Raw genomic sequence first — 72,089 nt, 5'->3', positions numbered from 1 at the left:
TGCCTACTATCTGCCAAGTACTATGTTAGAGGCTCAGGATATAAATACAGTGAATGAAATAATCTCTGACCCTAAGAAACTTTTATCTTAATGGGGGAGACAAGTACATATACAAATATATACAGCATAAATTTAAAGTTGATACATAACATAAATATACATAAAGTAGTTTGGAGGGACCCTAACAGTTGGGAGCATAAGGAAAGGCTTCATGTAGAAGATATTTCTTGAACTGGATCTTAAGAAAAAAGAGGGGTTCTAAGAGGTAGAGATAAAGAGGAGATACATTCCAGGGATCTGGGGTAACCAGTGAAAAGGCAGAGAGATGGACATGTACCATGTACCACGTGTGAGGAACAGAAAGAAGACCAGTTTAGCTGGATCACAGAGTGTGGGAGGGGTAGTGTTTATCGAGGCTGGAAAGATGAGTTGGGGCCAAGTTATGTAGGATTTTTAATGTTAAACAGTGGAGTTTACATTTTATCTGAGAGTCCATAGGAAGTACAGGAGTAGAGGAATGACATGGTCAGATTTGCTTTTAAGGAAAATTACTTTGGCAGCTAGCTCCATGTAGGATGAACTGAAGTCATGAGAGAGCTGGGGCAGGGAAAACAATTAAGAGGCTGTTGTAATAATCCAGTTGAGAGGTGATGAAGACCTGAGCTAATATAATATCTAGGTGAGTGGAGGAAAAGGTTTGGATATAAGGGATTTTGTGAAGGTAGAAATGGCAAGGCTGGTAAATGATTATATTTTGATTAAGGGAGAGTGAGGCACTAAAGATAATGCTAAGATTACAGATTTGGAGACTGGAAGGATGGTGGTGTTCTCTATAGAAATAGAGAAATTTGGAAGAGGGCATGATTTGAGGAGAACGATGATGAATTCAGTGTTGAACATATTGAATTTAGCTTGTCTCTAGGATATCCAGTTTGAACTGTCCAATAGGTGATTGATGATGTAGGACAGAAGGTTAGGAGAGGCACTAAGACTGGGTTTATTGATCTGGGATTCATCTGTACAGAGATGATAGTTAAATTCATTGAAGCAGATGAGGTTATTGAGAGAGGAAATGTAGAGGGAGAAGAAAAGAGGGCACAGGACAGAAGCTTGGGGAATACCCATATTTAGGGGACACGATGTGCATGATGAGCCAACAAAGGAGAAAGAGGAATGGTCAGACAAGAAGAAAAATCCGGAAAGTAGTATCAGGAAAACCCAAAGAAGAGCGTTCCCCGGGGGGATAGTAGAATATGATGTAAAAAGGAACATTTGGGTCAAGAAGAAGAAAATGAGAGGAGTTGGTAATCGCTGGTAAATATGAAGAAGAAATTTTAAGTGAATGATTAGATTGGAAGCCAGCTTGTAAAGGACTGAGAATCTATGTAGAAAAGCAGAAGTGGAGGACATGAATATAGAAAGCTTTTTCAAGGCATCTGACTGAGAAAGGGAAGAGACAAATAAGACAATATCTCGAAGAAATGACCGGTATGTACTGAAGGTGTCGTAAGGACGAGCAAGATTTGGATGTGTTTGAAAGTTGTAAGGAAAGAAACAGTAGATAGGGAGAGGATGAAGGTTTGAAAGGGGATGACTGAGGTTGAAATCTTCTGAAGAAGATGGTAGAGGGTGAGAGACAATGCATATATAGAAGAGCTGGTGTTGGCAAAGAGAATGGCAATGCCATTGCTAGAGACAAGAATAGGACATGATATCAAGGCGTTTTGCAATGAAGAGAGTTGAATAAGGGGGAATTTATGTTGAATGTCCTCAGTTTTCTCAGTAAAGAGAAAGGCATGATTAAAGAGCAAGGGAGGGAGAGGTACAGGAAGTCTGAGGAGGGAAGAGAAGGATTGAAATAACTTCTTTGAGGAGAGAAATAAGGAACCAGTTAGAGAGGAATAAAAAGACTGCTTTGTTACAGTGAGGGTGTAGTTAAGGTTGAATAACAAGAAGTTGTAATGTACCCAGTCAGCAGCAGTTAGTGGATGGGAGTAATCTAGGGTTGAGGTTTGGCAGGAGGTGAACTGACATAGAATGCAGGAAAAACAGAACTGTGTGGAATTGAAATGGCTAACTATTGGGTTGAGGTTGGAGAGGAAGGAAAGGGAAGCAGGGCAGTGGTAATATCCTGAAAAAGTACTGAGGGGTAGAGAGACTAGAAGTCTCAATGAGAACAAAGAGGTTTAGAAGGGGTGAGGCATAGGGAGAGGTGGAATGATTGGAGGTTATGGTTAGCAAGGGGAATGTCAGAGTTTCTATTTAGGGAAATGAACCTCTTGTGGGTAACAGTGAAAGCTAGTGTGTGACCATCCTTGTGTGTGACTGAGGTGGAGAGAAGGAGTAAGTCATGGGATTTAAGGAGGATTTGGAGGTTAGTTTGAGAGAATATCTATGTAGAACTCTTATATGATGTCTTATATGAACTTCCTGGTAATGGGGTTAGAACATTACTATCCAAATGTCTTATTATTTCTCTGTGTCATTTCAGAATACCTCAGTTGGGGATTTTCTCGCCAAATATGTTATTTGGGAAGTCCCCTCATGTCACTCAAATTCGATCATAGACCTAGAGCAAAAAAGGAGTCTGGAGACTGTTAGGTGTAGGCCTGACTGAGGCTGTTATACGTATCCATTTAACATTCATTCAGCAGCTAACAAAAGCAGATGTACACTGTCATAGCATTGAAAGGATATTCATCAAGGATTTGTATTTTGGTTCAAATTCAAATTTGGTTCAAAACATTCAAATTTAAACAAATTCTCCAGCATTTAGCTTGGCTAGATAGCCCCCTTTGTCTCCATATAGGAATGCTTCTGGTCAGCAGGGCAGGGTGAGGTGTCTAAACTGATCTTGGAACCTCTGCCAAGTCTGAAGGGCCCCAACTCCATATGAATGGGCCTTTTTATGCCCTTGGGTGACCAGGAAGCCACTAGGAAGGGAAGTGCATCTTGAACCTCACCCCACTCCCAGTCCAATCACTTTCCAAGGACATATTTATGGCCTTTTTAGGGAAAAACAGGCTAATCCATATTACAGGAAGGAGGAGGAACTTAGAAGACACTAGTCCTATCACAGAGGTCATCTAGTCCAACTCTTTTATAGATGAGAAAACAGGTCAGGTAAGATTACCCAAGTTATCCAGTTAATAATTTGAACCTAGGTCCTTTGATTTCCAAGTCAGTACTTTTTCCTCTGAACCCTATTCCATACCTAATATCCATAGGACTTGCAGAATCATGCTTCATAGTCAGAGGCTAATGACTTCTCCCAGGGTGATGATCCTCAGGGCCAGGCCTATTTATAATGTATAGGCTCCTTTTCTTGTTCCTCTACAGTCAATCAATAAACATTTGCTAAATACCTGCTATGTGTCAGACATTGTGCTAAGTGCTGTGTATACAAACATGAAAAAGAAAGATAATTCCTTGCCCTGATCCAAATTAACCAGAAGCTTACAATCATAGAGGGGGAAAGCAACACACCAAAGAAAGGTGGGGAAAAGGACAAGAGACATGGTGGAGTTTGGTTCAAGAAGTGCAATTGATAGGACATGAAGAGATCCTGGCCTGGGAGCCCTCTTTAAATGAAGACTTTGGGAAGAATTCTTTGCCCTTCCTTTTAGCTCTCTGATCAGAGGGGCAGAGGATACTGATGGTACCAATGAGGTGTGAGTATCAAAGTTGATGCAATCTCTTGAATGATGAGTTTTCTGATGAAGTTTCTTGGGGGGTGGGGAGGTGGGGCAGAGAGGGTACAGCCCAGTCCAAGGAGTCCCATCTGGTAGGAAATGAGATGACTGGCCCAGGAGACCTCTTTAAATGGAGGCTCTCTGTAAGAGTATTCTCCTATTCTTAGGGCTCTCTTATCCAGGAGATCTAGTGATACTTCTCTATGCCCTATGTCTTATGATCATATGACTTCTGAGACAGGTCATTTAATACCACCCCCTCATCATTTTCCCAATGAGAAATTTGAGGATCTGAAAGGTTGCCTTGCTTAAGGTCACATAGCTAGTCATAGGAAGCAAAATTTGCTGACTCATAACCCAGTGTTTTTTTCATTGTTCCATATGTCTAGATTCTGTTGAAGAATATCTATGTCAATAATGTGTGGGCCTTCCAAGTCAATGTATATGTATGTATAACTGTAGTTCCTATTTGTGAAATGAAAATACTAAGATATATTTAATATCACTATAGGAAAAACACAACAAAACGATGAGGTACCCATTCAGTATTCATTCAACACTAACAAAAGATTAATTTCATAAAAGCATTGAAAGGATAATCAGCAAGGATACTCCAGCACTTATCTTAGGTAGACAGCCCCCTTTGCCTTTTTATGGAATGCTTCTGGTCCGCAGGACATAGTGCAGTGGATCATGTAATTTTGGGGCCTCTGCCAAGTCTGAAGGGTTATGACCCAGTGTGGATGGGCCTTTTTATGCTTTTATTACTATGAAAATGTAACCTTGAATTTGGAAGGAGTTAGAAAGGCAGTTCATGGAGTAAGCATGCCCCCCTGTGGTGTGACTGAAAAATACCAATTCTTAAATTTTGGTTCAAGATGTTAAGACTATCCAGTTTAACCCTCTTGAAATGACTTGTTCAAAATTATATAACTAGTAAGTGGGAGAGTCAGAATTCAGACCTGGACTTGCCAATATCAAGTTCAATGTTCTTGTCACTAATTAATACTCAAACACCGTGAGGGTTTAAAAATGAATAAAGCATGGCTTTCAGGGAGATGGCTGAATGTGAAAACTGAAAGGTGTTTTTCCATTGCCTGCCCCACCCAATCACAAAAACCTGAGAAGAAACAAAAGTGCCAGAAATACCCATAAACCTCCCCAAACTCACCCAAATGACAGTGAACCAACCAAAGAAGAGCACAAGCACCATTAATAAATAATATTATGGAGTTAAGAGGGGTAACAGTGTTTTGTAGTGGATGGAATACTGGTATTAGGAAGAGCTGCGTTCCAATCCCACCTCCCACACTTACTATATGTAACCTAAGTCCCAAAGGCCATTTGGTGGAGATCTATGCCCCACTCCGGCATGAGGGGCAAAATGGAGAGAACCTGGGATTTGTGTGGATGGAGAAACCATGTATTAATGGTTTCTTGATCATCCATCAATGCATCACTCATGTATTGATACATGGAATAAAAGAAGCAAGGGGAAAACACTAGAAAAAAGGCATAACAACAATATTAGAAGTAGCCCTAGAAACAATGTAAGAAATACTAAGAAGTATGATCAGAGATAAAAGACATCCTCAAGGCATTAAAAGAACTAAAATTAGAAGGAAAAAAAGGGGTTTCACATGGATCATTTCACAAAGAATTTCAAAATATGAATGGTGTCAATTAATGTGATAGAAGACAGAATCAGAATGGCAGATAATGTAGTCAAGGCAGAAAAAAAAAGTTCAAATAATAAGATCATAGGATTTGGAACCAAAAAGGAACTTAGAGGGTAATTTGAAACTTGCTCATTTGACATGAGAAAAATTAAGTCAGATTAAAGGAAATGACTTGTCCAAGGCAACCCAGGTAATAGGTAACAAAGCCAGAATTCAAACCCAAATCCTATGACTCTACAGCCAGTGTTCTTTCCATTATATTATACTGTCCCTTCTGAATACAGATGAATGCAATCTGTATAGTCTGGTATTTATTCTCCTTTGTATACTTTTCTCAATTTCTATTTTGTTATTGACTTTGTTTCTTTGCTTAAAAAAAAAGCCTCTACCAATAAAAGCTTTTTTTTTTAAGTTGTTGTTCAAAGGAACAAACTGATAGAGAAAACAAAAGACAAACAAAATATCTCCTTTTTTTTTCCAGTACCACCTTAGCATTGGCCTTTGCATTCAAACAATGAATGTGCTAATCAATTAATTAGAAATTATTTGTTAAATTCCTATTTTATGCCGGGCACTGGGAATATAGACATTTTAAATGAAATTGTCTTGGCCTTTAAGGGGCTTACATTCTATGGAGGAAAAAATATACATATGCATAGAATATGGAATATGTATGAAAAATGAATACAAGGTAACACAATGCCAGCTACAGATAACTCACTGCTTTTTTGTTTTGCTTTTTGTTTTTTTGCTTTTTGGAGGGCAATTGGGGTTAAGTGACTTGCCCAAGGTCTAGGTTTTGTGTTAAGTGTCTGAGGCCAGATTTGAACTCAGGTCCTCCTGACTCCAGGGCTGGTGCTCTATTCACTGTGGCACCTAGCTGCCCCAACTCATTGATTTTTACTAGAGATTCTTCATCACTATGAAAATATTAAAGCCCCATTTTCCCTAAAATGTTGAATACTTGGAGGTATCTGTCAGGCAGCCCTCTAACACAGTTGGGGGAGAATTAATGAGATGCCAAAACACAGAACCTGGATTATAGTCAGTGCTTCATAAACGCTTGTAGACTTTTTTACCTGACTCTCAGGTTTGCCATTCTTCGCTCTCTCAAGTCTTATGCAGCAGGAGCTACACAGAAAAAAATGCTTACATGCACTTTTTTGTAATAGAAAATATTTAATTTATAAAAATGTTTAGTGAAAAACATTTTACCAAGGACCTTTTCCTTAAAAAAGGAATGAATTAAATCAATATTTTAAAAGGAATTTACCTTGTAGTAGAAAAACTGTTCTCTGTGTTTTAGTCAAAGTCTGTGAGAAGCAATTTATTAATATACAAAGTATTGTATTATTGATAAACAAATCTTGCTTAGATAGAGGGAAGCAAAGAAGCAAAGTAATTTTAGAAGTTTTTGGTTTTAATGTGATCATGTTAATCATCTTCTTTTTGTAAATACAACTGGTTCACAGTGAATAATATTAGGGATAAATTGTTGTAATCCTTTTTTTTTTGCCAAGACAATTTAAATTTTTTAATTGCTGTTCATTAAAGATATCAATTTATACTTCCCTTAGCTTCTTCCTTAGTTTAGGTATTAGAATTTTATTTATCTCATTAAAGGGGTTTAGTAGAATACTTTTTCAATTTTTGAGTTTAATTTCTATAGAATAGGTATTAATTGCTCTTTAAATTTTTTATTTTTATTTTTGGAGGGGGGAAGGCAGGGCAATTGGGGTTAAGTGACTTGCCCAAGGTCATACGGCTAGTAAGTGTTAAGTATCTGAAGCCTAATTCAAACTCAGGTCCTCCAGACTCCAGGGCCGGTGCTTTGTTCACTGTGCCACCTAGCCACTGCCTAATTATTCTTTATAAATTTGAAATAATTTTCTTGTAAATCCATCTGGACCAGGGTTCCTCTTCTCTCTTCTCCTTAGTGGTTACTTTATAGCCAGTTTAATTTATTTATTTTTCTGAGATTAGACTATTTAAGATCTCTATTTGGTTCTGTTAATTTGTGCATTATATTTTTTTTTGTAGAGGAATTTTTATTTCCTTTGAATTTATAGCTTTGTGGCATATAACTGTGTATAGTAAGTTCTGATGATTCTTTTTATATCTTCTGTGTTTATTATGATTTCACCTTGTTCACTTTTTATTTTGTTTACTTTGTTCCTCTGTTTTTTAATCAGGTTGCTTAAAAGGCTTATTAATTTTGTTAGTTTTTTCAAAAAAAATAACTTTTAGTTTTGTTTGTCAGTTCAGTAGTCATTTTGGTTTCCAATTGATCTTTTTTTCCTCTAAATTTTAAATTTCTTTTTTTGTATTTCTTCTGAGTTTGCTTATTTGTTTTTTATTTTATAGCAATCCTAAAACAAAGGACAAAATCCCACAGCAAAGTAAAACAAAAATACATAGATTATGTTCTGATATTTTTGATTTATCAAACAGAACTATATTTTATTTTTCAATTAAATAAGCATTTATTTTCTCTGTCTCCTATTCCTCCTCCCAAATTAAAAGAAACACAACAAAACAAAACCTTTTTAACAAACATACATAGCAAAGCAAACCAAATTCTACACTGTTTTCCATCACCTGGCTGTCAGATGGGCAGCATAGTTCATCACCAGTCCTTCTGGAATCATAGTTGGCCTTTGGATTAATCAGAATTCTGAAGTCTGATTTCAAAGTTTTGTCTTTACTATATTATTATTATTGTATAAAATTGTTCTTCTGTTCACCTTTACTTTGCATCACTTCATTCAAGTCTTCCCAGCAAACAGAAAGATAATAATGTTGATGCTATCATCCCCTTGTAGAAAATATCCTGAAACCAATCACTCCCTTTTAACCTATTTTTCTTTCTATCTGGTTAAAGGTGAACAAAGAGATACTTCTTTTAATTGAATTAAAGATATTTCTATTCTTAATTAGGGTACCTATAAATAAGACTCAAAAATTTTTTAACATTTCTAGTTTAAAGTTTTGAGTTCCAAATTCTATCCCTCCTTTCCTCTCTTCCTGAGACAGTAAGCAATCAGATATAGGTTATAGATGTGCAATTATGTAAAACATTTCCATAATAAATAAGACTTAATTCTCTTAGTTTCAGAAATTAAGATCCCTCTCTGGAATTGATTAAACCTTCTATTTAAAGAAGACTGACTCACTCTTTGATTCAAATGAAAGAAAGCAAGGACTTCAGACTAGGATACTATCAGAATATTATTTCTTAATATCTTTAACATAGCTGAGGCCCTAGTGCTATGTTTCCACAACTTTTATGAGAATATTTATCTATATCTCTTAGAAAGCTCACTTTTGCGAAAAGCAAAACATTTGATAAATTCCTGACTTGCCTCACTGATGATTTCACTTCTCATAAGATAGAGGAAGCAATGTGGAGAACTACTATTTTTGCATTAACTTTTCATCAGCCCAGGTTGATGATATGGAAGTGATATGGGAGTGATAGGAAACTTAAGGGGAAAAGAGTTTGTTACCCTGGATTTCACAGCAACAAATCAAAGACCCTACTAGCCTTGTTGGGTTTGCATCCTAGATTTAGAAAAACAAATTTCAGAAAGTTCAGAGAAAAGATAATTATAATACCACTGCCGGAGACTCTAAACAGGAATGCAGCTCAGGAGGGACAGGAAGTTCTGAAATATAAAATTCCAACTATACTATTCTTACTTATCCCAAAGAGGAAGAAAGAAAAAGGGAAGTGTCTAAAGAAACTACACAGGTCTTTTGGACAAAGTCAAATTTTAAAAGGGCATGAATGGAAGACCGAAGGGTATAAAGCACATGACCACAAAGGAATAGTATAGCCCTGACAATCATAACTTAGAAATTATCATAACTTAGAAAGCACTTCAACCTTTGAAAATACATATGTATGTACAGAATCTAAAAGCCTAAAAAGATTTTAGACTTTGATGGCCAACATATATGTATATGTAACACCAGGCTTCTCTGGGCATAGCCAGTTTTAACATGGAGATGTCTTTGAGGGGCCTTTGGAGCATACCTACTTGGCCTAACATGGTGCCCTCTGAATCCTCTATAAAGCGGGGAAAGGATAGCCTCCTTTGACTGGCTGCTTGAGGCTTCAAAACTGTTGAGACTGGGCCTCCTTTCTTTTTGCCCACTCTTTTCCCTCCACTTTTTCCACCATGCTCTTTCTGCTACGCTATTACCTGTCTAGAAGGTGAAGATCATAGTTCATCCGTAGCATGGGTGGGCACCATGAACTGAAGTGGTGAGAGAAGAACTCTTCCTTCCTTGCTCTGTCTCTTTACCTCCCTCCAAGAAATGGAATGGGAGGTGTTTCTGGTCTGGTTCAGGTACAGGAGGTAATCCCACCTCTGGGTGTAGGGACCAGGTGTTTTAGCCATACCACCTTGGAGCCAGGATAAGGTGGGGCACAGTGTGTAAGCCATGAGAAGCCAGGGTGCCTGGGACTTGAGCTGAGGCAGGTTGTTGGGCTTGGAGCTGGGACTGTGCTCTATAGAAACTGAACTAAACTATAAACGTAGTCCTCTTCCCCTGCCCAGAGACAGAGGTAGTGCAGGAGAAAGGAGGATTATGCCTAGCATGTGTTGAGGAGGTAAGTTCATATTGTTTGTGATTATACTTTTTGAAGTAATTATTTCTGTGTAAAGGCTAACCTGACTGTTAGTAGCTAATGGAGCTGAGGCGCAAGGGACCACCCCCTAAATTTATAGGAGCACTTGGGCACTGGGAGCCACTTGCAGAGAGCCTAGATCTCTGCTCCCTCCACCTCCCTCAAACCAATCCATTTAAATATACTGAAGAACCCTGGAGAGGTGTGGTCAATATCACATACATAATAAAAGCAAAAATGTGGCTGGGCAGAGGAAAAATTAGGGTCTTGTCCCTTGAGGTTAGCTTTATCCTTCTCCCAACTACTTATCTGCAAGGGAAAGCAGGAGTTTTGAAATCGATACATCCCAGGATCCTAGGATCCAGATATCTTGATAGTTTGTTGAGAGGATAACCTCTGATTCAGTGACCGACTAGATAGATGTTAGCCATTGGAGACAACAGAGTAGGTATAGGGAATACCCACCCTAAACTAAGGGGAGGTCTCCTGTGAAGAGGCCATTTTCTGGTGATCAGGAAATTGAGTTCACCAGATAGTTCTAAGTTTGAGGACACTATCTAATTAGGAGTGATACTGTTCTGATTTCTTTAAAAAAAAATCAGATCTAGAATTCTTGAAGACCTAGAATACTTGAAGAAACAATTCATAGAGTCGGGTCCCCAAATAAGACTACCCCAAGTTCAAGTTTTTCTGTAGATCTCCATCCTCAAGCACTAATCAGTGTATTAGTCCTCTAGAGGACAAAATTAGTTCAAAGTAAAGGCCTAGGAAAGTAAAATGACCCTGCCCAAGTTCACGGGGGTAGTATTGAGAGCCAGAACTATTTGATTTGTCCTACATTGTCTCTAAGAACTTAGCGCCTGTAGCAAAGAACCCGATGCTGGAGGTGAAAAGACTCCTCCAAACCAGAATCTGAAAGAAACACACTGGCTTCCCCTTGAGGAAAAAAATTGGGTTCCAAATCTTATGGCTGAAGTGCTAAGGGCTGCTGCTTTGAAAAAGCAACAGAAAGTCTTGGGGCTTTAGACTAAAATAACTCACTGTTCTCATGAGGAAGAGTTAGAACTCCATTCAGGCAGTCTAGCTATAGACAAACGTTGGAAACAGAAACCATGTTGGGGAGGGGCGGGGGGCTGTGCCTGGCCATGTCCAGTATCTAGTGGAGTGGCATTGACAGAGACAACATACCCAGCAGGGACCAGCAGGGAGCAGATCTGGAAAGAGCAGTTCCATGACATCTCCAGAAGACCCCAGTGCCCTTGTTATATCAGAGTTAATGTGCTGTCCTTCCATATGTACATTCTGGTCACATGTTCATCATGCATGTGCTCCTCTACATATATGGCCTGGTCACTCATGTGTCCTATATGTGTTTCTTTCCACATATGTTCCTTTGTGTCCACTCTTCCTAAGGATTATGTGTGTGTCTGGGCAAGAATCTGACCCAAATCTATGAGGGAAATGTTTTAGTGTTTTTTTTTTGCTTTTTTATTTTATCAAAAGCCTTTGCTTTGAACTAATTATGTACTCTGGCAGACTAATAAGGGTAAATACATTGATAAGTGCTTGAGAGAATACCGCTCCACAGATAACCTTAAACTTGGAGTAGCTTTATTTGGGGACCCTACTCTATGAGTTGGCAATGAACCTACATGTTTGCTCATAAACATCTCATTTGATCTTCACAATAATGGGAGGTAGATATTAGAGGTTTTATTATCTTCATTTTTCAGATAAGGAAAATGAACCTTAAAGAGTTTAAGTGATTTGCCCCTAGTTATACATTAGTAAAAGTCACAGGTGTTTCTGAACCCAAGTATTCCTTACCTTAAGTCTAACTGTAAGAATAGTCCTATATATAGGAATATATAATATATTAGTCCTATGGACAACTAGGTGGTACAGTAGACGGAGTGCCGGGCATGGATTCAGGAAAGTTCGTCTTCCTGAGCTCAAATCTGACTTCTGACATTAGCAGTGTGACCCTGGGTAAGTCACTTAAACCTGTTTGCCTCAGTTTCCTCATCTACAAAATAAGTTGGAGAAGAAAATGGCAAACCACTAGCTAGGATCCTTGCCAAGAAAACCCTAATGGGGTCATGAAGAGTCAGATACAGCTGAACAACAATAGTCCTATAACCTATAAGAATTTTGAAAGTTGCTAAAAACAACATGGCATGTTAAATCATGGAACACAAAGAATGGATAAATTCATTGACTGGGGAAAATTATATAATAAAGTGACAAAGATGACCAAACTGCTCAATTCCTCTTTTACTTCTATGTTTTCAGGGAGTTCCTACACTACTGAAAGCACAGGGCCTTGATGTTTTGGTTAATTTTCCATTAAAGAGGATGGTCTTGAAACTGGAAAGCATAAAGCAAACATGATTAAGAGGGAATTGAAACATTAGCTGAAAAAATATTTGGAAACAATGCAGATGAAAGTGATTCATTTGAAAACCAGACCAATGACAGAATAACTCAAAATTATTGGAGTTCAAAAAAAATGCCAAAGGAGAAAAGAATCTAATTACTATGCTTCAGGGAATTGTATTTTTAAAATTGCCGAAATATAAAAAGTAAGCAGGACTTTATACATGTAAAAATCCATAGAACCCTAACAAGAATGCAAAATTTAACTCATCAGACTTCAAAGTTACAATGACAAAAACCCAACATATTTCAAGTGATTAGAAGAGAGAGAGTTAGTTACTTAGCAAAAAACATTAATCTGGTGTTACAAGTTTCTTCCATGTAAAACATAAATGACTAAGGCAATATGATATATTGTAACAAGCACTAAATTGGGATTTGGGTCCTGGATTTGAATCTTTGGTTCTGCCATTATCACCTGTGTGACCTTGGGAAAGTCACTTTCCTTCTTTGGGCCTCAGTTTATTTACTGTTAAATATGGAAGGATTGGATTTAATGACCTTTAAGGTCACTTCCAGCTTTAATTTAATAAATAAATTTAATAAAATTCAATAGGCATAAGGACTGGATCTAAGATTTTACTGTTACAGGGAATTGTTAGGTAAGGAGACTCCTTCTACCCCAATAGTGTGTGTGTGTGTGTGTGTGTGTGTGTGTGTGTTTGTATTGATGTATTGGTGTATATCTGGATACCCAAAATCATTTCCTCAGACAATCTAAGCATTTTAATTGAAAATCATAGACCAATATAAAAAAACACCTCAACAACTTCATAGAAAATAAAAAGACAAAAGAACTTTTGGAACTGAGTTGGAGAAATATCTACAGAACTAAGTATTTACAACAATAGATATTTTTCTATTATTATTGAGTAGTTGTTATCTTACTGTTTGAGTTTCCATGTGATGATGAAATCAACTACTATAATGTACTTGTTAAATTAATCAATGATACAATTGGATTTGAAAAATGAAACAATACTGGAAAGTAAAAAGAATGAATATAATTAAAAATATGCAACTGAGAGAGACTCATACAAATAAAGAAAAAATAAAAACTGAGTGAATACGACAAGGGAGGACAATGGGACAATTCCAAGGCAAAGCTCCAATCTTTGGCAAAAGGGCAAAGCATTTTGACTTAGAGAAACTTAAAGAGTTAGGAGCATAAAGTATTGGAATTCTAGTAAGTATTTTTATTATTTCCTTTTATAATAGGAATAAGAAAATTTACAATTTAAGAAAATGGCAATTTAACAAAGAACAGTAGAAGATAAGTAAAATTTAATTATATTGATATAAATGGATTGAATTATCCCATCAATAAAGGGTTACAGAATGAATGAAAAAACAAAATCCAGAGATATGCTATCTAGAAGAAATACCCCTACTGAAAAAAATAGATTTAAAATGAGAGATGGAGTAAAATTTATTGTGATATAGTTGGCTCAGGTCTGGACAAGCTTTTGTTTTGTTGTTATAATTGAGAAAATAAGATCCCATCCAGGAAGCACAGAGCACATAATTTTGAATATATGCATGTAAATATAACATTTAAATTTATAAAGTAAAAACTCATATTTAAAAACACATGCATTAAAAATACAGAAAATCAGTAATGGAAGATTTTAACATTTTACTATAAAGATATGATAAAGTCAAATAAAACAAATAAGAAAATACAGACTGATTGGCCTATTGTATACAATATATTTAGTGACTATAATCCATGTTACCAGAGATATATTGTAACTAGTCTACCTTTCACTGCTATACTTTCCAGTAATTGGAATACTCTTTCCAGTACCTCACAGTGGTCGCACCTCTAAAGCTTCGTTTTTCTGCTTTTCTGTTGAGTAGCTGTTGCCATCTGTTGGAGCTGTCCTTGGAGTTTCTTCCTCCTTAAAGAAAATACTACTGCTTTTTTTTTTGTGGGACTGTCCCAGACCAGTATGCTTGAGTCTAGTCAACACATTTCTAACTGGCACAGAACAGGTCTCCTTGGGAAGCTTTCAAAACCTTTCTTAACTTGATTTGCCTAATAGGAACTCAATGAGAAACTGAGTAGCCCTCCCTGCTAGGTAAACTAGGGTAAATGAATTCATTTGAACTCCTTTTAGGCTGCCTCCTATCTTTCCTTCTTCCCCAATACCCCAAACCAGAGCTATGCAAATAACTTTGAAATATCCAAAAGCCTTAAGCAGACACTTAGTAACCCTGGAAATGGAGGGGCAGAGCTGGTAACTTTTCCCCCAGAATTACTGAAGCTATAACAAAGGTCCCTGCCCGCCCCCCTCCCCATAACAACAGCAATAAAATATGAAAGAAAAAAGTTCCAAAGGAGACATGGAAGCAAACCCAGCGCTTTTGTTACTATTTTGTTGAGGTTAATATATAGTCAAGAAATAAATAGAAGCAAAAATATGTGCTCTATGCTTTCTGGATGGGCTCTTCTTATTTTCTCAATCAACAACGAAACAAAAGCTTGTCCAGATTTTCCTGAACTAACTATATCACTATAAAATTTACTCAAGTCTTTCATTTTAAATTTATTTTTTTTCACTAGAGGTGTTTCTTCTAGACAACACACATATACATGTATGTGTGCTATATATATATATATATATATATATATATATATATCAGGAGTAAGGGAAAACTTTCAAGTTTACTAGTTTAGTGATCTCTGGTGAGTCATTTAACTTCTGTGGTTCTTAGACAATTGCCTAGGTGCTATCTACTAAGTCATTTATGGATGAGGTTCCTACATCTGTACATCAAAAATGAATAAAAGATTCTTTGCACTTTAGCCTGTGGATTTGTAAATGATAATTTAAAAACTTTTGTTTATTTGATTTTGTTGTTGAAAATTGTTTAGAATCTTTAAATATCCAAATGTTCCTAGAGATTAAAAGTGATTAAATAATGCCTGGGTTAGAAAAAACAATAAACACAATCACAGTTTACCTGAAAAATAATGCACATTGCATAATAATTCATGAGTATTCAGAGGCAAATTTATAATACTGCATACTTAAACTAATAAGCTACTACTTGTACTATTAAAGGCATTTATTTCATTTGCATTTTTAATGGAAAAAGAATGAAGTATTATAAACTAGAAAAACCAAAAGGGGAAGAAAATAAAAATCAAGATAAAAACTAATTCAATGGAAAATGAAGAAAAATTATGAAAAAAGTTGTGATGAAATAGAATATTTTTAAAAATGATCATAAAATTCGAAATCAAGAACAAGAAAGGGAAAACTAAAAATGACCAAAATTAAAACTCAAAAGGGGGAGAGAACAACAACTTTAGAAGTAATTAGGAAAATTGCTAAGGATACTGTTTTATAGTAATGTATTCAAATACTTTCAAAATAAAAAATGACTACCTACAAAATGCAGACTACCAAACAATGGAAACAGGAACTAGACAGACCTCAAAACGAAGAAATCAGACAAGCCATTTAAATAAAAAGCATTGAGACCATATAGAGTAACAAGCAAATCCCTGGAAAAGTTTAACGAACAAGTTATTCCCATATTAAATTAATTATGTCTCCCCATAAAGGATGGCATGCTACAATTCTTTCTGCAAGCCAAGTGTGGTTTTGATCTCCAAACCTGTCAAAGATAAGTCTGAAAAACACCTTTCTAGCTGGATGTGATGCTTAAGTCGAACATAGCCTGTTTTCCCAAGCTGCAGAGATAGTCTTGGCATGCATCAGATATTCTTTGCCAGTCAAATGGGACGGTAGCTCAAGAACTTAGTAGGGACACAGAAAGTTTTTTTTTTTTCCAGAATAATAAAGAAGATATAAGGATGTTTGTAGGCAGAGAAGAAAGGAGCCTTCAGAGAGGAAAAAGTTAAAGATGAGGAGAAAAGAAATGACTGGTAGAGCAATGTCCCAGAGGAGGTGGAAAAGATTTGGTATTGAATGAACAAGCATAGCAATTAGCCTTGGCAAAGAGGAAGATTACTTCTTCAGAAATCTGGAATCAGGAAGACCTGAGTTCAAATGTGACCTGAGATACTTACTAGCTGTGTCTGGGCAAATCACTCAACTGCTGTTTGTCTCAGTTTCCTCATTTGTAAAATGGGGCTAATAATAGAACCTACCTTCCAGGATTATTGCGAGGATCAAATGAGATAATAATTGAAAAGCACTTAGCATGGTGCCTGACACATAGTAAGTGCTACATACATGTTATTATTATTATCAATATTATTATTTGCTCTCACTAATATAGAAATTTGGATGCTTTGGGAAGAAGAATGAAAACTGCCAGTCTTATTAGCTCTATTTAGCCCAATTCAGTCTTGTTCCCAAGGTCATTTGCATGGGCGCAGGTCACAATCATGATGGGAGTTGAAAGGAATCTTCTCGCCACATCCTTAGCTCACCCTTTTCTTTCTTGCTCCTGGAATGATTTCCAGAGATTCAGGCTAGTGACCAGCAATACCATAGGATTAGAATGGAATTTTTACAGGTTTCTCTAGCTTACTTGTTAGCTGAGTATGGCTGGCTAGGCTTTGAAATCCCAAAGGAGCTAAAGTAGACACTGAGGTTATGAACAAAAAGATTTGGTGGACTACTTCCCCTTATGAAGGATGGGTATCCATTTTGTTTCCAGTTCTTTGCTGCAACAAAAACTGCTGCTATAGATGCTTTTGGACACACGGGTCTTTTTTTCTTCTTTTTTTTTGCTTTCTTTGGAGCATGGGCCCTAGTAGTGCTACCACTGGCACACAGGATATGCAGAGTTTAGTGACTTTTGGGATTGTCTTTCATTCTTGTTACAAGACTGGTTCACCTTTTCTAGGCATATATGTGTGCCTTTAGGCTGTATCTGTGATAGTAAACATCTCTTTGTAAAAACCAATCAGTATCAATTGGTTAAATGGAACCAGAGGCTTGTTACTAGTGGCAGAAGATGCTAGAAGAGAAACACACAGAATGGGGACTTAAGCCAGTGGTCTTAGAGAAAGATACCCCCAACCTCTCAGAGGTACCCCTAAAACCATGAGGATAGATATAATTGGCCTTGCTCTGGAAGAATGAGTCCAGATTGTCATTAAATTTATGATACATTTGTCATTCATGTTCTAGTACCTAAGAATAGATGAATTACTTGTAACAACAGTTTATAATTACCCAGGAAACCAATGTGGAAAATGCTTAGTAAATATACCATATACATACCATTAGTAGGAAGAATAGATCAGAAAAGGAACATATGTGGAATGTGGCTAGGGCACAAGTGTGGAGGAGTAGTAGATCTCCAGCAGGGCTACTTATATCTCCTGGGTGATGTTGGACTGTGCCACATTACATATTGCTCTCTCTCCTCGGGACTGTCCTCATTGCAATCATCTACTACGCTCCATCTGGAGTTCTCAGATGAGGTACTTCCTCTATTGTCCAGCACTTCTTAAACTGTGGTTCACAACCCCATTTGGGGTCACAAAAATTTGGCAAAACTAAAAGGTTTCTGAACGTGCAATGATCAAAAATTATTTCAAAATACAATACATAATGAATCTGAGGTGTTTCTGGCAGCCCTTGCCCCATGCTGCATGACATAACTTCGCCTTGGTTCTGAACACACAGCATGTGCACTTTGCACTGTGCATGCCATCATGCTATGCAACACCAACAGACACTGCCAAAATGTGAAAAGGGGCTGTGAGTAAAAAAAGTTTAAGAAGTCTTGTTCTATTCCATGTAAGAAGTCATAGGTTCAGACATCTCTCTTCACTTAGAGGATAATTGTTAAATTCTTTTAGAAAGAAAGGAAGGTCCTTTATATGGCCAGGTATCTAACTAGAGAAAAATGGTTTTTCTCTCCAAGGGAGAAAATACGCTAGTTCCCAAAGGCTTGGGCTTCAGGGGCAAACTTCTTCTGGAGCAAAACAGTGGTTAGTTATTTATAACCACTGGATATTTGAACTTTTGAATTCCCTTAGATCATTGTTCCAGACTTAGGGTTAGAAATTCCTTGGAACTAATTTCTCCCTTCTGGGGATCATATATTCTCAAAACCTATGGGGGGTGGTGTTCTGCCAAAGAAACTACACAAAAACTGTGTAGGTTTGTGGTCCCCTGGATTTTTCTCAACCCCCAAGATGACAGGTAGGTGGCTCAGTAAATAAAGGGTTTAAAATTAGGAAGACTTGAGTTTAAATGCAGCCCCAGACACTTACTAGCTGTGTGATCCTGGGCAAGTCACTTAACCTTTATTTACCTTAATTTCTTCTACTGTAAAATGGGGATAATATTAGGACCTATCTCCCAGGTTTGTTGTGAGGATAAAATGAGATAATATTTATAATTGCTTAGCACAGTGGCTGGCACAATAAATGCTTCTCCCCCCCAACCTTTCTTTCTCCCAAGATCCCTGGTATCTACTATGCAAATGAAAGAACATTCTAAAACAAGAACAAAAAAGCTAGGTGGAAGTCTATACCCTTAATCCTTTATTCAGTTATGCATATGTGAATGTCAACAATCTTCCTAGTCTTTGAACTGACCTATCCGACTATTGTTCTAAATATAGGTATAATATATAATAAACAAACCTAGGATTTCCAGTGGCTTTTTGAAGGAAATGTTTTCAGCATTTTAAAAGGCAATTTAAAACAGACATTAGATAATTACCTGTCAGGGACTAAGATTTTAAAGCCAGGAGGGATTTCAGACATTTCCTTATTTTATAAATGAAGAAATGTGTTAAGAGATATAAAGCAAGTTGTCTAAGTTCATATAGATAATAGGAAAACCAGGATTCAATCTCAGGTCCTCAACTCCAACTCCAGGATTCTTTCTATTGTACCACACATGGACTAGATAGCCACTAATGCCTTTCCCAAACCTTAAGAGGACTAGCATCCCTGGTGTGAGGGCTTGCCCAACCCTTTTCAGGGCTGTTCATCCACAGTTGGTGTCTATCTGGCACTCAGCTCCCACCTGTGGGTCCCAGAAACTGTAGCATGCATAGTGGTCACAGTTTGGTAAACTGTCTTGGCAGACAAGATAAACCAGGTTGAGGGTAATCAATGGACCTCAGACCCATCAGTGAGTTAGTGGGGTTTCTACCCTAAGCATGTGAAGACTTCTCCCAGCAGAATGGGTGGATGAGAACAATTTGTTCCAATGGTCATTACTGAAGGAGGTGCTGTGGAGCACTTAGAGCTTGGTCACGCATTGAAGACACCAAGGTCATCTACTGCATCATGGGCCATTGCCAGTCATCTTGACTTTTGTCCTGCCACATTGGACTTCAATGACTTGGGAAGAGAGAGTGAGGCTGACAACTTTGTACAACTCTGCCTTACTTAAATCCAGTTCATGCATGAGTCAAGACATCACCCTGTGATGTCATTGGTCCTTTTCGAAAATGGGACAAACAACAATAACAACCATTCTATGAATTGTCAGATTTTAGCTATTCTAAGTTTTCTCATAAATAACCACTTTTATGCTCTTTTAAGACAAATAATAGGTTATGCAGGCAAGTAGCATGGAAAACTAATTTGGTTTATATTACTGTCTTGCTACCTAATAACAAGAGGATGAGTTTATTTCAAAAAAATCAGACTGACAAATTTTCTGTATTTATTTGCTAAATTGATTAATCTTCATTATATTGCAAAGTGTAACATAAGAGTGATACACAGGAGGTGGCGAGGAGGTGCACTGGCCCTGGAGTCAGGAGGACCTGAGTTCAAATCTGGCCTCAGACACTTAACATTTACTAGCTGTCTGACCTTGGGCAAGTCACTTAACCCCAACTACCCTGCCTTCCCTCCTCCAAAAAAGCAAAAGAGCAAAAAATAAAAAGTGATACACAAAGTGTAATTTCAGTTACCGGACATATAATTGTAGAAGTGGTATCACTGGGAGTCAGAAGAGCTAGATTTAATTCTGGCATCTGATACTCACTGTGACATTATGGGTAAGACACTTAAACCCTTGGAGCCTTGTATAATTCTCTAAGACTATAGTGCAGAAAATAACAGGTAGTAGTTGCCAAGGTAAGGAAATTAAGGCTATCATCCTTTTTGCTTCCTCCTTAGCCCTCTTAGCTCCCAAATTGCTCTCCTGATTTTCAAGGGTCTTTAGAAAAGTGCTTGCTAATACAATCATGATTGCCACCTGTCATCAAAACGTTTCCATACAAAATAAATATATAATTTGTTAACATTAAGCAATTTGTTCAAAAGGTTATATCATCACAGACAGATGGTCCTGGTCATTTACCTTCTGACCTAAATATTAGTAGGTTTTTTCTATCCTGTGAAATGAGCAGAAGGGACAAAAAGGTCTTATATCCTTACAATATATCAATCCCACAGTCTCCTCTGAGACACAAAAGAGGGAATTTTTGTAAAATAAATAAAAACCCTTTTAATCTCAATCAAAACACCTTAGAAGTTGCAATGGAAATGAGTCCAAAGTCAATCCATATATAGCTAAGGTAAATCTGTTATTGAAGGAAAACACTACATACGCAGTAAGATGAGTGATTATCCATAATTTTGCTGATTAGAGAATTATTTTTTGAATGATTTCACTTTAAAGTAAACAAGAGAGGAAAGGAAAATACACTCGATTCTTAATCCAGCTCAGGCATGGGGAAACCAGGAGGGCTATGTACCAGGACTCAATCAGCCTATACGTCTGTTTCCTTCTGCCAGCTTTTGGGCTTAAAATGTGGCAATAAACCCATAAGGCAAGTCAACAAGAATTAAGTGCTTACTTGCCAAGCACTGTGTGAAGCCCTTCTGGCCCTGCAGGCACTTATCTTCTAATGTATTCCTTAGCTCTATTATACCTGATGTCAGTAAAAGTCACTATTTCAGAAGTACCAGATCTGGGAGATTGCCAGCCATACACTACCTTGGACTTACATATTGCCATTCTTTCTAAAGTACTTTTGCATCTGTAATCTCATCTCCATAACATCCCTAGAAGGAAGATTGTTTCCCTATTTTATGTAGTCTTTTGAGGGCAACCCCTGAAAGGGTGGGTGTCACAGGGAACAGATGCCCAGGTTTAAATGATTTTTATGGGCTTCCATTCACTTAAAACCATAGCTTGTGAGCCCCCACCAATGTGTTTATCTTTGAAAGTCAGTCGGAGGATACAATTATTTCAAAGAAAAGCATAGCAAGAAAAGTAGCAACAGAAACATTTTCACCATAAACCTGGGACACACTCACCCACAACTGCATGAGGTATCATTAGCAAGAGTGAACACCTATCGGGAACATACCTGAAGAAGCACATGCACAGAGCTAGGTTACATGTGTGGTGAGGAGCAATGGTAGGGATCACATGAGGTCAAGGCACCCATGTGGAGGGGGCAACTTACACTTCCTACACTACTGATGTCTTCTAGTGATGTCATCATTATGTTCACATGATCTCTGCGGATGAATTTGCTGCCTTTTGTTCAGATGCTGCCTCCAGCTTCTGACTCATTCATCTCTTTATCATGGAGGAGCAGGTGTTGCAATCTTCCTCTAGCTTAAAGCCCATGAACAAACTTTTTGCAATTCTAAATCTCCTCTAATCCCCCTCATTCATGAGTGAGTTGGAAAAACCCAGATACTAAGGCCAGAGCTTTCGTCCGGTTCTTTTCAGAAGCACATACAACTGGTCCCAAATTCAAAAGACTTTAAGGCTCTCTTTTGTATTTATAAATGGAAAAGGTGAGACATCAAGGATCTGTATGGAGAATTTAGGGCCAGAACTGAATTAAATCCAATTCACCAAATGTTTCTTATGTGAAAGATGACATGCTAGGTACTAGAGATATAGACAAGAATGACAAAGGAGGGTGGTGGCAATATAACATATCTACAGCTAAATACAGTTCAGAGTATTTTGAGGAAGGAGAGAGCAGTAATGCCTGAGGGAAGTCAAGGAAAGCTTCACAGAGGAGAAGGAGTGACATCTGAACTGATCCTTGAGGGAAGCAAAGCATTCTGAGAGATGGAAGGAGGAGGAAGAATATTCTGGGCAGGAAGAACAGCCTGTGCAAATAAACGGAGAAAGGAAGTGGAATAATGGAAAGGAATAGCTGTCACCTCCAGAGAGAGAACTGATGGAATCTCAGTGATGATTTGAGAATATTTTTTCTCTTTATTTTCTTGCTTCTCCCCACCATCAAATTAATTTAATTAAAAATAAATAAATAATAAACAAACATAATAAATAAAATCAAAGCTAAATAAAATTTTAAAATAGATATTATATTTTAAATAAATATAAATAATAAATATAATTAATAATAATTATTTTTTTTTTAAAGAAAAGGAATAGCCAGTAGTCTAATTTGACTGAAAATAATGTGTGAAGGGAGCAATGTGAAAATAAGCCTGGGGAAGATCAGCTGGAACCAGGCTGTGGAGAATATTGAATGCTAGACTAAGGGGTTTACATTTTATCCCAGAGGCAATAGAGAGCCACTGAAGGTTTTTTGAGCAGAAGAGATTACAGAATCACATGTGTTTTAGGAATATTACTTGGGCAGCAGCACAGAAGGTGTATTAGATAAGGGAGAAGCTGATTACAGGAAGCTCAATTAGGAGGCCATTGCAATAACCCAGGAGAGAAAAGTTTGAATTAGGGTTGTTGCTTTGAGTGGAGAGAAAAGGATGGATGCAGGAGATATTGGGGTGGTAGAAACTACAGGAACTGTCAACTGACTGAATCAGTGGGGGTAATGAGGGGGAGGGAGTATCAGGAAGACTCCTAGGTTTTAATGCTGGGCAACTGGGAGGATCCTATATCTAGAACTGGAAGGGAGGCCACAGCATTCAACCTCTTCATTTTACAGATGAGGAAACTGAGGCCCAGGAAAGTCAAGGGAATTGCTTATAGTCACAAACATAGTAAGTATGAGAGGGTGGGTTTGGTCTTTGGAGTCCAGAGTCAGTGCTCTTTCCATTCCATCATGTTGCTTCTCCTGATGTAGAAACAGGACAATTTGGAGGAGATGAGGGCTTAGGTAGGAATATGATGAGATCTGTATGTTGTTTAAGATGGTGATGGGATGTTTAGGTAGAGATGCCTATAGGTAGTTAGATATATGGGAATGGAGTTCAGGAGAGAGATTAGGGTTGGTTCTCTAGATCTGGGAGTCATATTGTAGAAGCAGAACCCATAGATACAGAAGACATCATAGAAAGTACAAAAAGAGACAAGAAGATACAAGACATACTGTTGGGGGAAATCCACACTTAGAGAATGGGATTGGCTCTCCTAACTCCTTGTCCTACTTGCCATTCACTAAGCTAGAATATCTCCAGATTGATCCTCTGGGAAAAGTTCACACCCAGAGCAGACATGTGGAGGTGAGCCAGGTCGTTAAGAACTGTTATCTTTTGTAAGAGATCCTTGGCCAAGATTCCTTTTGTCTGTCGCTGTTAGCCTATTCCAAACAAAAATAAAAGACTTTCATTGAGTTATTGCCAAGTAGGATGCATAATGGTTACTCTATTATCCCAAACGAGGACTATTAGTATTGGATGCAAGGTGTGGCTTGGTAAAATGCTTTGTAGGTAGAGCTGTGGGTAAGAAAATGATATATTAGTCTTTTATTTCACAAACAATGAGCAAATACCAACTCTCCCTTCTTAGGAAGGCTCCTTTGCTTGAAAAAAAAATTCATTGTCATAAAATCTTTCTCATAATTTAAATATTTTAATAGCACACACAATATTTTTCCTTCTTAGATTTTTTTTGACTTGTAAATTGTGTTAAATGTCATCAACCAAAGGACAATTGAATAGACACTTGCGTTCTTATTCCTGAAGGACAGCTTCCTCACCTTGTAAAAGATTACAAACAGGTTTGGAATAAAAGGAATTTAAATACCACTTGGTATTTTATAAAGTAAACATCCTTCCACCAGAGATTCTACATCTACAAATCTGGCAGTGAAGTTTTATCTTTATGAAATATTTTTGCATGAATACCTTGAATGACTAAGAGATGAATAGGTAACATCTATAGTATGGAAAATGAGTGTGATCGATCAGTGGAAGATTTAAGCAATTTGTTTCTTGCTATTTACTTAATGTGTCACTAACTAATCTGAGTCTTGTGACTCATGTCTTGTGACCCTGAAATGTCTCTCTAAACAGTGGACTTCTCCATCCTCTTTCCTAATCAGGTTTTTCATGACTAACCAAAACTACTCCATTAAGGTCAGGAAATGTGGCTGATTGACCAGTAACTGCATTGAGAAACTCCTTTATACACTCAGCTGACCTGGTTGGGGGTGGGGGGTGGGGAATGGGAAGAATAACGCCATTTGTTGGCATCATTTTTCTTTGGGGTGGTACAGCTGGATATTATTACACAGACTGAGTCCTGTCTCCATATCTCCAGCATGTTTTGGGGATGCAGCCTTTTGCCATTTATTATCTTTTTCTGGGCTTACTGGAATTAAAGTTGCAGCAGCCACTGGAAGAGCAGGAGGGGGACTTCTGGGGGAAAAGGGAAACAAAGATTCCCTAATGTTTACTTGTGCTATTGCAGAGAGTAGGTCATCTATAGTTATTTCTTTTTCCTATCGTTTAATAGGAAGAAATCAAATGCTGATATACTATTCTTTACACACACCCACACACACACCCGCTAGCTTTTACCTCCCCCTTTCTTAGTTACAAAATAGGTTCTCTATAAAAATAGGAATTCAAAATAGCAGGAAAATGCTAGTTGGTAAGCTATGTGGCAATAGAAAATACTGACAAACAGCTTAAAAATAGTCACACTAAAATCAATTGATAATTCAACAGGAAGATGTTTACAAAGATTATTGCAACCTATTTCCAGTGTATTTTGGGCATGAGTCCAGTTCATGATGTTTTTTCCTTTGTATGCCAAAATGACGCAGGATCATCATGGATGCAAGATGGACTTGGGCGTGTTTTCCCAGTGTGGTGTTAGATCTGCCCAGGGTCATGTATGCAGTATGCATTAAAATGATGTGTTTATTCACACTGACCAAAGGATCATGGGTCATACATATATTTAGAGCTGGAAGAAATCTTAGAGGATAGCAAATCCAACCCCTTCATTTTACATGGAAGGAATGGGAGGCATCAAGAACTCAAGTGACTTGCCAAAGTCACAGAAGCTAGTAAGCATCTGAGGCAGGATTTGAACTTAGATCTTCTGACCACCTTTATTTCTAATTACAATCCATTAGACAACAGACAAAGGTTTAAGGGCAACATTCCCACTAATTTCCTTTTAAGTTGTGAACAGTGTCTATGCTCCATGAGGAATGAAGAATACACACACACACACACACACACGTCAACCAGAATTTATTAAGTGCCTGCTATGTGCCGGACATTGTGCTAAACTCTGGGGATACAAAAAAAGGCAAAGAACAACCCATACTGAATGGCTAAACAAGTTGTGGTATATGAATTGTGATAGAATACTATTGTGCTATAAGAAATGATGAGCTCAATAATCTTAAAAAAAATGGAAAGACAAGCATGAAATAATGAAGAATAAAATGAGTAGAACCAAGGGAATGTTGTATATAGTAACAGCGATATTGTGTTTAGAACAACTTTGAGCAAATAAGTAATTTTGACTATTATAAATATCAAAATTAACTATAAAGGACATATGAAGAAAGATCTGCATCCAGAAAAAGAATTGATAAATAGAAGTATTTATAGAATAGTTGTACATATATATGTGTATGTGTGTGTATCTATATATCTACATTCATATCTATTTGTGTCTAATGGTGGCAATGACTGAGGGAGGGGTGGTAGAAACAAAGTTTTTATGATAATTTTTTGTATATTTCAAAGGAATAGCAAGTTGTACATAGTAGATTTGAGGTTACACATGCAATCATCTTTTTTTTTTTTTTAAAAGCAATCGGGGTTAAGTAACTTGCTCAGGGTTACACGGCCAGTTATTTCTGGGTGTGGTGCTGAGTATCTGAGCCCGGATTTGATCCAGGTCATCCCGACACTGGAGCCAGTGCTCTTACTCGCTGAGCCACCTGGCCGCCCCTATGCAATCATCTTTTTAAAATTATTCTGTTATGGAAATGCTTGTTTTACTTCATAAAATAAATTAGTCAAAACAAAGAAAGAACAGCCCACACTCTGAAGGAGCTCATAATCTAATGGGGGAGATGATACAAAAACCACTGTGTATAAATAAGATAAATACATAATAAATTGTGACTAATTTCAGAAAGTCCTAAGATTAAGAAGGAACTCAGAAAAGATTACTGTAGAAAGTGAGACTTTAACTGACTATTTAGAGAAGTTAGGTGGCAGAGATGAGAAGGGTAAACATTCTAGACATTTGGGACAGCCAGAGAAAATGCCTCCAGGCAAGTGGTGGAGTATCTTGGGTCAAGAATAGCTACCGGTAGGAGGCCAGTGCCACTGGATAGCAGAGTATTTATAGAGGAGTGAGGTATAAGAAGACAGGAAGGTGACAGGTTTATGGAGGACTTTAGCAATCAAACAAAAGATTTTCTGTTTAATCCTAGAGGTAATAAGGAGCTGCTAGAGTTCGTTATATGGAGAAGTGATATGTTCAGAGTTGTACTTTAGGAAGATAAATCTGATCACTGAGTGAGGATGGACTAACTTGATTGGGGGTGGACTTGAGGCGGGAAGACCAACCAGTGGGTTATTACAATAGTCCAGGCATGAGGTGATAAGGGCCTGTATCAGGGTGGTTGTAGGGTCAGAAGATTGGAGAATGGAACTGTTATGAAAGTAGAAACAGCAGAACTTTCCAGATGCTTGGATATAGTGGTTGGAAGAGAGGAGTTGAGGATGCCCCCCCAGGTTGTGAGCCTAGGTGCCTGGGAGGATGGTGGCTAGAGAGAGTGCCCAGAGCATGATGGAATGGGGCAGGTGAGGCAAGCCTTGTGGAGCTGTAGGTTACCAGAAAGGGTGTCGAGAGGACAAGTAGACAAGTTTGACTAGTGAACTAGTTTGACAGAGTGAACAAGGGAAGTAACATGAAATTAGTCTGGAAGGATGGGTCGGAGCCCTTTATAAAAGGTTTTAAATGTCAAGCAAAGGAGTTCATATTTTATCCTAGAGACAAGGTGAGAGGTATGTTTTAGCAATAACAATTTGGCAGTTGCTTAGATAGAGGTGCCAAACATAAAGCCAGCTGGCCCATGCAATACTCCCAAGTAGCCCATCCATATTAAAATGTAATTGAGAAATATTTAATGAAATAAAACCACAACAGAACACAGATAATGTTAACAAGGGGTTTTCTAAGTCAATATGCTGCCAGCAGGGATCCTTATTAAGGTGTAGTGGCCCCTGTTCCCATCTGAGTTGGGCACTGCTGGTATAGATTGAAGGAGAAGAGACTAGAAGCCAGAAATCCTTTTAGGAGACTATGGCAGTAGTCCAGGTAAGAGGGGCTAAAGGCATGAGCTAGGGGGTGGCTTGGTGAATGGAGAAAAGGAGACTGATGTGAGAAATGCTATGAGAGAAGAATTAAGAATAACTCCAAAGTTGTGAACCTAAGTGACTTAGAAGGATAATTTTGTCCTCAATGGAAATAGAAAAGTTAGGAAGATGGGTGGGTTTAGGAGGAAAGGTAATGAGTTCTGTTTTAAACATTGCCTTTTGGATGCCAGTAGTTGGACATTCAAGTCATGTCCATTAGGTAGTAGATGATGCAGTACTAGATCTCACAAGAGAGGTAAGGGCTGGATATATAGATTTGGGAGTCATTTGCATGGAGATTATAGTTGAACCCATTGGAGTTAATGATGAAATCACCACATGAGTAGCAAACCTGAGTGACTGGAAGGATGAGAATGCCTTCAACAGAAATAGGGAGGATAGAAGATATATTTAGATAGGCTTGGGGAGAAAGACAATGAGTTTTATATTATTTTATTATTAATGATATTATTACATATTGAGTTAGGAATGCCTATCGTCAGAGATCCAGTTCATGTCTACCAGGTAGTGTCTAAACTCTGAAGAGAGATGAGGTCTGGATATATAATTGACATGATTTGCTTAGAGATGATAGTTGAACCCATTGGAGTTGATGAGATCACAGAGAAAATAAAGGGCAGACTCAGAACAGTAACTTGGAGTACATTCCTGCAAGGGAAGGGGTATGGGGGGTGGGGGGGGGTGGGTGTGGAATCTGTATGGTGAACCATTGAAAGAGACTTAGAAGGAGTAGCCAGACAGGTCAGAGGAAAGCCAGGTGATAGTAGTGTTTAAAAAAGTGGGGAAGAGAGTGAACAGTGTACAATCTGGAAGAGATAAGGGTGAGGATTTTTAAAAGGCCATTGAATTGAGCCATTTAGGCATCATTGGGAACCACCTGATCAGGAGAGGGTTTCCCTTAGAGTTAGAGCCATCAAAGTTGCCTCAGATAGTAAGAAAGTCAAGCAAATTTTCTTTTCAAACCCTTTTCAAAAGATTTCATTTTTAAGCCCTTTGGAGACAAAAGCAATATATGTATTTTACCATCTTTTTGTCCCCCACTAAATTAGGGTCACTCACACTCAACAATTGGAAGGAGGAGTTTAAAAATGAAGAGATTTCTAGTCCTTCATCTGGAGGAGAATAACTGGCCAATATTTCCCAGTTTACTGAATGTTGACTGACAAGGTGAATCTGGACAGTCTTGTCTAGGTTGCCAAGTGCTACACGGCCAGTTGGGCCCTTGTGGACACTTGTCTCCAAATTTAGTGTTGGGAAAAGATAGGGAGACCTTTTAGGTTAGTTTTAATGGTGAGGTTAGGAGAAAGCAAGAGACAATGAACACTTACAAGATAATAGCCAACTGATATAGGCATGACTCTCAAGGCATTCCTTGAATAGAAGAGTAGCTGAGGATGTCCTGGAAATGTTCTCCCAAAGCGAGGATGGAGGGACTATGTGGAAATCCTTATGACTTTCTCCCTTGAGATTCTACAAATTAACTCAAATTCTACAGAGAAAGGAAAATAAGCTTTTGATACACAAAGACACCAATAAGAGGAGAAAGGGCCTCAATTTATACCTATGCATTAGTGTGTACAGAGAAGTTAGGGGGTACAATGGATAGAGTGCTGGGCCTGGAGTCAGAAAGACTCTTCTTCCCAAGTTCAAATCAGGCCTCAGACACTTACTAGCTGTGTGACCCTGGGCAAGTCACTTAACCCTGTTTGCCTCAAGTTCCTCATTTGTAAAATGAGCTGGAGAAAAAAAATAGTAAACCACTCTAGTATCTCTACCAGAAACCTTCAAATGGAGTCATGGAGAGTCAGACACAACTGAAACGATTGAACAACAAAACATATGTGTGTGTGAATGTATGTGTTCTTTAGCAAACAATATTGATTTATTTACATTCCCCAGAGTGGGCAGTGCTTGCAGTCACAAAATTCTAAGAAGCAAACAAGCTTTACAGATGTATAAAAAAAGGCATACTATGGAGTGAACCTCAGAATCACGGTTTAACAGACCCTACAACACCCACTGTGGAGTGTAATCAACACTGCTTTTGGAATGTATGTTCCACCTGTGTCTTCTTTGAAAACATTTAAAGAACCTATTTTTTAAAATATAAGCATTTGGATATGATTACTCTGACATAATGGGATTTCTAAATTATTTATACTCAGCTGCTTTTGAATTTTTTCTTTTTTTTTCAAATAATAGGTTCAGAAATTCATTTTTTATGACAGCTGAATTCATAGCTGATTTTCTGAAGTACATGCAATTGTTGTCTATGGAGTATTTAGGCAAGTAAAATGTCTTGCTTCAATGTACTATATTATGTTTGCAGAGTATCTCTGGAAAAGTTTTGCATAAAGGTTGTTATTGCATACCTTAAAATTTTTAAGAGGGTATTATTTTTCTAAATAATTGATTACAAACAACTTTAAACATCATAAAACCAATCAAACATTTACAAGTCATTACAATTGAAAAAAAGAATTTCAATATATAAACAATTAGAGCCATATATTTATTCTTTCCGTATCTCCTTCCCATAATTTTGGTCCTATATTTGTATTCTCCCTCATTCTAGACTATGTTGATTCATCAGCACATTCTCTAATCCTTACCTCCACTGACTATGCTATCTCTATACCATGGCTCCTACACACTAGCCATCAGCCATGTACTCTTCTTTCTGGAAGCTTGGAGCAATGACAAATGACAATGGTGTTCTCAAGACAAGTTCGGACATTAGATGCCCACTTCATTGGCCTTGCCAGTATAAACCCTATTCCAAAGGGGAGCTGCATGAGGCCTCTTCAAATAGATGAGGAACTTCCAGGCAGAAAATGGGAGATACCTGCTGCCCCCTATGTATCGTTCACATGTGTCTCTCTTATCATTATCCTCTTGGGTTTGAATCCATCCTTCCCATGGCTCTGTGTGCTTGTGGGAGAATGTGCCCTAGGTTTTCTGGGAGGGAGGGTATTTTTTATCACTTGTTCTTACTAAACCACTAAACTAAATGTCTTTGTTGAAATCTGTGCTAATTGCTAATTGGAAGCACACCAGGAGTAGGCTGTGGTAGGAGGCGTTGCCGCCCTCGGTGTTACCACTAGAATCTGAGAGCAGTAGCCACTGTTTGGGGATCCCATCTGAGAGTGAAAGTGCCAGTTCAGGGAACAGATTGGAGGCGATATTTTATTTCACATCCTGTCTTATGGTCTGCCTCTTCCTGACCCTTGAAATCAAATATCCAGTCACTCAAATTTGGCAGGTCTCACCCATGGTAGACCCAAGAGTCTCAATGAACTTTGTGGAATCAATGTTTTCCCACAAAGTACAAGAAATGCTGAATTAGTTAACACTATCAATAGGCACCTCACTTCAATATGGACCAGTGAATCAGGAGACTAGGATCTAATTAGAGAAAGATCATCACAGGGAAGTCACAGAACAGATGCAAAAATGAGAAATAACTCAATTGTGAGAAACTTTTCTATGATCCATGGCAGAATGGAGGGATTGAAAGCTCACAACATCAGGCTAGGGATGACCTTTACTGGGAGAAATCAAAATCAATCTTTCCCTGTCAGAGAGAATTAGAGCAGAGAGTTTTGAGTGTAGAGGAAGATACCCAGGAGGCAATTAACACCTATGGCCTGCTGAGAATAAATCCTGGGATAGCTCCAATAAGTGAGAAAAAGATTTAATTAAGTAGTGATTGAAAACAGTAAAGTTTAGCAACAGGCATACTTAATTCGCTCCTACCTAGGTGTTATATTATTTTGAACTTCATTGGAACATGCATATCAAATTGTTATAAGAAAATGGCAGAGATTAATCAAAAGATATATGAAATTTGATATAGAATTGTATTATTTATAAAAATAAAATGCATTAATTAGTGAACCCACCTCTTCATTTATCTAAGCCTGAGGGAAGCCTAGTTTCATGGGTTATATGCTGATTCCATGTATGAATAGGTATTTGCTATTCACCTAATGGCAATTGCCCAGAATTCGGGGATAGTTTTTAGGAGGAATTGATCAGCCTTCTCAGGGCTTGTGCTACAAGATCAAAACCTAATCAATGACATTAATCTTCAGAGGTGGGTTTAGCTTTCTACAGGAAACCATTCCCAAAGGAACTCATTCCATAGTGTGATTTAGGGTTAGCTCAAAATATAATCATTCTTGAGGTACCATTGTGCATTGGAAAGAATACTGAATCACAGTATCTAGGTTCAAATCCTGTTTCTTATTTTTATTACTTGTGTAATTTGAGCAAATCACTCAACCACTTTGATCCTCAGCTTGGTCAGATAGGTGGTACAGTGTACAGAGTGCTGGGCCTGGAGTCAGAAATACTCATCTTCCTGAGTTCCAGTGTGGCCTCAGATACTTACCAGCTGTGTGACCCTGGGCATGTCATTAGCTTTGTTTGGCTCAGTTTCCTCATCTGTAAAATGAACTGTTAAAGGAAATGGCAAACCACTTTAGCATCTCTGCCAAGGAAACCCCAAATGGGGTCACAAAATGAAAAGGATTGAACGACAGAAATGAAAGTTTGGGCTAGGTGACATATGAGGTCACTTTCAGCTCCAGATCTGTAATTCTATGGTTCTAGGTAACAAGGGTGCTATTCAACTCTGAAACTCTTTACTACTCGAATTTAAGATGGTGTGTTCTGTGTAATCACAATTAGGCAAATATGACTGGGGCTCCCATTCAGTGCTTTCTCTAACCACAGACAAAGCAGTAACTGTAAATTAAAATAGAGAAGTGTTTCAATGGGATAGAATAACATAATAAATTACAAGGGAAAATCCAGTAGTCGAATCAAGCTAAGGCCTCCATGCACAAAGGGGTAGATCTCCGAGACTCTGAAGCCAGTGCAAGGGCTGAGGTGCCCTGTACAACTCATGTTCCTAGGGTTGCACCGGATCTAGAACAATCAATCAATCCACAAACATTTATTAAGGGCGTACTATGTGTCAGACACGGCATTCAATGCTGGAAATACAAAAAGAGGCAAAAGACATTCTCTGTCCTCGAGGAGCTTACAATCTAATGAGAGTGTGATTTCCTCTCCCCCCAAATCAGCTGGGGTTCATTTCTGCTTCACTTTGCTGCTGCAGGTGCTGTTCCTCTATGCTTATGGAGCTTTCTTTTCCTATTTTTTCACTCACTGCTACCAAATAATAACATTTAACATTTACTAAGCACCTACTGGTGCCACCGTGCTAAGCACTTTACAATTATTATTTTTCTTTTTCTTTTAAATTTATTTTTAGTTTTCAACATTCATTTCCACAAGATTTTGAGTTACACATTTTCTCCCCGTCTTTCCCCTACCCCCCACCCTAAGATAGTGAGCCTACTGAATATCCCTTCCCCCAATCTGCTCTCTCTTATATCCTCCCCCATTCCTCTTCTAACTTTCTAGGAGGGCAAGACGGGTTCCCATACCCCAGTGCCTGTATATCTTATTTCCTGGTTGCATGTAAAAAAACCAATTTTTTTTTTAACATTTGTTTTTAAAACTTTGAGTTCCAGATTCTTTCCCTTTTTCCCTCCTCACCCACCCCCATTGGGAAGATAAGCAATTCGATATAGGTTGCACATTTGTAGTTATGCAAAACATTTCCATAGTAGTTACATTGTGAAAGACTAACTATATTTCCCTCCATCTTATCCCACCCCCTACTTATTCTATTTTCTCCTTTAACCCTGCCCTTTTTTCAAAAGTGTGTGCTTCTAACTACCCTCTCCCCCAATCTGCCCTCCCTTCCACCATCCCCCTCTTATCCCCTTTCCTCCTACTTTCACTTTACAATTATTATCTCATTTGATCTTCACAACACCCTGTCATTATCCCCATTTTACAGATGAATGTTGGATTTGAACTCATGTCTTCCTGATTCCAGGAGCAACATTCTATCTTCTGTGCCACTAGCTGCCTTTGCTGTTAGAGCTGACATCTGTGGCTGAGTCTTCAGCTTTCACCAAAAGAAGATTATCGCTCCCACTTTTGTGAGACTGCCCTATATACTTAAGAGTGAATTTTTTTCATCTTTTGTAAGTGAGGCCCACAGTCATTCAGATCACATTAGAAATCCCCTTTAATCTCTTAAGACCTTTTTTTTAAAAACTTGATTTCTATCTCCCATAACCCACAGTGAGAAATCTTCCAGTCCTCCCTCCTTGCTGGGCTATGGAAAACAAATTGCTTTCAGCAACTTTCATACCCATAGCAACTAGTACCTTCACAATGCCAATGTCCTTGAATTTTTGGTAAGCTTAATGAAGATACTTAGCAGTACTAGAGGAAGGAGGGCAGAGCTGGAACCCTTTGCCTGGCACTTGGACCACTATTGCAAAGGTTCTTGGCTCTCTGACATACAATCATAGAATTTCAGAGAAGGAAGGTTCCCTAGAGATCCAATTTCCTCCTTTTATAGATGAAAAAACTAAGGCATAGAGAAAGTAAGTGATTTACCCAAGGTCACACAGAATGTAAGTGTGGGGGTGGGGATGTCTGTAGGGTACCACTTCTTTTTACTCACACACACATACACTCTCTCTCTCTCTCTTTCTCTCTCTTTCTCTCTCTCTCTCTCTCTCTCTCTCTCTCTCTCTCTCTCTCTCTCTCTCTCTCTCTCTCTCTTCTCTCTCTCTCTCTTTCTCTCTCTCTCTCTTTCTCTCTCTCTCTCGCTCTCTCTTCTCCACCCTCTGTCAATAAATGAGTAGGTAGGGGTGGCCAGGTGGCGCAGGGAGTAAGAGTGCCAGCCCCAGAGTTGGGAGCCCTGGGATAGGTTCCGGCCTCAGATACTTAGCACCCACACAAAATATAACTGTCCATGTAACCTTGAACAAGTTACTTAACCTCAATTGCTTAAAAAAAATGAGTAGATAGTTGGCCAATTCATTAGAGAGACTGTTTTTTTGCCTTTGTATCCTAAGAGCTTAACATGGTAACTGGTCCCTTCAGCAACTCTTCTGCGTTTCTGGACTCCTTCCTCTTTCTGGCAGTTAGGATTCTTATGGGGAGGATGCTGCCTCAGACTCTCCTTCCCAGGCAACACCTCATCTTTCAGATTTTTCCCAGTTCCTCCTAAATCAAAAACCTGTCTGTCCATGTCCCATTCCTTCAAGGTTTAGTTCTCTGCTAGTTTGTTTGCAAAGTGTTTTTCATATCTTATTTCATTTGATCTGCACGATAACTCTGGGAGGTAGGCACTTTTATTATGCCCCATGTTAGAGGTGAGGAAATTAAAGTGGGAGGGGAGGAGAGGAGGGAACATGCATTTATTGTACCTATTGTGTCAGACATTGTGCTGGGTGCTTTATATTTATTTCATTAGATCCTAACAACAACTCTGGGGGGTAGGTGGTATTATTAACCCCATTTTATAATTGAGGAAAGGGAATTAGACAGTGTTGAAGTGATTCACCCAGGGATATAGCTAGTAAGTATTTGATTAGAATTTGAGTTTTCCTGATTGCTAGTCCTGGGAAGCCCCTATCCATTGTAGCACCTACATACGTATATCTAAGCTAGGGAAACAATCCCTAGAGATGAGAAGAACACTGTGGGCCTTGATGAAAAGAAAAAAGGGAAGACAATTCTTACTCAAGGCCTTCCTAATAGATAAACACACCAAGGCTGCACAGATTATGTGAAGACAAGCAGAAGAAAGCCAAATGAACATCAGCAGGGCTCTTTCTGTGGCCTTTGGATTCGGAGTTGCTAGGATACCAGAGCATCTGGTGAGAAGATCTGGGAGCAGCCTGCATGGGCACCCCCTCCGGAGTCCTTGAATACAGGAGTCCCTTGTGTTAGTCCTGAGGCTGGGCCAGGCGAGAAGGAAAAAAACAACCCTTATCTCACTGAGAGGCTGCAAAATTGCTACACTGACCCGCCCCCACTCCTGTGAAAAGGAAATAGAAGCCAGAGTAATAGCAAGAGTGATCACACACTTCCTTAAGACCTTGCTGTGGGTCTTTCCCTCCCTCTGTTTGTGACATTCATTGGCCGAGATCAGATCAGCTCCATGGGACACTTGAAACTGAAGCCTGGAGGAGAAATTGCCTAGTACTGCTTAACTAGATGGAGGTAATTTTTATTTGTCTATTCTGCTGGTCAGGGGCTGAAGAGAAAGGCATGGCTGCTCAGTGTTTGCCTTTTGTTTCTTCTCAAGGGCAATGGAATAGCTGCTTTGCTTGTATTTCCTCATTTGATCCTCAAAACACCCTTGTGAGATAGATATTTTATTTTATAGATGAGAAAACTGAGGATGAGAAAATTTAAGTGACTTGCCCAGGGTCATACGGCTAGTAGGTAGACCCCCTTGGTTTCAAAGGCTTGTTTGCAGTTCTAACTGGGAATCTACTGGGGATAAGCCTCTCTTTCTTAAAGTTTGGGCTAGAAAAAACTCCTACCACTACCACCACCACCGTGAGCAACAAAAAACTTGCCATGTTACATATTGGACATATTTTCAGAATTTTTCACTGTATTGAGCAGTTATGATGATTTTTCCCCCCTCTCTTAAAAATACCATTTATCATATGGAGTAGCTCTCTGGGAGGGCAAGGGCAAGGGATACTTGGGATATTTATGGTGATGTAAAAAACAGAAAATATCAATAAAATTGAAAAAAAAAAATACTACTTGCCTAGAAGTCATAGATCCAGGGGTGGAAGGGATCTTATAGGACATCTCATATGAACCTCCTCCCCCCAGAATTTTTCAGGGGAGAAAACGGAAGCCCAGGGAAATGAAAAGCTTTATCCAAGATCAGAGAGGGAATATGTTTCAGAGGTTCAATTTGAACCACACTCTTTTGACTCCAAACCACTGTTTTTTCTACTGTATCATGATAGGTAATTATCTGAGAATGGTGATCATAGGTTTATCAGATCATGGATTTAGAACTGGGAGGAACCTAGAAGTCATCTCAGCCACCTTCTCATTTTAGAGATGACAAAACTGTAGCCCTGAAAGGTTGTGATTTGCCCAAGGTTATGTAGGGAGTAAGAAACAAGTCTTGGAATGTTTGTATCATTCAGGGCACACATTTTCCCACTTTTCAGTAAGTAACTAGTGTTTGTTGAAAATCTCATTTGCTCACGTAGGGGAAGTTACAAGGACAGCAGAAGATGGTGTTTGGGCTATCTCCATGGCTCTGATTAATGTGCCCAGGGGTTTCCTTGAGTTTGAGCTTAAGGAGAAAAAAAACAGAAGTTAGCATTGTAGGAGAGCAAGAATAGAAGCCACAGCTCAGGGTTTTTCCCCTCACTGAGGCTATCACATCCATGTAATAAACAATTGCATTTGCTTTTTTGCTTCCATCACTAAAGAATGGCAGGGCAGGCTGCATTTATATTTTTGGGAGGGAGGGGTGTAAGATGCTTTTTCTTCTATGAAGCAATCAATCTCCCTGAAGAAAGGTCAGTGGGTGTTGACCCACTAGTTCTGGGGCCCTCTGTGACATTCATTGACCGAGATCATATCAGCTCCATGGGAGACTTGAAACTGAAGTGATACACTCTCATTTCCTGATCCTGGGGAGTTGTTATAGCAAAGCTAGGTTCTAAGCTAGTTCCTGTTTTCTAATTGTGAAATTATAGATCTTCTTACTCTAGAGGGTGGAAGCTTTTTTGTGCACTTACTGAGGGTCCATTCAGCTCAATAAATATATATCTTAAGTGCCAGGAATGGTGTTAGTTGCTAGAGATATAACGGGAGAAACAAGAGTCAATATGTATACAGATTGAATCAATCCAAAATTTATGCAAAATAAATATAGTGCCATCGTGTCAAGAAGGTGGGGAGCTCTAACTCCTGGACATATTGAAAGGGCCTCTTGAGCCCTGAAATCAGCTAAGGGAGGGGAGGGAGAAAAGCTTTTCAAGTATGGGAACAGTTTATGGAAAGACAGAAGGAGGAGGTAGGATGTCATAAAGAGGGGAACAGTAAGTAATACAGTTTGGGAGATGAGAGTATGAGTAATCAGACTGGAAGGATAGGTTGGAACCAGATTGAGAAAGGCCTTAAGTGCCCATCATCCAGAAAGGAATAGTCAATTGCCATTGGTGTTTTTTTTTTTTCCTGTAGGATTGCGCTAGTGGCCAAGATGGGCAACCTGAATTTGAAAGCTCAGCACAAAGGGCAACCCCGGGTGGTGATAATGGGCCTGGATTCTGCTGGCAAGACTACCCTCCTCTACAAACTGAAGAGTAACCAACAAGTGGAGACATATCCCACGGTGGGCTTTAATGTCGAGTCTTTGGAGGCATCAAAGTACGGGTCCCTGATAGTTTGGGATGTGGGGGGTCAGGACCAACTTCGGTCCAGCTGGAAGGACTATTTAGAGGAGACTGACTCCCTTCTCTATGTGCTGGACAGTACAGATGAAGACCGATTGTCTGAAGCCACGACTGAGCTGGAAAATGTCCTGAACAATGCTCATATGGCTGGTGTCCCTTTCTTGGTCCTAGCCAATAAGCAGGAGATGCCAGGGGCCCTGTCTCTGCTAGAGATTAGGGACAGGATGCGTCTGGACCGATTCAATGACCGGTGTTGGGAACTTCGGGGCTGCAGTGCCCTTACGGGTGAAGGACTAAAAGAGGCCCAGCTGGCCCTGGAGAGACTTCTTAAGTCCCGAAAGCAGATATGCCTCTACAGGTGAGAGTGAATGGAAGGAAGAAGAAGTCTTGACTGCTTGGAAATATTGTTGACTTAAGAACTGGGGAAACTGAGTGACCTTGAAAGACTTAAGAACTTTGATCAATACTAAGATAAATCATTATTCCAGTGGACCAATGATGAAGAACCCTATGCCCCTTCTGGCAGAGAACTGATGGTCTAAACATGCAGAATGAAAGCATTTTTTTTTAAATGGCCAAGATGAGAAATTGTTTTGCTATGCATATTTATCACAAAGGTTCTGGGTTTTTTTCCCCCTTTTTTTTTTCCAATAGGGAGGGGGAATAAATGAAAAAAAAAAACTTAAAAAAAACTGGGGGAACCAACTAATCATTAGTAAATCTGAACATAACAGTTTATCAGTTAAGAAATCCCCCTCTTCCTGGAGATCATATTTGTTTTCATAACAACTTAATTCTCACCTGTGTTTCTAAAGTATCCGGAGTACAATAACACAACAAACAACAACAATCCTCTACCATCTCCTACCTTCGAATAAGCAAACATCTGCCCAATTGGTTTTTTAATTTCATTGCTCACAAATTAAGGTGTTTTCAGTCTTGTTTTTCTTTTCTACATCCTTTTGAAGCTCTGTAGCTTTGTGGAGTTTGGGGTAAGAAATACCAGATTGTCCCTGAAACAATGGCTTTATACTCCCAGCAAACATTTGCAAACCCATCAAACCAATGTAAGTTCTCCTTTAGTTTACCCTCAGTGGCTTTTTGGAGTTTTATTTGACTTGACTGGCACAAACTTCACCTTTCTATTGGAACTCCCACTGGAGGAAGATGGCTGGAGTGCATCATGGTACACCTTAAAATAAGAGCAAACTTGTACCAATTAGGAGCTCAGGGCAGGAATGCTGGCTATGAGGCAGAGTGAAGCCCAATAGCATTTTAGGAAGAAGGCCAGAGAGTACCAGATAACTTCTAAGGTCCATTTCAGTTCTAAACACATTGAAGCCATACTTTCTGTGACTGGAGAGCTTAATGTAGCCTTTTTCTCTTTAAAGTCCAAGGTAATAGATCTCACAGTTTCATATTCATCCTTTTTCCTTGATCTTTTGGGGAGTTGGTGATGCCAAACATTAATGGCATTCATAAGCTCAGAGCCCCCAGACTAGGGAAGAAATCTTTTCCTTTCCTTAGCCACTAAGCAGAAACCATCTTTTATAATTCTTAGTGGGCGCTGAAAAAAATCTCACCTAGCCACTGCTTTTCCCCTTAACCATTTTTTTTAGAGCAAACACTCATGTAGAATGCAAAAAAATCAATATATATATTATCTTAATCTGACAACAAAATCCATTATAAAAGGACACACAGCAAATACACAAGATTTAAAAAGAATAGGTAATTCCAAGATGGTATCTCTAGGTAGGAGAAAGGTGGAGGAACTAGAGAATAGATAAATTAACCAGGTCCCAACAATGCTATAAGACAGGCACATTCAAGCAAATAGCAAGTTATTTTCAAGCAGATCATTCCTTAAGAGGATCCATGAGCCTAACAAAGCTCTGATAGCTATCCTAGTCAATCCAGGGTGGCAACACCCTTTCCTTGCAACAGGCTCCAACTCCTGCTGCATGCCTTTCCCTTGATTCCCTTTCCACAGAGCTCCAGTGTTTCTAACCTATGTCTTGGGCAGCGACTGCCTTTCTGTAACTTGAATCTCTCCTTCCAGCTGGCAAGGCTACACTTGCCAGGTGTCCCTTTCCAGTTCTACCTCTGATACACATGTGCTGTGTGACCCTGGGCAAGTCACTTATAGTCACAAGTGCCAAAGGCACTTCTCTAAGATTACAAGTGATGGAATAGCTGCATATCTATATTGGTAGAGAAAATTTCATCATCAGTAGTTCTCAATACCGATGAAATCATGGGTCCACTCAAAAAAATTGGAGTACTACTTACAGTGATACTGAGGGTCACACTCTGGGCTAAGCTTGGAAATGTATGCTCCACCATGTTCCCACTACTTTGAGGTTGAGGATTTCTAGACTTTTCTTAATAGTTCTTTAGTTTTCCTTTTCTTTATAGAAGCTCAAAATTGTGAAAGTGTTTGCTTCTCCTTTCCTTCCAGATAAGTGAATCTCTCCAAAGGGACCATGTGTGAGAAGTTCTGAAGTTTAATTGGATAAGGCAGAAATGCCTTCTCTCCTTGAAAAAGCAGTAGCTAAAGAAACAACAAAAAATCCTAATTGGAAGAGAAATTAAGGTCCGATATAGTCTGACCTGGCTTCTCTATATAATATCCCTGACAGGCAGTTTACATGATGATTTTTTCTCTCTCTCTTTCTCCATTTAATTGGGGGGAAAAGTAACCTGAGGACCTAAGTATTTAGCTATAGGTATGAAGGAGGCTATATTTTCTGATCACTTACTGTCACCTGGATGTGTGCAGCTACAGATCCCCTAGGGAGAAATGTTCTGTAATTTAATTTCTAAAATGTACCTAATTTAATTAAACAATTCAGTGTTCAATCAGAATTGTAAATTGTATTAAGTGTGATAGTTTCACCAGGAAGCCCCAGAAGGAAGAAAACAATGTAGGGAATAATCTTGTTCTTGTCGCCTCTCCTTAGATGTTAAGCCGGTCCTAATCCACTCTGATCTTCAGACCTCTCTCCCATGGCTTTCATGACATTCTGCAATTAGAAGGATTTTAATTTTTTTGACTAGGTAAAAGAGGCCATCTTTTGCCTCAGTTCTTACCGAGCCTTTAATTATTGAATAGGTTTTGCCTCAGACAAACTGAGACCTGTGAAAGACCTTAGCTTTAAAAGACCAAGGTTTCCCATTGCATCTGGAGCCATCTCCAGTCCTCCCGATCTATATCTTGCCACTGGACCAGGATGGCTCTGGAGGAGAGAGTGATGCTGGTGACTTTGCACAACCCTTCCTCACTTAAATCCAATTCACTTGCAAGTCAAGACATCACCTTCATGATGTCATGGTCCTCTGAGAACAAAGGACAAACAACAACAAGGATTTTTCTAAACCAGGACTCCTGATTGTGAGCCAGTTGGCATCATCCTTTTGAGCACTTAATCATAACTACCTTGCATTATTACATATTTCGTGTTTATGTGTCTTGTCTCCTCAATTACAAGTTCCTAGAGAGTGGGAATTGTATGTTTCATTTTGTATCTTCCTCAATGCCCTGTACAGTACTGTCTCTAAAAGGTATTCAAAACCCCTCACAGAGGTCAAAGGAACCTCACAGGTCATCTAGTCCAACTAAGAATCCCTTTTACAACATCCCTAGTGACCATCCAGTTTCTACTTGAAAATCTGCAATATAGGGAGCCCACTACTTCCCAAGTTAGCCCATTCCACTTTTGCTTAGTTCTAATTGTTAGAATATTTTTCATAAGGAAAATGAAATCTATGTGAACTCTGCAGAAGACTGGCATGCTATCACCTCCTTCTTGGCCTGAGACACTTCCCAGAGACACCCCAGCCTGGGGTGCTAACCCACTTCTTGGCCTGTTTTTCTTCCAGGGCCTTCTCCAGTTCTCCAAAGGTCACCCTGAGACAAGAATCACATTCCTCCAGGCTTTCCTGTGTCTTGATGGCACTGACATAGATTATACTTTTACTTGCCACTGCTTGCTGTTACTTGGGCTTCCTGGACCTCAAAAGTTATAACATCACCATATACCACAAGATTGGATCTTGAATATTCTAATTAACTACCTCCCTCAATGGATCTGCGTACACTAGGAATCCTCTGCCTAGACTTATTTCTCAATTGTTAGCATGGTCACACCCCTTCATATCACCCTTATGATTATGAGCCCTCCTGCTGCTGAAGTATGAGTTACATTCCCTATTCCCCAGTTGCTGTTCCCTTATTCTTATTCTCCTCAACCCATTACGTGGTGGTGGTGGGGGAGGTGGAATACTCTTTGTTCCTGATGGCCACTTCTAGACTCTCCCAATACTACCGCAGTATTCACCCAATATACTCAGAAACTCCTCCTCCTTTGAGTTCTGAGCTATTAAAACTTACCACCTAATCCAGATCTTTTTGGTTCACTGTCTTTTTCTTTTTCCCCAACTCCTGCCTTCAAACTAGGGGACTTCATCATCCATACTGATTCTTCCTCAAATACCCTCACTTCTCAGTTTCTTAGTCTACTCAATTCCCATGACTAACTCCTACACATGATCTCAGTTATGTATACTGATGGTCATACCCTTGATCTCGCTATTACCCCCTAAGTATTCCACTTCCACATTCATAAACTCCAAAATTCCTTTATCTTGTTATTTTAAAAACCATTCCTTCATCTTTCTCTATACTTGACAACCCTTAACCCTATTCTTTGTCCTCACCTCTGATCTCTCCACTCTTCAGATTCTTCACAGACTAACACCTCTACATCAGCTACACTCTCCTCCCTTTCCTAGATGAACCTCTTGGTGAATCAGTTTCCTAGTATACCACCATTTATGCCCACCTCATAGCAAGTCTTTTGAAGATAGCTTTGTTGCTAAATATCTTGGGAGCCTTACTGAGTTCTACTACCAATATAGGGTTCCAAATTTCCACAGTTAGTCAGGAGATCCTGTATACTAGCAAGATACATGGATCCATTCTAGAGCAGAGCCAGTCAGGTCAACCCTGGAACCTTCTTGGTCTTGTTTGAAAGTGGAGATCAGCCATGAGGTTGTCAGGAAATGTATTTCAGAGATTTTGGTGATGGTGCTGTTGCTGCTTAATTGTTTCAATGGTGTCTGACTCTTTATGACCTTATTTGGGGTTTTCTTGGCAAAGATTCTGGAATAGTTTGACATTTCCTTCTTCAGCTCATTTTACAAATGAGGAAACTGAGGCAAAGAGGATTAAGTGACTTGCCCAGGTCACACAGCTCCAAACTCAGGAAGATACATTTTCCTGACTCTAGGTCCAGCACTCTATCCACTGTGCCACCTAACTGCCCTTGACAATGGTACCTAGATATTAATTTCCCGATGGTCCCATTGTCCTGGGTAGATGGGAGACCTGTTAAAGAAAGATAAAACCTTAGCATATGAATAAAAAGGGAAGGACAATTGAAAGGAGGAGAGAAGACAGTGTATTTTCATGAGAACAGTGATGGAGTTAGTGTCAAAGAATCTGGGTTCAAATTCTAGGTCACTTTCAGCCTGTATGAGCTTGGGTAAGTCACTTCAATCAATCACTATTTATTAAGTGTCTCCTCTGTGCCAAGCACTGTGCTAAACAGTAGGGATAAAAAAAGAGGAAAAAGACAGTCCCTGCCCTAAAAGAGCTCACAATCTAATCAGAGACAACAAGAAAAGACATACGTGCAAACAAGCCAAAAAGAGATATGTGCAAACAAGCCATATACAGGATAAATTGGGAATAACCAATAGAGAAAAAGGAATTGGCCTTCAGAGGGTCTGGGACAGGCTTCCTATTTTAGTAAGGACTTTAAGGAAGCCAGTGAGGCCAGGAGAAGGAGAAGAGGAGGGAAAGCCTTCTAGGCCTGGGGGACAACTGGAGGAAATGCTAAGACACTATCTTGTTCATGGAACAGCCAGGGGGCCACTGTCACTGGATCAAGGAGTATGTGCTAGGGAATAAGGAATAAGGCAAACTCTCTGGGCCTCAGTTTCCTCATCTGTAAAATGAAAGGGTTGAATTAGATAGTTTCTTTTTTGTCTTTTTGGAGCGGGGAAGGCAGGGCAATTGGGATTAAGAGACTTGTCCAAGGTCACAGAGCTAGTAAGTGTTAAGTGTTTGAGGCCAGATTTGAACTCAGGTCCTCCTGACTCCAGGGCCAGTGCTCCTATTCACTGTGTCACCTAGCTGCCCCCTGGATTAGGTGGTTGCTAAGGTGCCTTCCAATTCTCAGCCTATGCATCCATCTTCCCAGTGGTCAGTCTGAAGACAAAGGAGTTCTTGAGACTTGTTGAAAAGGGATGGGGTGTAGGGGGGGAGTTAAGGGTAGTGTAGGGAAAATAAGAAGGAAGCAACAGAAGAGTGCTGAGAATATGGTTAATATTTGCCAACAACATACCTGGACTTCTCTTCTTCTTCACCTCAGGCATCTTGTTTTTGTTTCCTGATTTATGTATACCTAGCCTTAGACTAACAAAGAGTTTGAGTGCTCTGACTCTCTTACCCCTTCAGGTGACTGATATGGGGTGGGCAGACTAAGGTAATTTATTCTCCAATATTCAAGCAGGGTTGGACGAAAGCTGGTAGAAACCTCTGATTTGGGAAACCAGAAGGGCTTAGGGGCAAGTGAACCTTCAAGTCTAGCAACTCAGGGTTATATAGCAGTTCCTGGCTGCATTCTGGATTGATCACTCTAAACTGGATTCTTTGGGACTCAACTGTCTCTCCAGAGGCTGGGGCTGAGCCAAGGATCATGGCTCTTAGGATAGGATATGGGATGGAGATAAACTGTATGCTCCACTCAGACACAGGACTTTTTCACCTCTTGGCCACATCCAAAGAGAATCAAGCAGCAATAATATGGGAAAGTAATAAATCCAAAGGTATCACGGGTAAAAGGGCAAACACCTGGAAAGAAGCTATCTTGTGCAGTTTCATTAATTTTTAAATGCTGACAGAAGGGAACACACCATGACTCAGTGGGACAGCTGGGGGGTGCAGTGGGTAGAGTGCCAGGTCTGGATTCAGGAAGACTCACCTTCCTGAGTTCAAATCTGGCCTCAGACACATAGTAGCTGTGTGAACCTGGGCAAGTCACTTAACCATTTGCCTGAGTTTCTGCATCTGTAAAATGAGAAGAAGAAGGAAATGGCAAAATCCCTTCAGCTTCTTTGCTAAGAAATCTCAGATGGCATCACAAAGAGTTGTATGGGACTGAAACAATTGAACATGACTCACTACTTGGGGTTAAGTAACTTGCTCAAGGTTACACAGCCAGTTATTTTTGTGTGGGTGCCAAGTATTTGAGGCCGGAACCGATCCCGGGTCTCCCGACGCCGGGGCCACCATATTGTCATCTCATCTGCCTTATGATGACATTAGTTGGGACACTCATGATCTACTCAAACAGGGACAGTTCTCTTTGACGTGAAAATTTTTCTATCTCCGTTTTCCCTTTTCCTAAATTTTCTGAGCCAGAGAAATACCCCAAGTCCTCCATCTCAAGGGTAGAGTATTTGATAGTGTTGATAGAGTGGGATAATTGGATATGCTGAAATGAACCACTAATAAAAAGAAGACTGCTTTCCAGAAAGCCATATGTGAGCCATATTCTCTTTATGTCCCTCCCCAATTTCCTTTGAGGTTCTGCTCACACCATTATTTCTCTATAAATGAAAAGGGTTAAAGACAAAAGGACAATTTGACAGAACATGGCTGTGGTCTTTAATGCCTTTTCTTGGCTCATAGTGCATGTGAGATTAGAACTTTATGCAGTTTAAGAGAAAAAAGAAAGAAGCACTATAATTTAGGAATTAAAAAACCTCTCTGTCTTAGAACCTTATGCATCCATTCCTACTGCTGAGAAAGGCTCACTTTGGGAGGGGAGGGATACTTTTGGATGGACCATTTAATGCAGGGATTTTTAACCTTTTTTGTGTTATGAATTCTCAGAATAAGATTTTTAAACAATTATAAAATTACATAGAGTTACAAAAGAAAACAATTATATTTAGACTATAGCTATCAAAATACTTTTAAAAAAAATTCACACATGTGGAGTTCTGGGTCATGTGAGCTACAAAGAAGTGGGCTAAGCATTTTCTCCATCCCTATAAGCTCTCAAATTTCTCCAAAACAGGAATTATGTTTCAAAGATAAAGCAAATTCCATTGTTTCCATGGTCTAGAACACCCAGAATATAAAAGTTAAAAAAAAAACAACCTCAGGAACCCAGAAACAGATACTCACCGACCCTGAGTTCACTTAGCATCCTTCCCCCACCTCCCACACTACTGGCAGCAAGGCTATACCAGCAGACCCAAGGACACAAAACACATTTACATAAAAACACACCCCTATCCCACTATTTCCTTCCTCTCTTTTCCCAGTTCTATAGAGACTCTGGCTCTCTGCTGGAGATTTTTTCTTGGGTTTTACCAGCCAGCTTGGCCATAGCCCTTTAGGAGCAAAAGCCTGCCAAGGGCTGTAACCTGGAAACACCAGCACTACAAAGCTCCTAAATGCTGGCATTCAGGACAACTGCTCTAAACTGTTGGTGTCAGGCCAGAGAACTAAGGAACAGAGGGAATGGGACAGGACACCAGGGTAGGACACTATGCATGCGGGGAACTATGGAGCACTCCACCATGCTTAGAGGTAAGGGCATAGTGTGGGAGGAGCCTGAGACTCTGAGACCCAGCCCCCAAAGAAACCACAAGGGAGGGAGCCAAGAAGTGAGTGATAAAGAAAATAAGGAGAGGGGAGAGACTAAAAGTACCAAAAATTCCAGGAATAAGAAATCTTAGAAAGCCTTGAACATAAACAGATAATCAACAGGAAAAAACAGGAATAACAATATGGCTTGCAGATTTAGAAACAAGTTCAGGCATCTATAAATAAATATTGCAAAGTGAAGGAAAATAACAAATAAGCCAATACTTAATGAGACAGAGGAGTCATCTGTGGAAATTAAGGAGAACATAGAATCACAACATACTATTCCTGAGTGGTTTAAAGGAGAAATGAGAATTATGAGAGCAGAATTTATGTCATGCACAGTAAAAATAATGAGCAGAAGAGAAAAACTTGAATCTGCAATAGAATCTAAAGAAACAAAAAGGGACCAAAGAAACAAAAAGGAGAATAAGAGATTAGCAATGCAAATACATGGAAATAAAAGACGGCCTAAAAGAAGAGATACAAAAACCAAAAATGTTCAAAGAAAATACACTTACTCTGCAAGAAAATATATGAACCTCAAAGGCAGGAGGTAGGCTCATTGGTGTCCCAGAAGAACAGGATGAGACAAAAAGTTACCACTGTGATAAAGGAAATAATAGAAGAAAGCTTCCTATGACACTTGAACATGGAAAATGAAACTCCAATCGAAATAATTCACATATCATCTCTAGAAAAAAAAACCCAAACAACCCAAGGTTATAAACTCCAAGATACATAGTAGTTAAATTGAGCAATTCTATTCAGAAACAGCAAGTTTTGCAAGCCATCAGGAGAAAGACCTTCACAGGGTGGGTAGGTGGCCCAGTGAATAGAGCACCAGCCCTGGAGTCAGGAGGACCTGAGCTCAAATCCGGCCTTAGACACTTGACACAACTACTAGCCACGTGACCTTGGGCAAGTCACTTAACCCCAACTGCCTTCAAAAAGAAAAAAAAAAGACCTTCAGATTCAAAGGAAAAGACATCAAATAGGTCAAGACCATTCTGCATCTGCTTTGTTGTTGTTGTTTAGTCCTTCATTCTCAAAGAGGACCAGTGACATCACGAGGGTGATGTCTTGACTTGCAAGTGAATTACATTTAAGTGAGGCAGAGCTGTGCAAAATCATTAGCCTTTCCCTTTCCTCCGGAGTCATTGGAGGTCAGTGGCAAGGCATAGATCAGGATGACTGATGGTGGCCCCAGAAAACAAGGCAGTGGAAGGGCAGAAGACAACTAGATGAGGTGAGAAATATGGCTGGATTTGATGTTCTTCAAGAAGTTGGACAACCATCTGTTGGAACTGTCCTAGAAAGGATGCCTTCCAAGTCTAAGTCCCCTTCTTTGGAAAAACGAATGTGTTCTCATTTGCTAATGTTGCTTTTATGATGAACCTAATACTCCATATGTAGTCTGATAAACTCAAAAGGACAAAGGGTCTATTACTTTCCCTACAGAAATGCCCAGTCTGGTGGGTAGACAGTGTGGACTGTGGATAGTGGACAGAGTTCTGGGCCTCAAGTCAACATACTATTCCTGAGTTGTTTAAAGGAGAAATGAGAATTATGAAAGCAGAATTTATGTCATGCACAGTAAAAATAATGAGCAGAAGAGAAAAACTTGAATCTGCAATAGAATCAAAGATTAGTCTTCATGATTCCATGCTCAGTGATCCACTGAATCACCGAGTTGCCCATGGTTGCCCAGAATTCAAATCTAGTTTCAGACACTGACTAGCTATGTGACTCTGGGCAAGTCACTTAACCTTTGTTTGCTTTAATCCACTGACGAAGAAAATAGCAAGTTACTCCAGTATCTTTGCCAAGAAAACCCCATGGACAGTATTGGCATGTCATGGTCCATAGGGTCATGAAGAGTCAGACATGGTTGGAAGACTGACCAACAGCAACAAATCTGATGAGAAAAGAAGGAATCACATTAAGACTATTACCAGGGGAGACACCAGATAAAAAAGACCCCTACAGTCCAGCTATCTTTGGTCTTGTTTCTACCAGGCAAGCTCCAGCTTGCCCAGAAAACACTGGATCATCCTCTCTCTCCCTCCTTCCCCAGAAAATCACAGCCTTTTTGCCTTACCTTAATCCCCTCCCTGCAGACATCCATCTGAATCCTGGACCTGGAAAGTTCCTTCAATCTCTTAACCTGTGTTACTTCAGTGAGGATAGAGCTGGGCTTCCTCATTTAGAAACAGTAAAACCCAGCACAACAGAGAGTCAAGGAAAGGCTTAGAGGAGAGCACACCGGACCAGGTAGAGTTCAAAGACCTGGGTTCTGATCCCACCTCTGCCTGGGATGTCACTCATTGTGCTATTTGACTGGGCTTCTTTTGTTCCTACTTTAAAAGCAGGATTTAAACTTAATTTCTTGCTAAGATTCTTTAAAGTTGCAACATTAAACTTCTATTGAGGCAGAGAGTTAAGGATAAAAGATGAAGACAGGGTTAAGGTGGAGATTATCACTCCCAAAGTGAGCCTTTCTCAGCAGTAGGAATGGATACATAAGGTTCTAAGACAGAGAGATTTTTTATAATGTTTATAAATGATTGTTAAGGTGGAGATTGTCCCCAAAAGATCTCCATTTTGCCTCTACTTCCTGTCCTATCACAACAACAATGAAAAACCTGGGTACACGGAAGAAGGTTACCATGAATGAATGTAAGCGTTTATTGCTTTACAAATAAATGTAAGCATTTATTTATGATCAGGGACTTTCCAGATCACCACTCCCTTTATGCCCAATATTAGCTCTGCAGGGGGAACTTGGACCCACCCAGACTTTTTTTTTTGGTCTTCCTTCTGCTGCTAGTCCTCTCCCCTCAGAACAATATAAGAAGTTTACTGAGTTAACCTAAGACAAGTCCTTCAAGGCCTGGGAGGACCCTCCAGGCCATACTTTATCTTTCCATGCTCTGATGTTCTTGAAGCCCTAAGTACTGGGGATAAAAAGATAAAAGACAATCCCTTCTGTATCCACCACAAAAAAGAGGAGGGAATGGAATGATGTGTTCTGGAGAACCCTGGAGCTCAGGATACAGCCTAGGGTGAACTATCCTGCATATGTGAGCTTAACCATAAGGAACAAAAGATGAATATTCAATAATAACAAAAAGTTTGAAACATTTCTGGAAAGACAACCAGAATGGAAGAGATTATTTGCTTCTCACACATCCCAAACAACAAATGAATAAATGCAGATAGCAACTGCAACAGAGTGACAACGGAAAGATCAGTAAGGAACTTCTTTGTAAATGTACACAAGGAAATAGGAATGAATGTGGTCACATGGTAGAGCTCACAGTGAAGAGGCCGATGGGGAACATTATGGACAGAACCTTGTGACACCCTGCCTACAGCGGAATGCCTTTTTTGTGGGACTACATTATAACGGGAGGGTACATGAAACAGGGGGGAGGAAGCAGGAGCATAGAGAGGAGTGAGTGATGCACCAGGGTCAAATCAATGGCCAGCAACGAGGGGAAGTTAACCTCTGTGGTCTCAGAAAGAGAAGAGTCTACAGGGGAGTGGGTGAAGAGGGAGAAAAGGGGGAGGAAAGGAAGGAGGCCTTACTTTGTAGGTGAAAGCAGGTTCTATTGATGAATGCTGCTATAGGTGAAGGGAGATGAGGACCTTACACTGAATGAGGCCTAGGGGTTTTGGTGCCTGAAAAGTCTACTCTCTTGGGAACAGGGCGTTGGAACCCAGGGGGCAACTGGGACACCGAATGGGAGAGTGTAGACTTAGGGAGATTTCCAGGCAACACGGGAGGGGGGAAGATAAACAAGAGAGTGTGCATATTAGTGGGGATAGGGGAGGTACCCTACCATGTCTTCTCTGACACCTGAAATAATTTACATTGCTCTGAGAGTGAGGCACAATGGAAAAGGGGACTCCATCAGGTAAGGCCCTGGAAGGCAGCCTCATAAAGGGTCAAGTGGGCAGGGCCTAAAATGCATACTTTGAAGCTTTGATTGTATAAAGGATATGGAGAAAAGAGAGAGACAGGATAGTTATGTGGGTCATGAATGAGAGAATGAAGGTCTAGAGTAAACAGAGAGGCAGCTAGGTGGTGTGGTAGATATAGCACTGGCCCTGGACAGCAGGACCTGGGTTCAAATCCAGCCTCAGATATTCACTAGCTATGTGATTCTGGACAAGTCACTTAAGCCTGATTGTCTCCAAAGACAGACAAATAAAAATTAGAGTAAAAAGAGAAGATGGATAATAAAGAGAGTGAAAGAATTTTTTTTTTGGAAAGGGGCACAATAAAAGAAAATTAAAAACTAAGAAACGGCTATCTGAAGGGGAGGAGTCTTAAAAGAGAAGAGGCAATTGGGGGTAAGGGAAGTATGGCTACCTGCAAAAAAAAAAAGAATAAAGTAAAACAACTAAAGGAACATGATACTATGTTTACAGCAGAAGAGGAAACTTGAAATAAAAAAAAACTAATACTGAGACAACATTAATGCATCTAGGAAAAGAAAGGAAGTGACCAAATGGGAAAAAAATCCTCATATCAAATTTCTCTGATAAGGGCTTAGCAGTTCCCCAATAGATAAATAGTCAAAGGATATGAACAAATATGTTTCAAGAGAAGAATTGCAAAGCATTCACAACCACAAGAGAAATACAAATCAAGTAGATGCAGAAAAATCCTTTGACAAAGTATCATGCTCTTTTATGCTAAAAACCTTACAAAGTACAGGCATAAAGGGATTTTTAAAAAAATCATCCAAAAAGTATCTATCTAAAACCAAAAGCAAGTATATATGCAATGGAGATACACCAGAATCTTTTCCAATAAATGCAGAAGTGAAGCAAGGATGGCCTCTCTTTCCACTATTATTTTGTGGACTAAAAAGGAGATAAAACTATCTGTTTGCTGATGATATGATGATTTACTTGGAAAACCACAGGGGATAAGCAGATACTAAATGAGACAATTAATAACATCAGCAAAATTGCAGGCTACAAAATAAATACTCAAAAGTCAATAGCCTTTCTATAGGATAATAGCAAAAACACAAGAAGCAATAATGGAAGGGCAATCCCATTCCAAATAGCTACAAAATACATAAACTATCTGGGGATCAGTTTCCTAAAGCACACAAAAACTTGCATAGATTCATTTGCAAAGCATTTCTTAATATGTTAATATTAATATCTTAACATAAATAGTTGGAGGAATATTCAGTGCTCATGACTAGGTCATGTCAATATAATAAAAATAACAATACTACCAAAATTAATTTCTTCTTTTAATGCTATACCAATCAAATCACCAAGAGGATTCTTTACAGAGAATTATAAAATAATGACAAAATTCATTTGAAAAAACTAAAGATATAGAACATCAATGGAAATGATGAAAAAAAAGTAAGGATGAAAGGTGAATAGCATTTCCATACCTTAAATTATGTTATAAAGCAGCAATCACCAAAACCATCTTTAACTATTGGTTAAAGGATAGAAAGATCAACAATCTCCTAGATAGGGTAGAGTCAAGATGGCGGAGTAGAAGCACAACCTCAGAGCAGCTCCGGCTTCCACCTTCCCCAATCAATGTATAAAGGGAACTCTGAACAAACTTTGGAGCTGCAGAACCCACAAAATGACACAGAGAAGCTAACCTCCCACTGAGGACAGCTGGCAGGACTGCAGGAATCAGCCAGCGCAGTGCTCTGGGAGCTGAGCCCAGGCCCACTGTGAGCCAGAGGTTTTAGCCCCAGGGCAGGTCTGACCAGCCCACCAGCAGGAGGTACTCCAGATCAGCAGCAGCTGTGGCCGTTTCCAGAATTATCAACACATAGATGCAAAGGACAAAGTGAGAGGTCAGTGCAGTCTGGACTTTGGGACCCAGTAAGTGGGAGTGCATTGGCTTTTGCCCCTGGGGTGAGAAGCAGCCGAGATGCCTGGCACAGCCAGCCAGAAGTGGCAGCTTCAGCTCCTGGCCTGCAGAGTGTAGAGGGATTAAGTGACCAGTCTAAGGGGTAATTGCTCTTGTTTTAACCTGGTTGGATCTGGATTGCAGTCTAGGGTGGAGGTCCTGGGGCGTGTGTCCAGCTTGCCAGAGCATGTGGAGGCCTCAAAGATGGCACCCATCTAATACCTCCAGCAGCTGAGAAAACCCCAGCATTTGGGACAAAAGCTCCCCTGTCTGGTGGCAGAGTCATACTGTGGCAAAAACCCCAGGGGTCAAGTGACTGAGGGGTGACACAACCAGGCAAAGGAAACAAAGCAGACAGAAGATTCCAACATTAGACTCCTATTTTGGGGACAAAAAGGAGCAAAGCATGGAACAGGAGGAACACAGTGAAGTCAGAACTCCTGCACCAAAAGCTTCAAAGGAAAATAGAAGCTGGTTACAGGCCATAGAGGACCTTAAGAAGCAGATAAGAGAAGTGGAGGAAAAATTGGGAAGACAAATGAGAACGATTCAAGAAAATTACGAAATGAGAGTCAACAGCCTGAGGAAAATCATACCTTAAAAAATGGACTAACTCAATTGGCAAAAGAGGCTCAAAAAGGCAATGAGGAGAAGAATGCCTTAAAAAGCTAAAGTTGCCAGATGGAAAAAGAATCTCAAAAGCTCAATGAGGAGAATCATTGCTTCAGAATTAGACTGGAGCAAATGGAAGCTAATGACTTTATGAGAAATCAAGATGCTGTTAAACAGATCCAAATAAATGAAAGAATAGAAGGCAATGTGAAATATCTCATGGGAAAAACCACTGACCTGGAAAATAGATCCAGGAGAGATAATTTAAAAATTATTGGACTACCTGAAAGCCATGATCCAAAAAAGAACCTAGAAATCATCCTCCAGGAAGTTCTCAAAGAAAACTGCCCTGATGTTTTAGAACCAGGGGGCAAAATAGAGGTTGAAAGAATCCACTGATCACCTGCTGAAAAAGATCCCAAAAAGAAAACTCCTAGGAATATTTTAGCCAGGTTCCAGAATTCCCAGATTAAGGAGAGAATATTACAAGCAGCCAGGAAGAAACAATTTGAATATTGTGGAAACACAATCAGGATAACCCAGTATCTGGCAGCTTCTACACTGAGAGATCGAAGGGCTTGGAATATGATATTCCAGAGGTCAAAGGAGCTGGGATTAAAACCAAGAATCACCTATCCAGCAAAACTGAGTATCATGTTTCAGGGGAAAATATGGTCATTCAGTGGAATAGGGAACTTTCAAGCATTCTTGCTGAAAAAAACCAGAGTTGAATAGAAAATCTGACATTCAGATACAAGAAGCAAGAGAAGCATGAGAAGGTAAACAGGGAAAAGAAATCATAAGGAACTTATCAAGTTGAACTATTAACATTCCTACATGGAAAAACAATAATTGTAACTGATGAAACTTTTCTCAGTATGAAAATGGTTGAAGGGAATAGAAATGTATGTATGTCTATATATGAGGGTATATGGGCATATGAATTCATATGTGAATGTGTGTATATATGTTTACAGGTATACGTAGAGTGCACAGGACCAATTTAACAGGAAGGGATGATACTTGAGGTGAGAGAGGAATATAATGAGAGGAGATGGGGAGAGAGAGAATGGGGTAAACTATCTCATATAGAAGAGGCAAGGGAAAATGGTTACAATGGAGGAGAAGAATAGGAAGGCAAAAGGGAATGGGTCAACCTTATTCCCATTGAATTTGGCTTGGGGAGGGAATGAAATACACACTAAATAGGGTATCTCGCCCTACAGGAGAGTAGAGGGGAAGGGGATGAGAGGGCAGGCTGGGGGGGAAGGAAGTTGGAAGCATCCACTTTTGAAAAGGGACGGGATCAAAGTAGAGAATAGAACAAGTGGGTGGTGGGATAGGAGGGACGGAAATTTTACAATATATCTACTATGTTATTGTTTTGCATTAGCCACACATGTACAACCTATACTGAACTGCTTATCTTCCCAGTAAGGGTGGGTGACAAGGAAGGAAGGGAATGAATCTGGAATTCAAAGTTTTAAAATCAAATGTTTAAATATATATACACTATTATTAATACTATTTTACATGTAATTGGGAAATAAGATAAACAGGCACTGGGGCATAGAGATCCACCATGCCCTATTGGAAAAGTCAAAAGGGGTATGGGAGAAAATATGGGAGAGAGCAGATTGGAGGAGGGGATAGCCTATGGGACTGCTATTTTGGGGCAGTAGGCAGGGGAAAAACGGGGAGAAAATTTGTAACTCAAAATCTGGTGGAAATGAATGATGTAAATGAGAAGTTAATAAAGCATTTGAAAAATGGAAAAAAAGAAAAAAAGTAAAAAGAAATCTCCTAGACAAAGAAGATTAAGAAACAATAGAACTTAGTAACTTAATGCTTGATAAAATGAAAAACTTAAGCTTGGAGAAAACTCCCTATTTTATAAAAATTGCTGGAAAAACTGGAAAGCAGTCTAGCAGAAATTAGGCTTATATTAATAAGCTCTCCATCACACTTCACAAGACAATCTAAATAGATTCATGACCTTAATATTAAGGATCATAATATAAAAAATTAGAAGAGGAACAGATTATATGCATCTCACGTCTATGGAGAAGAGATGTATTCTTAACCTAACAAGAGATAGAGGTAATTACAAAAGAAAAAATAGAAAATTTTGATTATGTGACATTTAAAATTTTCTGCAGAGACAACATTAAAGCATCTAGGATAAGATGGAAAGTGATCAAACGGGTAAAAAATCTTCATATCATATTTTTATGACAAGGGCTTAGTACCCAAGATATTTTTAACAATATTAACAAACAAGATGACTATCCGTTCACCAAAAGATAAATGGTCAAAGAACATGAATGAAGTTTTCAAAAAAGCTAAGTAAGTGGAGGCTAGGTGGATCAGTGAATAGAGCACTGGCACTGGAATCAGAATGACCTGAGTTCAAATCTGACCTCAGACACTTAACACTTACTAGTCATCTTGGGGAAGTCACTTAATCCAAATTGCCTTGCCTTCCCCCCTCTAAAAAGCAAAAACAAACAAAAAGACCTAAGTATTAATGACCACGTGAAAAAGTGTTCCAAATTACTATTAAGAAAAGATATACAAATCAAAACAATCCTGGAGTTCTGTCTCCCACCCTGCAAATTGACAAAAATGACAACAGTCAATGTTGGAGGGGTTGTGGGAAGAAAGACACACTAATACATTGTTGGTGGAGCTGTGAAATTGTACAATCAATCTGGAAAGCAATTTGGAATTATGAAAATAAAGTGTGTAAAATGTCCATAGCTTTTGAACCCGTCACTCCATTACTGGATTTTTACTCCAAGGAAGCCATCAATAAGAAAAAATTCCCCACAAACTCCAAAATATTTATAGCAGCACTTTTTAGGACAGAATTGGAATTGGAAAGAAAGTCAATGCCTATCAATTGAGGAATGGCTAAACAAATTGTGGTACATGAATGTAATGGGATATAATTGTACTATAAGAAATATGTGTGATGAATACAAGGAAGCATGGAAAGATCTATATGAATTGATACAGAATGATACAATAATGTAAACAGAAAAAACAATGATACATCAAAAATTAAAATTAAATGAAACAAAATCATAAAGATTAAGTGGGACTTGAATGAGAATATATGAGAAGATGCCCCCTAACCCATTCCTTCATGTATTGCATATGTTTTTAATAAAGTATTATTTAGAGGGGGGGAGGCAAGGCAATTGGGATTAAGTGACTTGTCTAAGGTAAGAGTCAAATGTCTGAGGAAGGATTTGAACACAGGTGTTCCTGACTCCAGGGCCAATGCTCTATCGCTGTGCCACCTAGCTGCCCCCTTGCACATGTTTTTAGACTTTTTTCCCTCCTCTTTAAAAAAATACTCTTTTTCATATGAAATGGTTCTTGGGGAGGTGTCAGCTAGAGGTCTCAATGGATAGATACTCTTAACAGGATTTTTACTGAGCCAGTCTCTAACCTGAGAAAGAAGAAACAGGACATAAACAAAATGCCAGTAATCAAGTAGCCATTTAATTAATTAGTTTCATTATGAGGAACAAATTTGCAATTCGGGAATTCTCCTGATCAGAATTCCACCTTGCTGATGTGAAGACAGAGATTATAGACATACATCACAAGTGGGAAAGGAGGGGGGTAATTTGGATTACAAGCAATCATTTCCAGGGCCAGAGTGGTTTCCCGGGACAAACCCACAAATGGAAAAAAATACAATTCTGGAGCCTTGTGGGAGCAATATTGCTCAAGGTGGTTACTTGGTGGATCACAGGGACCAGAGCTCTGTGATGGGAACAGGTTTGACAATCTCTTATTCGCTTCACTTCAGGTATGGAGGCATAAGGATGCCAGTGATTGTGAACCTTGTCAAAGTTTAACTGATCAGTTCAAGTTGCATTGTGAGTCTGACTCACGAGAGAGGCAGTTCTTGAGAATTTGAAATTATTAGTATATTCATTATGCTTATCGATTGTTATAAAAATCATAATTCCCTCCACAATACTTACTAGCTGTGTGGCCTTAGGCAAGTCACCTAACCTTTGTCTGACTTGGTTTCCCCGATTGTAAAATGGGAATAGCAAGCACTTTGCTTGCAGGGTTGTTGTGAGAATCAAACGAGATCATTCTTGTAAAATGCTTTGCACAGTGCCTGGTATATTAGTAAGCACTTTGAAAGTGCATTATGATTACTAGGTTATCTCTCAAATTTTCTCCAGTTCTAAATCTATGGACTATACTTATTTAATAACTATGTCTTAGAATGCTGTTATAAATCTGTATTGTTTATTCCTTTGTTGCATCTGGAAATCAACCTTGTTCCCCTTTCTGAAAAAAGAGCTGATTGTCCATCTTGATCATTAACTCTCAATCTTATAAGATACAAAATGAAGAGATAAAAACCTCTCTGTGTAAGAGAGAGGCCAAAAGGACAAAGTGCTATATTGGTAAGAATTCTTAGGTGAGCATTATGGATTGGGAAACAAATACAAAGCCTGTCTGATTTTTTATTAATATAGCCATGGGTTCTGAGGTGCTGGCAAAGAGTTCCCTGAGGCTTTTGGGCAATAATTCCTTACTTTCCTGTAGGCGGATCCAAGGAGGTTTGGCACGTTTGAGAGGAAACCTCAGGACCTCTCTGCCAACCAATTCATTAGTGGCCCTTCTCAGGACATGTTCTGATTAATACTGTGGAAATGTTTGGGTGATTATTGGATGTTGGAGCTAAACATAAAAGTTTTCAAAGTTCTTTCTCTCATATTCTGTTTTTTTTTCCTTTTTCTGTTTCTCTGTCTCTTTATCTTCGTCTCTCTCACACATCCCCCATCCCACACACACCCCTGTTACCTATTTACTTTTGGATCAAAACCATTTGTGCTTGTTTTTACTTCATAGAGGAGTCTCTGACAGATACAACCACCACCACCACCTGTAAATGGCCCAATCCCAATCATTACTGAGGTCAGGACAAAAAAACACAAGTTCTCCCCAAAGAGCAGCCTGGTATACAGGAACAGCTGAAACTGAATGTGGATTCCATTTTCTTAAGAACAGCCTAGAGAATAAAACCTGACGACCACACAGTTTTGCCCGGTTAAGTTTATATTCCCCAGGCTAATAAAAGAGAAATTCTCTGTGTGTTTGTTACATGCCACCTGGAGATCTCCTGGTTCAGCATTTGCCCAGTGACTGAGGCCATGAAGAAACAACTCTTCCCTTGTGACTGGTGGTGGGAATGAGCAGCAGCTGTCTGTTGCTAAATGAACTGTATCTGCTTATTGCCTATGTGTTTAACCCAAGGCCCATTACTGAAGCTCTTAATTCCTAGAGGTTTATCAATAACTCATACCCTATATAGCTCATGCGCCAACCCAGAGAGTTACAACAATAAACATAATGGATTCATCCCCGAGCCTATAAACATTTAAACAACCCCTCTTCCCTCTCTGGTGAGCCACCATCTTCCTCGGGTATCTAAACAGTCTTCTAGACTTATATAGCTGCTCTTGTAGGCCTCCCTTCTCCCAGCATGGAGAAAGAACTCAACATTGCTAGGGAGTCAAACAGGGGCTCCCCTGTGATGGCCCTCGGGGTTGAGGCCCTTCATATAGGGAAAGATCTTGGCATCAACACAGAGTCAATCCCCAACTCCCAGACATGCATAGTTCAAATGACACAGGTCACAGTACCAGTGGAGGGCAACATGTGGGGTTGTTATTCTATTTTATGACAGTCTGCCTTTCTTCTCTTCTATTCTGAATATGGAGCATGGTTCAAGAACTTTTGTGTTGGACTGATATTCATGAAGCAAAAATGTGGTGATGATAAGACATATTTGATGAAGAACAAGACATATTTGAACAAACATTTGGGAATTTATTTTGCTTGACTGCAGATTTGTTACAAGGGTTTTGTTTTTCTTTTTTTCATGTGACAGTGTCTGAGGGTAAGAGGGGAACAGGAAAGAAAGAAAGAAAGAAAGAAAGAAAGAAAGAAAGAAAGAAAGAAAGAAAGAAAGAAAGAAAGAAAGAAAGAAAGAAAGAAAGAAAGAAAGAAAGAAAGAAAGAAAGGAAGAAAGGAAGGAAGGAAGGAAGGAAGGAAGAGAGAAAGAAAGAGAGAAAGAAAGAAAGAAAGAAAAGGAAAGAAAGGGAAGGAAGGAAGGAAAGAAGGAAGGAAGGAAGGAAGGAAGGAAGGAAGGAAGGAAGGAAGGAAGGAAGGAAGGAAGTGCATTGGAGCATCCTTATAGAAAATACAGACAAGAACAGTAGGCTAGGAAGAAACCAGCAGCTTTGAAACTTCTAGGTTGAATTTTTGTTGTTTAGTTGTTCAGTCATATCTGAGTCTTCATGATCTAGTGGACCATAGCATAGCAATATGGTCCCTGGGGTTTTCTTGGTAAAGATACTGAAGTGATTTGCCATTTCCTTCTCCAGTGGATTAAGGCAAACAGAAGTTAAGTGACTTGCCCAGGGTCATAGGACTAGTAAGTTCTGTAAGAGGCTGCATTTGAACTCAGGTCTTTCTGACTACAGCCCCCGTCCTTTATCCCCTGAGTCACCTAGCTGCCTATTTGGTTGGATTTATTGTATACTTAATAAGAAAAACAAACTGTACTTAATACATATATGTACTTCACTGTAAAATCTTTTTCCAATCTCCATCTATATAGAAATGCCCAAATATTTGGTGTTTGTTAAGTTCAATGGGTGTGGGAGGTGGTGCCATGGATAGAGTGCAGGGCCTGGAGTCAGAAAGACTCTTCTTCATGAGTTCAAATCTGACCTCAGACACTTACTAGCTGTGTGACCCTGGGTGAGTCACTTCACCCTGCTGTTTGCCCAGTTCCTTAATCTATAAAATGATCTGGAGAAGGAAATGGCAAGCCACTCCAGTATCTTTGCCAAGAAAACCCCAAATGGGGTCATGGAGAGTCGAACACAACTGAACAACCAGTTCAGAATGAAGATGAATTTTTAACAAGGACCCTGTGGCCTCCATCATCGCCATCTACTTCCTCTTCCTCATGAAATCATCTTAGCTCTTACTGTAACATAGCCAGGGTCAAACTATCTCTGGGCCAGGAATACCTCTCTAGTTCTTTTGCTGGGCCGGCCCTCAGCCCTGCCTGGCCAGCGTACTAAAGGGTTTCATTTGGCAGCTATGAAGACCTGAAAATCTGCTGACGTTCCCTTTTCAGCTGAAGGTCAGCAGTCCTTACCCCCAGCCAATCTAGGCTGACTGAATTCATGTTACCTACTCCGTAGCTCAGGCAATACACCTTCCACACACCCAGTGCTTCCACTAAATAAATTTGAGGTTGGGGAAAACATAGACACCCTGACTTTCATTTGCCTTTCCAGTTCTTTCCCTGTGATTGGTGCTAGGCCATGTAAATTACATGAAAGATGACAGAAGGAACACTGGACAGGGCGTGGGTAGAACTGAGGGTGGCTGCCAGCAGTCCTGCAGCTCTGACAGATGCTCGTGTCCCTCTTACATATGTCTGCTACCCTGGTGTATGATGACAGTATTTATCACTTGGGAATGGGTCAGGCTGTGCTGAGGCAGCATGGGTACTGGAGTCAGAGGACATGGGCTCAAATTCCATCTCTGCTCTTCTAGATGGGACTCTGGGCAAGTTGCTTAGCCTCCCTGGGCCTTAGTTGCCTTGTCTGTAAAATGTAGGAGTTGTACTGTAAGGACTCCTTCCAACTTTACATCTATGATCCTACGATGTGGAGGTATCACAGTCTGAGGAAATTCTCCCAGAAATTAATGGGTAAAGCTCTGTGTGTGTGTGTGTGTGTGTATGTATAGCTCAAAGGAAACCAGAAGGTTGACTTCACTTAAGGGAGTGGTTCTTAATGTGGGGTCCATGCACCTTAAAAAAATTATTTAAAAAAATAATAATTGTGTTTTAATATAAGGCAGCTAGGTGGTGCAGTGGATAGAGTTTGAGGCCTGAAATCAGGAAGACTCCTCTTCCTGAGTTCAAATCTAGCCTCAGACACTTAGCTGTGTGACCCCGGGTAAGTCATTTAACGCCATTTACCTCAGTTTCCTCATCTGTAAAATGAGCTGGAGAAGGAAATGGCAAATCATTTCAGTATCTTTGCCAAGAAAACCCCAAATAGGGTCATGAAGAGTCGGACATGACTGAATAGCAACAATACCAATATAATTGGTTTCTTTTGTAGTCCCAGGTATTTTATGCATTCAAAAACATTATTCTGAGAGGGGATTCGTGGGCTTCACCAGACGGCCAAAGGGATCACTGACACAAAAGAAGTTAAGAACCCTAGGCTTAGCATTTAGGCCAGGGACTCCTGTCATGAGAGAGTGCAGTTAAGCTTGGAATAGCAGCAAGAACAGTTAGGGGGTTCCTAAGATATCTTGAGTTCTGCAACTTGGGATTCCCGATCATTTCTACAAGTTGCATGTTTACACATAGTTTTTACCCTTTCTTTAATGACTAGCAAACTGTCTTTAGAATACACTTCAGTTTCTGTGACAGTAAAAGGGACTAAGGGGTAACCTGTGGGAAGGTATGACCTAGTGGCAATCAGTCAGTCGGTCTACAGTCTTGCTCTACAAGAATTGTGGCTTTGCCAGATAAAGTTGGATGTTGCAAAGTAAGCCTCCCTTGTGTTCCTCACCCTCGTGAGCTCTCCATTTCAGTCCTATGGGGACACTTGTCCTTACCCCCAAACATCCAGTTTTTCTTCTTGCCACTTGCATTGGCTCATTCCACTTGCATTCCACCCTGGTAAGGAGAACTCCTGGTGGCATCTGGGGGTTTGGGTTTGTTTCCTTTATTCTCAGGCTTGGAGCTTATAGTGTGGACAAGTACATAAGATTTGGAGTCAGGAAGTGTGTTACTGTTGTTAAGTCATTTCAGTCCTATCTGAATCTTCTTAGCCCCATCAGGTGTTTTCTTGGTAAAGATACTGGATCAGTTTCCCATTTCCTTCTCCAGTTTATTTTACAGATAAGGAAACTGAGGCTAACAGGGTTAAATGACTTTCCCAGGTCACACAGCTAGTAAATGCCTCTGGCACGATTTGAACTCAGGTCTTCCTGACTGCAGGTCCAGTGAGTGTTTTATCCACTGCCCTGGGTTCAAATCCCAACTTATTTGATAACTTATTAGCTGTGCAAAGTTGGACAAATCACTTAATCTTTCTGGGCCTCAGTTTTCTCATCTGTAAAATGAGAAAATTGGACTTGATAGCTCTAAGGGTACATTTTAGCCTCTGATCTATAGTCCTTTGACTATTCCTTGGTAGTACCACTATTCTCCCACTTACCCATCCTTGTAGCCTTTGTTCTTTGCAACCATCGGTTGCCAAATCTTATTTTGTTTTATCTTCCTAGTATTTATTTCTTTAAATTTTTTTTTGTTCTGACATTAATGAGCACTCTAAAAATGAACATTTCCATAAACAAAATAGAACAGAAAAGGACAGGCAAAACCATGAATCTTTTACATACAGATTTTTTAAAAGTATATAATAACATCAACATGTTACTTTCCAAGATGTAATGCTCCTCGGTTTCTTTTGGAATATCCTTCTATTTTTCATGCATTTTTAAAAGTCTTGATGACCCTCTTTTATTTATTTTCTTCTTTTTTGGGGGACATCACTATCAATAGCTCCCTTTTATCTCCCTTCAAATTCACTCCCTCAATGAAAAAGAAAGAAAAGCATAATCCTTGTGACAAATGACCAACCGAGTAAAAGAAGCCGACACATTTGCCATGTCAGAAATCGATCTTATTCTATACGCTACGCCTTTGCCTCAGTTTCCTCATCTGTAAAATGAGCTGGAGAAGGAAATGTCAATCCACTCCAGGATCTTTGCTAAGAAAACCCCAAATGCGGTCATGAAGAATCGAAAATGACTAAAAATGACTGAACAACAACAAATTTGAATTTTGTTATATTTTTTGGTCTTGATTTTGCTTTGATATTTTGTGCTGTCTTTTTAAGTCATTATCTGCTATTTGGTCCATTTAAATTTTTCAAGGAGTTTGTTCCTTGCTTTTTATGTTTCTTGTGACAAGCTGTTAATTCCCTTTCCAATTCTCTCTTTCATAGCTTTCATTTTTCCCATTTTTTTTCCTCTAGCACTTTCATTTCATTTATAAAAATATTCTGAACTTTTTTTTTTTAAAAAAAACCTCTTGCTTCATCTCTTCCAGGAATTCTAGTTGAATTGTGTCCAAGCTGTATTTTTCCTTAAGGTTTACTTGTAGATGTTTTGGAAGCATTCTCTCCTTCTGAGTTTCTGTCTTGAGCATCCCTGTCATCATAATATCTTTTTTATGGTGAGATTCTTATTTTTATTTGCTCATTCTTCAGCTTCCTTGCTGCCTTCAGACTTGCTCCTTTATTGGGAATACTGAATGTTGTGTTAAACTCAGGCTCTCAGGCACAGTTCATGCTGGGAACCCACAAGCTTTCAGTGCCTCTCAAATGGTCTGGTCCAGGGCAAAGTCTGATTGTAGCACCTATTCTTCTCCCACCTTCCCCACCCCCCTAGTCTTAACTCTTGGACCTAGGTTTGGGTCTGAACAACCGTAGACTGCTGTTGGACTCAATCATTCTTACCAACTGAGAAACGCTGGTTTGGAGTGACAGAACTACAGGCCTCCCTTCATCTGGGATTCCTGACATTACTATCCCTTTGCAGGCTTCAAACTGGACTACAAGCTGGAACTGAGACCCTGGTGTGCTCCTGGGCTCTGAACCACACACCTATTGCTTGCTTCTGAATTTACCTTGCTCCTGGTACAGAGGCTAGGGCCTGCACTACTCCTTACCCCTGAACAACACCCTGGGTACAAATCTGTCTCCTCAGTTTGCCTTCATCTGTGACCCAGAACTGGATAATAGGTGACAAACCTGCTAGATAGCAGCTATTCCCATCAGGATGCCTTGATATGGATCTGGGACTTCCTCTTACCCTGCTGTACCTGTCCCTGGGTTTTTGGAGAGCCCTGTGAGTGGTACAGTTCTGACCAGACCCCCTCCCCAGTGTCTGCAAACCTCTGTCTGTCTCCCTGTACCAACGTGGGCTGGAAAAATGATTCTGTAATGTTTTTTTCTTGGATTTCTTCATCAAGATTTGGCCTGATGCGTCTTCTAGATCTGTTTGGAGAGGTTTGGCGTGGGAGGCTTCCTGCTACTTCACCATCTTGGCTCTGCATCCAGAGGCAGGATTTGAATCCATGTCTATCATCCCTCAGAGGAAGGCTCTCTCTCTCTACCGTACCATGTCTACAGTCCCATATGTTAATAAAATTCTACTTTGCTTAAAGGTCACCATTTTTTTGTTGTTGTTCAGTCATTTCAGTCACATCCAACTCTTCATGATCCCATTTGGGATTTTCTCGGCAGAGATACTAGCATCATTTGTCATTTCTCCAGTTCATTTTTCAGATGGGGAAACTGAGGCAAATAGAGTTAAGGGACTTGTCCAGGGTTACACAACTAGTAAGTGTCTGAGGGCAGATTTGAATTCAGGAAGATGAGTCTTCCTGACTTCAGGTTTGGCACTCTAGCTACTACATCACCTAATTGCCCAGGGATATGTGTACATCATTAATGAATATATGTATGTATGGACATAGGGCAGTAGCAGGGGCTGGGTGGAGAAGTGAGCAGGGTATTCAGCCTCTTTTTGCTTTGACCCACCCTACTCCTGATTCATTATATGAGTTTCCCTATATAAATTCTCTTTTTTTTTACTCTAGGAATCTGAAACAGAAGATCAAAAATTCTCCCTGGTTTTTTCTTTTCTTTTTTTTTTTAACCTCTGAGCTCCAAGTCAGATATGGTATAAAATGCCTCTCTTCATCTCCCTGACTCCCTTTCTCTCTGTCCTTCTATCCCTCCCTCCTAGTAAGTGAGTTAGGATTTGAACTCAAGTTTTCCTGACTCCAGGCCCAATGCTCTATCCACTGTGCCATCCAGCTGCCCACCTTATATTATAAACAAGTTAAGGGCCATTTATAGTCCCCTAACACCTAGAAACACACAGCGCACAGAGTAGGCACCTACTATTTGCTGAATAAAGGAATGAACATGTGAGGAATGGTCACTGGATAAAAATATAGGCTGGGAGCCCGTGGTGGGTTTCTGCACTGTTGGGCAGTTAGGAATCTGCCTGTTGGCATAGGCATCACTAATCTACACAGAATCCTAGACTTATTTCTGCTTTTCTAGAGACAGCTAAGTGATCCAGTGGACACAGTGCTGGACCTAGAGTCAATAATATTTTCATTCAGATCCTCCTCAGACTTACTATCTATGAGGTTCTGGGTCATTTAATGTCTACAGGCCTTAGTTTCTTCATTAATAAAATGAAAGATTCAACCTAATGGACTTTAAGTCAGGAGATCTTAACCTGGGGTCCCTGACTTAATTTTTTTTTAAAGCAATTGGGGTTAAGTAGCTTGCCCAAGGTTACACGGCCAGTTATCTTGTGTGGAAGTTAAGTATCTGAGGCCGAAACTGATCCCAGGTCCTCCCAACTCTGGGGCTGGCGCTCTTACTCACTGTGCCACCTTTCCTCATCATCCTTTGGTAAATGAGAACTTGGCCTAGGCTTTGGTCTTGGAATGCTGCTGGGAGAACAGACCCAAAGTGGGCTGAAGAAGGAGTCCTGTAGGGAGAGAAGCAGAGAGAAGCCAGGGGCACTCCCGAGGGGACCCAGCAGAATGAAGCCAAGGGCAAGATCACCTTGTGGAAAGGGTGAGGGTGTGGGATAGAACTGAGTTGGATCTGATGGAACAGGATGAAACTATGGGCATGAATGGTTTCCTAAGCCATTTATTGGGGTAAATAAACTCTAGTCCCCCCCACCACGGTGGCTTTGCCCAGGTGGTCAAGTATCCCCCACTGGGGATACAGAGATGCAAAACCAAACAGACCTTGTCCTCAAGAAGCTTACATTCCACTTGGGTGGTGGGAGGATACAGCATATGCACAGACTATGTCTACAACAGTAAGTAGAACTTTATTAGGAGGTAGTCTAGTAACTGGGGGAATCAGGAAAGGCATCTTTGTGGGAGCTGTCACTTGCTGAAGTGAGGAGTGAGAACATTGCAGGAATGGGGGGCTGAAGAGGGGGTGGTGGGCAGCCTGGGAAGAAGGGCCTGTCAGGCCATCTAGTACAAATCCCTCAATTTCCAGATGAAGAATCAAGAGCCTTGGTCACACCTAGAGGAATAAGTGAAAAAGGTGGGCTCTGAACCCACAACCCCCCACTGTAGCCCCAGGGCTGGTTCCACTGTACCACCGAGGGGGGAGATAGAATGCTGTGTGTGGCATGTAGGCAGGTGTGCTTGGAATGTAGGGGACAGGTTTAGATTCTCTGCCAGCCTAGAAAGGTGTGCTAGAGTGGGAGAGAAGAAACAAAGGGATCCAAGGACTTCATCACATATTTGGTTTTAAGGGGAGGAATCCAAATTGTGCTCAGCCCAAATGTATTTGTCTTAAGCAAATAAAGACTTCATCCAGTGTAAACATAGCTGAGCCAGCATGCCAGGAGTCCCAAGAGATTAGTGCTTCCTTATTGGCAGAGGTGTGGCCGTGTTAACCATTGTGGGCCCTGGCTGCTCTCAGTCAATGGAGGAAGACATGATAAGTGCCCCTGGGAGAGTGAGGAGCCCCCAGGGAGTCTAGGAGAGAATGGGAGTAGGACCTGTTCTCATATTGGATCACTGTATCACAGCCTTAGAGCTGCAAGAGATTTTAGTCCAAACCCCTTATTTTACAGATGAAAAACCTGAGTTTCACAGAGGTTAAGTGACTTACCCAGGGTCACACAGTTAAGTGTCTGAGTCAGGATCTGAATCCATGTATTTCTGACTCCAAGTACAATAGTTTATGTCCTTGAGGGTTTGAAATGCTTGAAATTCTATCATCTCAGCTATTTAACATGAATTAAAATGTCATTTCTTTTTTCATGTTTGAGAGGTGACTGGAAGCCAAAGAATAGTCACCACTTCCTTCTCCCCAGATCCTCTATCTATCCCTGCTCCACCAAGGGGCAGGTTGTGAAGAGGTCCTCCCACAAATCAGAGCAATTTATAGTCACATGAAAAAATACTCTAAATTATTATTGATTAGAGAATGTGAATTAAAACAACCTTGAGATATCATTTTAAACCTACCATATTCGCTAAAGTGATTCAAGGGTTGAAAGCAGCAACTATTGGAGGGAATATGGAAATATTGGGACACTGAACCATTGTTGGCAGAATTGTGAACTGATCTAGGCTAGATTCTCTGAAGGTCTCCGCTTATGCCATTTATGATCTGTTGTAGGAGAAAGCAGGGAAGTTATCCGTGAGGCTTGGTTGGTTTAGGGACCTAAGGTCTGAGATGTTGATGTGGCTTCCCAGTTGGCTGGGTTTGCATAAAAACACTAGCCCACAGGGAGTCAGAGACTCTGACTTAGCAATGTTTTACTGCTCTGTGAGGCCTCATATCCATCATCCTGCTGACTAGAGATTTCTATGTGAAGTGGAGGAAGGAGAGGATAGTATCCACCTGAACCAGTGCTATGTCCTTGCTCAGTATCCTTTCTTCTTCTTTTTTGCTTTTTGGAGGGGAGGGCAATTGGGGTTAAGTGACTTGCCCAAGGTCACACAGCTAGTAAGTGTTAAGTGTCTGAGGCTGAATTTGAATGCAGGTCCTCCTGACTCCAGGGCCAGTACTCTATTCACCGCGCCATCTAGCCATTCTGTGTCCTTTCTTTTTTGTTAAGAGTTGAATGGTTGGGGCGTCCAGGTGGCGCAATGAGTAAGAGCACTGGCCCCAGAGTCAGGAGACCTGGGATCGATCCGGGCTCAGATACTTAGCACCCACCCAGAAACATCTGGCTGTGTAACCTTGCGCAAGTTACTTAACCCCAATTGCTTTAAAAAAAAAAAGAGTTGAATGGTCTAGGTGTGGCTCATTTCATCTCTCTCTCTCTCTCTCTCTCTCTCCATCCTCCCACTTCATTTTTACAAAGGGGTATTTACTACATAGATACAGCAGTACAAAATACAAAGATATAGCAGAACACTAAAGTACCAATGTTTCCCACTTGGGGCCAAACTCTCCCTCTCTACCACTTCATCCATGAGGAGAGGGGATTCAGATATAACACTGTTTTTGCATAGCATTGGCTCCACCAAATGTACTTCCAAATGTGGCCCAATAGACGGGCTACATGGACTAGATGGTGAATTTACATCTTTGCTCTTTCTGGACTAGGCTAAGCAGGTCTGAACTTTACTCTTCACCATCTGGATTCTGGCAAAGCTAGGCATGGAGTCAACTCTCCTGGTGGCTCACTCTCCCAAGCCACCCAAAACCAAAAGATTGTAGCTATCACTAGTCTCATTCACCTAAAAAAAAGGAAAGAAGAGACACAACAGAGACAGAAGCAACATCAGGGTCATGTGCTCTTGGTTTCATTTAGTGGTATCGGTATGGAGATAAAGGCTAAGCACTCTCTCTCTGTCTCTCTCTATCTCTGTCTCTCTCTGTGTCTCTGTCTCTGTCTCTCTGTCTCTGTCTCTCTCTGTCTGTCTGTCTGTCTGTCTCTGTCTCGTGAGTCCTAGCCTTCTCTAACACTAGACAGTCTGGGAAGAGCCAGGCCCCATTTCATTCCAGTTCTAAGCTTGAACCACTGGAACAGTCTGAGGCAGGCCTGGTCTACAACAGAGGGATTGGACTAGATAATTTCTAAGGCCCTGGAAGACTCCAGAATATTCATGTATAGCCAGGGGTGGATGGAGCAGGAGAGTGTCCTCTCAGCTGCTAAGAAGTGGCCATCCACTCTAACCCATATCTGCCCAGTCTCAACAAGTGTCTCCTCCGGAAATCAAGCCTAAATTTGCCTCTTTGCCACTTGTAGGTCAAGCAGGATAAATTGAATCTTTCTTTCATAGGGCAGTTCTTCGAATACTTTTAGAAAGCTATCATGTCTCTGGTATGTAAAACTCAACATGATAGTCCAGATGTGATGAGACCAGAGCAGAATATGAGGTCATCATCTCCCTAGTCTTGGACATGATACTTCTCTGAATGCAACCCAAGATTATATTAGGGGTTTTTTGGTTGCAATATAATAAATGTTTAACAAATGCTTATTGACTGACAGACTGAATCTAGCAGAGAATACAAGACTGGAAGTGATTACCGGGGAGAAGGCCTCCTGGAAATAGCATGATGACAGCTCCAGAACACTTAGACAGCCCTGTAGTACCAGAAGTGTGAGCTGCCCCAGACATATGTATTCTGACCGTGAATACGTTCATACACATGCCCTTCCAACCTCCTCCTACATGTGCTCTGGCCACAAGCGTTCCCCTCATGTGTATTCTCCATTAGTGTTCCTAAACGTACTTTCTGGTCTTCCCCTTAATAATTTATGGGAGAATGTGGCCCAAACTTATGGGGGGGGATGCTTTATTTCTATGAAATTACTGTGAGTTAATATAAAATTTTATCAAGTGCCTTTGTTTTGAACTACTTCTGTTCTTTGGCTGGGTGATGAAAGTATAGACATTAGCCTAGATTTGTCAGTTATGACTGTGAGTGGATGTGGACCCACAGGGTACATTGATCCGAGGAGAGTACTCCTGTGTGTGTGCGTGTGCATGTGTGTGTGTGTGCATGTGTGTGTGTTGAGGGGGAGCTACTCTAAAAGTTGGAGGATGTCCTCAGGAGCTACATACTTGATGAGGGGGTGGGGTAGGAATTGAATTTAACTTTTTTTATTTTGTACTTAAATACCAGAAATTGAAAAAATTCCATATATACAATAGAATAGAAAAAAGATGATTATGGAATCCAAGAATCTCTACTATTTATAGCTTGCTTTAAAAAAAAGTATGTACTAAATCCAAGATGTTGCTTTTTTTTTTTTTTCCTTTTTGGAGGGCAATTGGGGTTAAGTAACTTGCACAAGGTTACACGGCTAGTTTTTTTGTGTGGGTCTAAAGTGTCTGAGGCCAGAACTGAACTCAGGTCCTGCTGACTCCGGGCCGGCGCTTTACTCACTGCGCCACCTAGCCGCCCCTGTTGCTTTGTTTTTAGCAACATAATCACTATATCCTTATCACTTCCCCAGTGAAAAAAAATCAAAACTCTTTTTAAATAAATAAGCATAGTCGGGGCGGCCAGGTGGCTCAGCGAGTAAGAGCGCCGGTTCCAGTGTTGGGACGACCTGGAGATCGAATCCTGGGCTCAGACAGCACCACACCCAGAAATAACTGGCCGTGTAACCTTGAGCAAGTTACTTAACCCCAATTGCTTAAAAATAAAAAAAAAAAGTTAAAAAAAATAAATAAGCATAGTCACATCAGCCATATCTGAAATATATGTCTGTCAGGAGATGGGTGCTTGCTTCATGATCTATCTTCACGAGTTGTGGTTGGTCACAGCATTGATCAGAATTAAGTCTTTCAGAAAAACTTTTCTTTAAAATATGATTACATAAAATATCACATATTATTATCAGTCTCATTTAACTCTGCAGAAACATATTTTTGAACCACAGTGTAAGAACTTATTCCTATTTATGTTTCATCTTATTCAACCTAATTAAATGTTCCAGTCCAGGGGTGGGCAAACCATGGTTTGTAGGCCAATTCTGGCCTGCCTATTTTTGTATGGACTCTGAGCCAAGAATGACTTTTATATTTTAAAATAAAGTTTTATTATATTTTAGAATGAACCATTCTTACCTCTTAGGCTGGGGATGTACCTCACCCCCCCAAAAAAAAAACAAAACCACATACACACACATACAACAGGCCCTGGGCTGGATTTGGCCTTTGGCCAATAGATTGCCTGCCCCTGGTCTAGTCTGGCAAGAAATTTTTCATTCTGTCTCTGTTTTCCAATGAATTAGCTCTTCATTACAACTTTGTATCACCTGAAAATCTGATAAAACATGCCACATTTGCCTTTATTAGTTTGTTCAGTTGTGTCCAATTCTTTGTGACCCCTTGGACCACAGCACATCAGGCCATTCTATCCTCCACTATCTCCCAAAATCTATCCAAGCTCATGTGTGTTGCTTTCATGGCACTCTCTATCCATCTCAACCTCTGCCATTCCCTTCTCCTTTTGCCTTCAATCTTTCCCAACATCAGGGGAAACATTTCCAATGATTCCTTTCTTCTAATTATGTGTAAGCTTCAATTTTAGTATTTGTCCTTCCAATAGGGAGTCTGAAATAATATTTTTAATATTGACTGATTTCATCTCCTTGCTGTCTAAGGGACTCTCAAAAGTCTTCTCCAGTGTCACAATGTCTGTGGCACTCAGCTTTCCTTATAATCCACCTCTCAGAGTCATACATTGCTACTGGAAAAACCATAGCTTTGACTAGACAGACTTCTGTTGGCAAGCTGATGTCTCTGCTTTTTAGTCTGCTGTCCAGATTTGCCATGGCTTTCCTTCTAAGGAACGACTTCTGACTTCATGGCTGCAATCACTGACTGCAGTGATCTGTGAAGCCCAAGAATATAGAATCTGGCACTTTCCATTTCTTCTCCCTCTATTTTGCCAAGAAGCAATGGGAT

General features: G+C 39.9%; 1 protein-coding gene across 1 annotated transcript; it reads left to right on the top strand.

Annotated features, from left to right (window-relative positions):
- Window positions 1-35,891: 35,891 nt before the first annotated feature.
- Window positions 35,892-41,790, top strand: ARL11 (ARF like GTPase 11). Its single transcript, XM_069063623.1, has 2 exons — window positions 35,892-36,042; window positions 38,047-41,790. Exon 2 carries the CDS (start codon window positions 38,066-38,068, stop codon window positions 38,618-38,620), a length of 555 nt encoding a protein of 184 aa, XP_068919724.1. The 5' UTR covers window positions 35,892-36,042; window positions 38,047-38,065; the 3' UTR covers window positions 38,621-41,790.
- Window positions 41,791-72,089: the final 30,299 nt, after the last annotated feature.

Source organism: Petaurus breviceps, unplaced genomic scaffold, assembly GCF_028583685.1.
Source record: "Petaurus breviceps papuanus isolate PSGF00001 unplaced genomic scaffold, PetGlider_PUasm1.0 90594, whole genome shotgun sequence".
In the NCBI taxonomy this organism is placed as follows: Eukaryota; Metazoa; Chordata; class Mammalia; order Diprotodontia; family Petauridae; genus Petaurus; species Petaurus breviceps.
This window is presented reverse-complemented; position numbering and strand designations above follow the sequence as displayed.

Bases quoted from the DNA above. Each gene is read 5' to 3' on its own strand.
- ARL11 (XM_069063623.1), top strand. From the start codon at position 38,066: ATGGGCAACCTGAATTTGAAAGCTCAGCACAAAGGGCAACCCCGGGTG.